Source organism: Lissotriton helveticus, chromosome 4_1 (genome assembly GCF_964261635.1).
Source record: "Lissotriton helveticus chromosome 4_1, aLisHel1.1, whole genome shotgun sequence".
Taxonomy (NCBI): Eukaryota; Metazoa; Chordata; class Amphibia; order Caudata; family Salamandridae; genus Lissotriton; species Lissotriton helveticus.
In genome coordinates this window covers 816,641,610-816,713,698 of record NC_136063.1, presented here as the reverse complement: position 1 = coordinate 816,713,698, position 72,089 = coordinate 816,641,610, and positions in this window count along the sequence as shown.

Here is a 72,089-nt window from a genome sequence, read left to right as displayed (position 1 = left end):
AAGAAATATCTGGAACCACTGGGTACTGGGGTATGATACATTTATTAAGTTCTCGAAGGTCAATCACTAGTCGATAGACTGGAGGTGCATTTGGATCAGTACGTTTAAGAATCGGAATGATCGGGGAATTACATACATTGGAGTCAGTTTCTACAACCACTCCTTGAGCAATGAGCTCGTCAATAATTTTCGATAAGGCTGCTACAGCCTCAGGTGGCAACTTGTATTGTCGGATTCGTGGTAATACAACTCCTTGTTTCAGAGTGACACGATATGGTGTAATGTGCATACAACCTACATCAGTTGGACCTTGCGCCCATAAATGCTGTGGTACATTCAGTAATCTTGGATCAAAATCTCTTAACACATAATGTCCTTTAAAATCGCGTAAAAACAATCTCACTCCTTCCGGAGAACAACAAATTACTGCACCCAATTCTTTCAATGTTTTAATACCAAGCAAGTTTTCAGGACATGATTTCGTAAGTAACAAGTCTGTAGTTCGGGACAATGGACCAACTTCTAGGGAAACTGGTTTCGATATTTCGTTAACAATAGGCTTTCCTGAAAATCCCAGGGAAACATTTCTTGAGCCTGAGAGAGGAGCCCCTGGAACCTCGTCATGACTGATGGTAGTCCTACTTGCCCCTGTATCAATCAGAAATTTTCTGTCTTTCCCTAATACTTGACTGTGTACATAGGGACCCTCTTGATCTACAGGAACCTCGATGAGAGGCAAGCCAAACTCCCTCTCTAGGCTGTTTCATGAATACTGCTGATATTCTGGATAATCTGACTGTGCGTACTGGTACATCTGCTGTGTAACGTGTTGTGTGGCAGCTATAGGCTGCGGTACTGTTACTGTCGGTTGTGCGTTCTGTGGGGGTTGCGTGTTCTGCGGAACATGTTCCTGTCTAGGAGGACGCGGTCTCTCTTTCGTCTTACCAGTAGCTATGTTGTGTTTCAGAACTGCACATTCGTTTATATAGTGACCTGGCTGTTTACAGTAATTGCATGTCCCTTTAACGGGAGCTGCAGAATGACTGGTCTGATTCGTACCCCTCTTCTGACTATCTACCGGAACAGACTGTGCCACTAGTACTTTCATTTTCGTGTCTTTCATACGTCTCCTTTCGTGTTCTTGCTCTTCTCTGATTCGGTTCTGGTGGTACTGTAACATTTGTAACATTTGTGACGGGGTATTAGCTTGCCAGGTACTCTCGACTTTCAGTACTCGATTTTTGACTTGTGGTAAAGAATTCTCTACTAATTTGGTAACAAAAAGATGTGGATACCACTCACTACTTGTTTTCAAGCCGCTATTAATAATGAAACATTTCTCAAATCTGGAATAAAAATCACTAGTGTCTTCGTCTTGTTTCTGTTTACAGGCTGAGATGGCATCCCAGTCTTCCTTTTTCGTGCTTAGTAATCTTGGCAAGACTTGTATTAACAACTCGGGCAATGCTTTGGCTTTTTCCCCGAGACCGGTACCAGGAACTCGTGTATTATCTTCGTTCTCTAATTCTGCCCAGTCAATCTTTTTCTCTCCCACCTCCCATTCTTTTTCTTTAAGTTTTTCATATATGCCCGCAGGCAGCAGGACCTTTAACATTTTAATGATATCAGGATATGTGTATTCTCCCATGCGGAGCATGTCTTTTAATTCACGGTGGAACCCTGCTGGATCTTTATCGTGACAGGGCACTAACTTTTTCATTTCCAGTAGTTCTATTTTCGTTAAAGGAGTGTAAACGAATACTCGTTCGAGCGTACCTCCCGTTCCCTTAACAGGATGCACTTCTCGCAAGGGATTCTGTCTATCTATGTAAAATGTCTTCCTTACTGGGGGTGGAACAGGAACAAAATGTGGAGTCAAGAACGTTCTGTATTTGTGGCGTTGTTCTAAAATGACATTAATCAAATCGGTACCTAGGCCTTTCCATCTGTTTAGGAGTAACTCATCCAATACATTATATAAGGGACCTGGATCAGAATGCTGACTTTCGTACAGTGTAATGAGGTGCTGGATCATGTACATGCCCACCAGTCGCTGTTCGTCTGGGGATAGTTTCAGAAACATTTGGGCCACTACTTCGTCTGAAAATGTGCTAGAATCACTAGTCCATCGAACTGCTGATCGGGCTAGTTCCTGTTCATGCATGGTACTAAGCTCACTATAACCTATTCGTAGTTTCAAGACCCTATCGGTAGCTTGGAATAAATGTTCAAGAGAACACTGTTCTGGTACGGGAGGAAGAAAAGTTTTCTTACATTCTAGGCGTGTGGATCTGTCAAAAGGTCTTGTCCTACCTACGTACGCTATTCTGTCTGGACTGTCGGTGTCTACATCTTCGTCTGAAGTGTCATTCTCTTTCTCGGGTTGTCTCGTTGCTTTCTCCCTTTCGTGTATGCTTAGAATTTCTTTACGAATCTTTCTATACATGGTTTCTATACAACTTTGTTTACTGTGTTTTCCGTCTGCTATGTTGTCACTCCATCTTGTCAGGACTTTCATCTCATCTTTGTCTTTACCAGGCTGATCTTGTTCTCTTATTAAACAATTTATCAAAAACTGCAAGATCATACTTTGAGTCTCGACTTTCCTGTGTGCCATAGCCTCATGAATGCTTTCTGGTCTCTCTCCTGTTCGGATGAAATGATATATTCTGTCTAAATGTTCCTTCATTTCTGGCATGGTAGTCAAAAAGTTTGTAACTCGTCGTAAACGTACAGAATATAATATCATCCTATCTTCGCCTGGCACTGGGTCATATCTACAATCAGTAAGGTATTGTTTGAGGGCTGCGTATGTAGCCACTTTTGGCGTACGCTGTAATGCTGCGTCTCTTAGCGTCATTCGTTTTGCTTGAGGCGGGGTGATAGGGATACCTCCCCCTGCTCCTCCTGAACTAGAATCGTCAATTAATACGGGGTGTGCCGTTGCTGGTAAAGTGACTGGTAAAGTAGGCAAGCGTAATGTGGGTTGGTCCTGGGGTACTGGCGGATTAAACGGATTCCCGGGACCAACGGCTGGAGGAACAGTAATTACGTTATTAACAGGAATATGAGGTTGAGCAGGCGTGGTAGGATTCGGATTTGCATATTCTGGGACAGTGTCGTCTAAATAGGAAGAAAGGAAAATTTCAGCTGCGGTCGGTTTATGACGTAGCTTAGTCGGAACCAATGGTGGCGGTAAATTACAGGGTGCTTCCGGGGTCGCTTTAGGCAGGCCCTCGGCGAGAAGGGGATACATGCCTTTAATAAGGGCATTTCTTTGCCTGTCTGACTGTTCTGCTCTAACTCGTTCACCTTCTTCTAGTAATTCCCTTTCTTGGGCTTTTTCTGATGATTCCCTACTTAGCTCTGCTTTCCTGAATTCTTTTTCTGTTCTTTTATGCGATTCTTTACGCCACAATTCTATGGCATCTTTCTGGGATTGTCTGGCTTTATTTTTCCATAATGCTTCCTCTACTCTCATGATGCACTCGGCATCCCAAGTTCCTGAAACAGGCCATCTATATTTCTCTTCCAGATGTTTGGTATAGTCTACCCATAAGTCTAAGTACAGTATGGCATCTAAGCCATGTTTATGATACATGAAATGTCCAGGACTGTCCCTAGGTGGGACAGGAACTGATTCTTCGAGTATCCCTTTTCTGGTTTTTATCTGACGTAACTTTGAAAACAGAGGCATATTTGAACGTACTTGAACTTGAACACAATGAACACAGTAATGAAATAGCAAACAAATCATTCATACCACGACATCAAAACACATTAAAAACAGTTCGAACAGGTACTACCTAGTACATCGAAAACATAATACATCGAAAACATAATACTGGAAATCTCGAGAGACTATACTAGAAAACAGAATTACTGGATGCACTGCTAACACAGTACAAAACATACCGGTCTCATAAAGAGACACGTCATACCGTATCCACCTAGGTGAACACGTCGGACCGGATCTGTGTACCCAAACCCGTCTGGACCGGGCATAATTAATGAACCCGTCTAGATGCGTTCCCAGCAATGGTACTCACCGGGAAGCAAAACTGAAGGCCTCGGACTGGACTGGACTGCTACGACGTCTGGTTACTGCGACGCACTACGCATGCGCTTCGGGCTTCGGAAACAGGTGGGCCTCAGGATACCTCGGACCTCGCTCTCTCGGCTTGGGCTCTGGTCGGGACTCGCCGCATTCCTCACCGCCTCGTCTGGATGCCGGACCGCAGTCTCCGTCTCCTCCGTGGGCCTGAGGGAGATTGAGCAGGAAAACCTGCAGGTGCGCAGAAGGGGTCCGTCACGGCTGTAGAAGGGTCAGGGGGCCTGCGTTACATCGCCGGCGCGTGGGGAAGGGGCTAGTCCCTATTCGGGCGCCATTCTGTGGTAAATAAATAAATTACCGGTACTATTTTTCTATGCATTAAATGAAAAGGATAGCTCAATAAATAAGAGGCAGAGTCCGTGGTATCTGAGTCATACGGGCTTTAATTAAGTGGCTCGAGCCAATGGATATCGGGTTCCATCACCTACTAAGGTTCAGGAAGGGACATTTAACATTTCATTAACATCATACAATATATATAGTAAAACCATACAGTTGCATTGAATACAGTAGGCGTAACAAGTGACAAACGAAAGATAAGAACATATGGGCGTGAAAAGAAGGCGTGCACAGGGCGTGCACGGAGGTGTGTGATGTAGACGTCACATAAGTGTCACAAGTGGGTGGACACATGGAGGAGGCTTCATGGGCAGCTGGAACCTTTAACCTACTGGTACGCGCAAAACGAGTCATGACGTGTAACTGGGGAGAGCTGGGGGCGCTGACTTCTAGCACTAGAAGAGGAGACTGAAGTCTGGGATGTCAGAACGACCTGTACCTATAGCGTATCTGATATCTTGTGTTTGGAGTACATGTTGCTTGATTCTAAAAGTCATCAGGGCAAAGGCTACTTGTCACTAAAAGCTGGTGCATGCATATATTTCTTCATGTATTGCGTGAGCTATGGATCTTCTATGGATACTAATTCAGTAATTTACTTGCATGGAGACAGGAAGACTAGACTGTAGATGGATATGTTTATGCTGTTCGTTAGCTAGGAATGTGAAGCCGGGGAGCTGAACAGATAACTGTAGGCATAACATATTCTTGGCAGGCAGGCCAGGCCGAGCCAGGCACCGCGCTGCTTGGTAGGAAGTAAGTGAAGGGTCAGGGATGCGGGCGGGGCTGCATCTCTCGGAGTGGTTCAGGAGGCTTGAGGCCTGAATCTGGTGTCCGGGCCCTGTGGGGCCTAAAAACGGGTGCATCTCGATGATTTAACGTGCACCATGTAAAGACGTTGGCAACATAGACCTGAAAGCCTAATTCACGTTGCTTTCACGAAGGACTGGATAACTGACATAATAACGTTGGACGCAACTGTAAATGCGTCTTTATATTCGGCCATGAAGGGAAATATGCATAATACTCATGCACATATATCACATGCTGGGGAACACGTAGGGACACATAACAGGGCACAATTCAATTTTCCTCAAACTGACTATTTGTATGGGAATGTGAGTGTGTCTGTGAATTCGTGGGGAATCTGTGACTGCCCAAAGATATGTGAATAGTTAATTCAGTAGGTATATGACGTTAAGACTATAGTGCATGAGTGACTATATAGATAACTGTATACTTGTTATAGTGATTTTATAACACACTAAGTATTCGTTACTATCTATATGAATAAATGAAGTGGTGTTTGTATAAGTGTGAAGCTGACTAAATGTAATATTGATCCATTGTTTGTATAAGTGAGTAGGATGACTGCATAAGTGAATAGGATGTGTGCTGGTGTATAATGTCGATATAGGTGTAAAAGTATATTTGATAGTGTTCTATTGATCATTGACATCATATATTGTTGTGTATGAATTTAGGACCCTTGTGTAATTTTCCCTTTTCATGCCCATATATAGGTATAAATCACCCTAGCCTTATATAGGCATAGAAATCATAACCATATTTAGACTTAGCCTATGCAGTCCAAATACGGCATGGCTACTTCCACTAGTTCCGAAAATCCACAACGATTTCTTGGAAAAACCCGCCTTCAGCAGTCAGGGACTTCCCCTTGCTTGAATATTGATTTATCCAAGAACTTATGAACTTATTTTCAAAGAACTGAGTCTTTGATGACGTTATTATGTCCAACCTTACGTCAAACAAGGCACCTTCAAGGTATAAATATGCCCACACTTGCCCAAGCAAACACACGGTGGTTTGGAGCAGTTCGACTATCTACTTGCCCGACGCCCTGCTACAGCAAGTGCTGAAGGAAGCCAACCCTCCAGCAGACGCACTGAGAGAGACGCTGTCTTTTCTCCTGCTGAGAAATCCAGCTCCAGTGTTTCCAACCTACTCTTGCGGGTTGTTGGGAAATCGAGTCCTGAGAGAGAGATACCAGACCTCCTTCATTCTAAAACCAAGGTACGGAGCTGATTAGACCCTTAGAGAATTCTTGGATTAGATTCTTGGCAAAAGAATACTGAAACTAAACTACACCTCACTTACTTCTTCCCTTGTACTAGACCTGGGTTAGGTACACCGGGGTAGGCATATTTTAGAAGCACCAGTTGAGTACTTTTAGTCTTTATTTATTAATGTATGTATTCTATGTATTTTATGGCTTAGAAACCATATCATGCTTTTACAGTATTATTTTATAATACTCTTCGTACTGTACGCATTGTACTTTGCAACCAGTATTACGATTGTAGCAGTTCATTTCCTCTGCATGAGAAAGAAGACTGTTCAATAAATACTTTTTATTGAAAACGCCCGTCTCTATTTCTCTGCACCTCTGGTGAAACGAAGCATGCACGATCGACTGAGTGAAATAACTATCTATTGTTTCCGCGACTCTAGAGATACATTTCTTATTCTTGGGAAACAAAGTTGTTATATTTATGCGGTTATCAGAAACGAATCCCTTTTTGTGTATTCGAGAAAGTTTCTAGTGATCTCTGAGCTAGCTGGCACACACAATTAAGTCTAGTATATTCAATAGAGACCTAGTAGACCTCAGTCCTACGTCAAATCTATAGGACATATTATTCCAATGCGTTTAGCCTATTGGGAATATAGGAACTACACTACAGTATGAGTGAATCTATAGGTAAGTGATTAGATGTGTGTGTAGATCTAGGAATCAATAAGTGGGTTTTTAGATACTTGTATTGCTGTGTCAATGGATTCAAATATGGTACTCTGTATTTTACAGTGAGTGATGAAAGGTTATACTAGTGTCTGATGAGGTGTATCTTATTGTCATGTGGATGATGTCATCAGTGATGTCAGTTGAGATGTCATCAGGGATGTCACTGACCATGTCATGAATGATGTAATACGTGACATCATCACCAGTGGATTGCGGGCACGAGAGTTACAGTTAGTACAACTAACTATAACGGAGGAATTTCAATGGTTTTGAATGAGTGAAATGTCCAGCTAACAATAACACACCTGAAATATATGTTTTTTTCAGTGAATTTCTAAGAGTTTTTAAATGAAAATTCCTAACTATAACCTGCTGAAATGTATGTTTTTTTCAGTGAATTTCAAAGGTTTTTTAAATGACAATTCCTAATTATAATGTTGACCACTTCGCCATATCTTCAACAAGAAACCAAATCTGCAATGCTACCTAAAAAATAGGCAATAGTTCCATTTACCACTAACAAATTAACATCAACATTTAACTAGTGTAAGGACGTCGACCATAACCTGTGTGAATTACATCCAACTCACACCCATATTTAAAGAGCAATATGTGATAGGGGTACTAATTATACACTTCCAATACCCAACAAAATCACAATACCCAGTGCCACCACCACTACAACTACCCCTCCTGACCCCTCCCACTCTACTACCTCAGAGATAGCACAAAACAGGACAACATACCTTCCCAAAAGAATATATCCCCTCAACAGCACACTAGCTGAATGTTCAGAGATGTGGCAACCAACTATGTATAAGGAAATGCTATACACAACTCACTATAGAAACCAAAAACCTTTCAGTGTACATATACCATTAATACATGTGTACTGCACAGTGGATGCAACCATATTATCTCAGACTCTAGGGAATATCTTGGTCATGGTGCTATGTTGTCTCCCCCCCCTTGAAGCAGACGTGGAGTGGGCTGATCCAACGTACGCAACTCCAGCGTAAATAAGACTATAAATAATTAGCTTACGCCTTGGGCGTGGTTCACTTCTGCAAAGAGAAAAGACTCTGCCACAGAGAAGGTCCTCACCATGCCACGTGGCTGCCGCCATGACCATGTGCCTCCTTGATAAATGCCGAATGCGAACTCAGCACCGCAGACTTATGTCTGTATCGACTACTGCTTTCGCTCTACATTTCGGACAGCAGGGTTCACAACTTGAATTCAGCTTTGGATCTACACTACGCACAGCATTGAAGTTATCCTTCATTTATGTAGGGCAGAGACAATTTTACTCTATGTCCTCAGACTTTGTTAAAATAAGTGATAACAATTATTTGTCAGTATCTGTGCTGACTACTGCCTTCGATCTACAGTGCAGTCAGTAGAGTTTACAACTTGATACCAGTGGCGCATCAGCACTACAGAGAACATTGAATTCAGTCTTGATTTATTTAAAGCAGAGACAATTGTACTATGTTCTCAGATTTTGTTAAAGTATGAACAGTAGGAAATTCAGCCTTCATTTATTTAATGCAGAGACAATTCTAGTATATGTCTTCAAGTTTTGTTTAAATAAGTGACGAAAACCATTCCTCCATGTCTGTGTCAACTACTGCCTTCGATCTACACTGAGGACAGCAGTGTTCACAACTTCAATTCTGCTTTCCATCTACACTACGGACATCATTCAAGTTATCTTTCATTTATGTAAGGCAGGGACAATTTTGTTAATTGATACGACAAAAAACATTCCTCAATGTCTGTACTGAGTACTGCCTTCAAACGTACACTGCGATCAACAGAGTTCACCACTTGATACCAGAAGCGCATCAGCACTACATACAACATTGAAATTCTTTATTATGTTTTTTTTTTTTTGTTTTTTTTTTCACTTATGGTCTTGTCAACACAAGGTTTTTCTTTTTATTTGCTTTTTCCTCTCTGTGTCTTGTGGTCTGCATCTGTCTAGACTTTTATTGGATTGTTAACACACTGTTGAGCTTAATTGCATATATAGAAATTGTATCTACGGTGCGACAGTTGCTGTGGAAACCTCTGTGAATCCTATATTGTGTCCTAGTTTGGAGGTCACTACTAGGTTGATCAGCGGGTCGGAAGCGCTGAGGGCGATGTGCCAGGTCGCTCCGACCCCCTCCCGAGACCCATGGTGCGAGTAGCGCCCCTTTTGAAAGTGCAGTTACACTCCAAAATTACGGAGTATTTTTGGAATTGAGTATTTTTACTCTTCCACAATTTTTATGCACTTTTTTCACTCTTTACTTTTCACTTTCACGTCCCCAGGTTAGGGTGGGTGATTAGAGAGCCCATACCGCCGGGGTATAGTCCTGATGAATGCCACGGTAATATACCACCTTTATGGCTGAAACATGTTGACTGGAATGAACTGAGTATATTCTGTATTTCACCAACCTTGAACCTTGGCATATAAATACAGACACGTAATACTCCTTATTTTTGTGCCTCAGGGATCATTTATTAAATATATTTTTTCCGATACCCTTGCTTTAGGCACTTTTAATATTTCACTGTAAACAAGAGCACGCCCTCCACACACAAAAAACCTGCTCCGCAGTCTTTCTGGCGTCGTAGCACACCACAGAGGCATTCGGCCTCTGTCGGTGGGGCCCGATGATGAAGCATGACACTGACTAGGTCAGTGTGTGAGGGCTTTCTTTATCACCCAAATCGGATGTGAGAATCTAATCTTATGTTGACTCCTTGAATTGTGGTCTGTGTAGTTTACGCTTAGACTGATCAAGTGTTTGATCTGACCTCTCTTTTCTTGTTTTTGTATGACTAACCGGGGACTAAGAGAGTGCCTCATTCTCCCTACCTCTCCTATTGTTATTGAACTCTTTCTTTTGGTGTCATTGTTATCATTTGCAAAATACAAATAAAAAAAAAATACAACATTGAATTAATTCTCAATTTATTTAAGGCAGAGACAATTTTACTGTGTCCTCAGATTTTTTTTAAGGAATGTGACAAAAAGCATTACTCGATGTCTGTGTCTACTGCCTTCGATCTACACTGCGGACGGCAGGGTTCACAATTTGAATTCAGCTTTCCATCTACACTACGGACAGCATTCAAGTTAGCCTTGAATTATGTAAGGCAGGGAAAATTGTACTGTATGTGTTCAGATTTTGTTAAAATAAGTGACAAAAATCATTCGTCGATATCTCTGCTGACTACTGCCTTCCATCTACAGTGCGGACAGCAGGGTTCACAACTTTAATTCAGCTTTGAAGCTATACTGCGAACAGCATGAAATGTAGCCTTGATTTTTTTAAAGTAGAGATTTTTTAAAGAGAGACTAGCACTCCGACATCACTCACCCAAGATGGCGCCCACAATGAAGTCTCGCGACCAGGAGCCCTGAATCGGCAGCCTGGAGGAGCTTTCCCACACAGAAATAGGGTAGTAAGTACACTTTAAAATAAAGATCGTTTTTTTAAATATTACGTTTTTAAAACAAATAGTGCTGCTGCATAACTGTAATTCTTTATGTCAGCCCTAAAATTCAGTCAGGAAAGAAATGATTCGCCTAAGTCCCCGGCTTCCGCCTCAGAGACTACTACCTAGTGGTAACACTTAAAACATTTAATTTGCAAAGGAACAAAATGAGGGGGTTCATTTTGCCATAGAAATCATGATTAATGATGCAGAAAGAAAAATTAGGGCACAGTTTGATTTCTCAAATCCGCTTCTATTTCATTAAAATATTCTGACATGGAGAGTGAAACATGCACTTTGAATACCAGAAGCAGACTTCCCTGGTGAGCAGTAGCTGTACTACAGTGATCTAATGAGCAACTAGAGTGCTAACATTCACAATTTATGGCAAATGTGTGACACATCTAAATGCCTTCTTGATGGAACCAAAGTAAAAAACTGAAAGTATTTCCTACTGAGGAGACTGCAGTAAACAAGGAAATTAGGAAACTTCATAACAAATAAGTTTTCCAAGATGGCCTCCAGAGACAAAAGAGCCCAAATGTAGCACAAATATCATTCAGATGTAGCCCACGTGTAGCTCAATGACAGAATGTGCCAGAGTGTTCTTAAGAACAACTAGAGCGCTTACTCTCCTACTTATGACAAAAGTATGGCACACCTGAAGCCATCTTGATTGGAATAAACTGGTAACACTTAAAACATTCAACTTGAAAAGGAACACAATGAGGGGGTTCATTTTGCCATAGATATTATGATTAATGCTGAAGAAAGAAAAATTAGGGCACATTTTGAGTGACTTCTCAAATCTTCTTCTATTTCATAAAAAAATTGTGACATGCAGATTGAAATATGCACTTTTAATACCAGCAGCGGACGTCCGTGGTGAGCAGTAGCTTCACTACAGTGATCTAATGAGCAACTAGAGTGCTAACATTCAGAATTTATGGCAAATGTGTGACATATCTGAATACCTTCTTGTTGGAATCAAAGTAAAAAACTGAAAGCATTTTCTACTGAGGAGATTGCAGTAAATAAGGAAATTAAGAAACTTCATAACAAATAAATCTCCCAAGACGGCCACCAGAGACAAAAGAGCCCGAATGTAGCACAAATATCACCCAGATGTAGTCCACATGTAGCCCAATGACAGAAGTGTACAAAACACTTTTTAGTTTTTGTGTTTTTGCAGTTGTATATAGTGCAGACTTGTCAGGTATTGGAGTGCTTTACATGAGCATTGGTTACATCACACAAGAACAAATTAATTTTTGTTTTAGACATGGGGAGATTAAGGGCCATATTATCAAGAAAGGGCGATACATTATCGCCACATTTATCGGCAAGAAACTGCCGCTAAAGCGGCGATAATGAGCTTGATAATATGCCCTTGTGAATTCCCATAGAAGCCCAGGTTCTGGTGTTAACCTGGGTTTCTATGGGAATTCACAAGGGCATATTATCAAGCCCATTATCGCCGCTTTAGCTGCAGTTTCCTGCCGATAAAAGCGGCAATAATGTATCGCCCTTTCTTGATAATATGGCCCTAAGTGATTTGACCAGATTCACAGAATGTCGAGCTGAAGCAGAAACTCCAACCTGGTTCCCCAGTTGCAAAGTCTGCAGCTCTGGAAGTAACACCACTTCCTCTCCCCTAAGTGCAACATTTAATCAAGTGGTCAACTGGATAAAAAAACATAAAGATAACAAATAATTTAAAAGTGCTTTGTCGCTATTTGAAAACTCAGAAAATATGTCCTCGTTTTAGTTTTGTAGACCACTAACCATAATTTTGATGCAAATAAGACCCTCTCATATATGTAATTTCTAAAGGAAATGCTCTAGGTATTACAGTTTTGATTACATCAAGAAGATGTCAGGCGTTCCACACTGTAGTAATAAATAAAGAATGTTACCAATCTAGTTGTTCATTAGGATACTGTTGAGAGGCAGAGGCCAGGGGCACGGACTTTAAAGGCAGGTAGGATGGTGCAGAGGCAACAATTTGACCACACTGGGCAGGCAGGAAGGGCAGTGGCAGCACAACAGACTATGGAGGGCAGTGGAAAGGGGGGCAGGGGAAACAAACCAACAATACAGTACTGACAAGAGAGGCTGTGGCAATATAATAGACCATTGTGGGAAAAAGGAAGAGGCAGTGGTAGTACAACCATACATGCCAACAGACCCGATTCAGCCAGGAAATGTCCAATGTTTTTAAGCCCAAATGGGCTTTATTTGATCTGTCTCCTGTCTACAATCTCCTCTTTTTCAATGTAAGTCAACGGGGAAAATCAATACCCCAGTTTTTTTTTAAAACCTCCCTCTTACCAAGTTTAAAATGTTAGCAAGTATGGTACATTGGATCATGGGAGGCAGGAGGAATTGGGGTTGGGACATGGACAGGGATAACAGAGGACAGGAGGGACATGGAGAGGTGCACCAAACTGACCCTACAGGGCAGACATCAGGGTTTGCAGCAGCACAATACACCACACAGGACATGTGGGACGGGAGTGCAACACAACAATCCATAGAAAACAATAGGGAGGGGATAGGACCATGCACATGGAAAACGGAGAACAGAGGGGAAAGAGGCAACGGTAGCTAGCTGACTATAATGGACAGGCAGGAGAGAAAGCTGCAGTATAACGGACTATAAAGGGCAGGAGGAACGGATCAGGGGCATTACAATGGAACAGACAAGCTAGGAGGTAGGGAATAGGGGTCTGCACATGGAAACAGAGGGCTGGGGCAAGGGGGCAGGGCAGGAGCAGCAAGATGACCATGGAGGTCAGGCAGGATGGGCACTAGAATCAAAACACACCATGGAGAGCAACAGTGAGACTATAACGGCATACACACAGACAATGGAGGGAAGGTGGGAGGGGGTCACGGACAGCTAGCTGACCACCCAGGGAAGGTGGGAGTGGCCATGGCAGCACAGAAAACCATGCATGGCAAGCGGGAAGGTCAGTGGCAGTACAATGGCTATGATGAGCAAGAAGGAGGGTGCAGGAGCATGCACAAAGGACCATAGAGGATAGAAGGGAGGGTCAGGACCTGGGCACAGACAAGAGAGTTCAGGGGAAGGGGCCTCACACCAGACCATGTGGGGCAGGCAGGAGGAGCAGTTGCAGCACAACAGACCAGGGAGGGCAGAAGGGTGAGGCAGTAAAATGGACCATGAGAGACAAGAGGAAGGGGATAGGGGCATGAAATGTGGACAGGCAGGGTGGAGGTGGCAGGGACAGGTTACAGTCATCTGACAATGTTAGGCAGTTCGGAGGGGAGTGGCAGCTCAGCAGATCACTCAGAGTAGAAAGGAGTGGCAGAACAACGGCCACACAGGATTGTAATAAGGGAGCAGGGACATGGACTTAAACAATGGATGCCTAGGAGGAGGGAAGGCAGGAGCAGCAAGCTTGGGTGGGGGCAGCACAATGTCAGACCCTATTTCCAACACCCCACCATCCATTGTGATATGCATCTTACTTATCGTTAAAAAAAACTAGAAATTTGCTGAAAAAAACAAAGATTACAGGGTTGGTATAGTTAGACTCAGATTTCACTCATATACAACCAGTGAAATTCCGCAGTTATAGTTACCTGAGCTAACTATAACTTACGCCCCTGCACTGTACTGCTAATGACCTCGGACATTACATCATTCATGACATGGTCAGTTACACCACTCATGACATCACTCATGACATCTCAAATGAGCTGTGAATGGAATCGAACTATAATTGCTAGAACTTTATTTCGGGATAATGTTTGTATATTAACACCCCTTTTTTTCTTTTCTTTTATGTAAGAACCATTATAATACGCAACGTGCCCAGATTCATATGGCCGATAGCCTTTCACTTTAAAGTAATGTGTAGTCCATTGTTTATGTTGATGTTTGCAATCCTAAGTATGTTTATTATGAATAAGTCACATTGACGAACATACAGATATGGCGGTCATGGGGCAAGATATGCTGAAATGACATTGTGTGCATATTTAGACTTGTTTTCTTTTCTTTATTGTATCAATTCCTGAATTTTCACATCCTGACCAGGCCAATATGGCTGGCAGCTTTTTGGATTAAAGTAATATGTAGTCCTTTATTAATGTTGGCAACTTTAGGCATTTGTACATTTAAATAAGGATGCTACAATGACGTCTTGTATCGTTCTCAAGGTTCGGACAAGCCAAAATGCGTGGATTACGTCCTAAACAGATGAAATACTTCTAAACTACAACCTGAGTGCTGATTACTTCCTTGTAAGAGTGAGAGGAGATTAAATACATATATATATAACATTCACTGAAAAAACCACAAGTTTCAGGGACATTATGGTTAGAAATTAGCATTTAAAAAACCTCAGAAACTCACTGAAAAAGCCTCAGGTTTCATGGACGTCATAGTTAGTTGGATATTTCACTCATACAAAACAAGAGAAATTCGGCCGTTATAGTTAGTTGTGCTAACTATAACTCGTGCCCCCGCAATGCACTGCTGATGACGTCACACATTACATCACTCATGACATGGTCAGTAACATCACTGATGACATCACTGATGACATCTCAAATGACATCACTGATGACATCATCCACGTGATAATCTGATGCACCTCCTCACACCCTAAAATACAGACTACCATTCTCGAAACCATAGACACACCAATACTAGTACAGCTACAATATTCCGTGCACTATGCATGCAGACCTCTAACCAGCTACATACTATTGATACGCTCTTCTAAATACCCAGGTAGTACCTACGCAGTCTAGGAATCCTTCTGTCTGTCCCATGAACTTCTCCATTCACCCATCCAGCACTATCTATGTATCCTATCACTCCACCAATACCTCAGCACACACTTTCTTTGCAACACTGAAATTACTCCAGTTATTTGTCGTATACTTAAGGAATAGCGTAGTCACTAACACAAGTGCAGGTACAGTATTTTGTAGACTATGCATGCACACCTCTAACCAGCTACAAACTATTAATACACTCTTCGAAATACCCAGTTAGTACCTATGCAGTGTAGGAATCGTCCTGTCTGTCCCATGCATTTCTCCAATCACCCATCCAGCACTACCTACTTATCCTATTATTCCACCAATACCTAAGCACTTATAAATTCACTATAAACTCTTTTTGTAATACTGTAATTATTCTAGTTACTAGTTATGAAGTTCTTGAATGGCCTAGCTACTAACACAAGTACAGCTATAATATTTTGTGCACTATCCAAGCAGACCTCTAACTAGCTACATACTATTGATACACTCTTCTAAATACCAAGTTAGTACTCATGCAATGTAGGAATCGTCCACTCTGTCTCATGCACTTCTTTAATCACTTATCTACCACTATCTACTTTCCTATCACTACACCAATATGTAAGCACTTATAAATTAAGTGTTCACTCTGTTTGCAGCACTGTCATCATTCCAGTTACTAGTGGTATTCTAATAAAAATGACCTAGGCACCAACACAAGTACACATACAATATTCTGTGCATAATCCTTACAAATCTCTAAGCAGATACATACTATTGGTCCACTCCATTAAATACTGAAGTAGTACCCATGCAGCGTAGGATACCTCCTGTCAGTCTCATGCAATTCTTCAATCACCCATCCAGCACTATGTTCTTATTGTATCAGTCTGCCAATACCGAAGCACTTATAGGGCAGATTTACAAGCACCCTGCGCCACCAGTACGTCACTTTTTGTAACGTAGTGATGGCGCCAGGCACTCCTTCATATTTACAAGGAGAGGAACAGCCACCCTTCATGGTTTTTCCTCTCTTTGTAAATACGACCCCTTCATACACAGAACTTTGCGTTGAAGGGGCGTTCCATAGGTGTTGCTGTGGGTGTTCCCACGCAACACCCATAGAACAAGACACATCTCCAGATTTATGAGAAATCGTAAACTGGAGATCTGTGTGAATGCTGCGCCATCCTAGAGTTGGTGTAGCAAGGCGCAACGTGGAGAATTGTTTTAATTTCTCCTCATTTTTTCCTCTTTCAATGCATACTGCATTCCACAGCATACATTGAAAGAGGAAAATGCCTTTACTGATTGTTTTTGTGCACAAAAACAATCTCCGCACAACACAGACATCCTTGAACCATGGTGCAAGCGTGCCTGTGTCACCGCATGGCTGCAGTTTGTGCAGCAGTGCAGAGGGAAGCACAGAGTTGCAACATATTCATGTACATATGTCACATCCCTGTGCTTCGGAAGTGCCACAGTGCAGTGCAGCTAAAGAGCTTGCAGTGTCACGCTGCAGTACTGCCTTATAAATCTTCACCTATAAATTCACAATTCACTACTAATGCATTATTTCAGTTAATCATGCTGCATACACATATTCAACCAAACTTTCACACATTACCTTGCAATTATAGTTCTTTCTTTAACCAGATAAGGTAGTTCTGATAAGAGTTTTTTTTTCTTCTTTTGTCTTTTGTCTTTTTTATTTTTTATTGTTGTGAACAATTTTGTACTTTTTTGGGTGTTTTTTTCAAAAAATTAACAAAAAAAAGAACGAATAAAAGAGGAAACGTTTGGAATTACTTATCATTCCAAAAATAAACAAAAAAAGATTAACAACAATGGTTGCGTTGCGCAGCACAAACTATATCCACCGACTGCTCACCGAAGCATATACGTTTTATAAGCTTCATGCAATGTTGCTCGAGAAAGTCGAATTCTGGCCTAATGTCCATTGCAGGTGTTCCTGAGGACGCTCCAGACGTACTTGCCACAGCAGGTGAGGGGTTCAAAGCAGCTTGCCTCATTTCCTCCTGAGCAAGATTGAGAGGATGTGTGGTCCGGAGATGCTTGTACATAGAAACAGTGCCACAAGAGTTTTTTTTTTCACTGCCACTTGACAGGACTCGGTCACACATTTTGCACATCACCTTTCTCGCATTTACTTTCTTCTCTCCAGGTCGAAAAGTGAAGAATTTCCACACAACAGATTACGGCTTCTGTGGACGTGGTGCCTCCTGCAAGAATTCTTCTTCAGAAGATACTTTCTTCTGCTGCTGCTGCTGTCCAGATGCCATTTTGTTTGATATTTTTTGAAAAACACCCAAATAAAAACAGGCAAAAAGGGTTCTTGTAGGAAAAAAGATGCCTCCCTAAAGATGCTCCAACAAGAATGATTAAAATAGGTGGGGTCCTTCAATAGTTACAGTGGGAAATGTTATGAACCAAATAAATCTTTTTTTTGAGGTCACATGGGATCCGCGCAGTCTGCGCTCCCGAAGCATGCACCCGACGCAACTTTGCGAAAATATATTTAAAAATAAAATAAGTTTATTATAAGTAAAAATATATTATTTTTATGAATATCTTAGATAATCTCTTGTTCTAATATGTATGCTAAAGACACATACATATAATTTTAGAACATAAAAAATTGTTGCGGGAGTCGCTCACCCAGCGCACCCCTGCACGTATATAATGCCATTCGGGAACTGCCACCGTGCAAGCGGCTCGTACCGTGATCCGCATGTGTTGCGAATACGCCAAAGCAGGAGTCCCGGACTGGCGCATACAAATCACGTACATCACATAATATTAAATGTATATGATGTAACTGAAAAACACGCAGCCGTCGCACACCGTACGCGGATCCTTCACGACTTTTCTAAAATGGTGGATAGAAACCGCGCACACACCGTGATGTGTACGCTTTGGGTGTACGATTGGAAAAAAAAAGAAAATAATATAAATATATTAAAATAAAAAAATCAAACAAAAAAATCAAAAAAAAATCAGTTTGAATAAAAAAAAAATTGTTTTGCAATTTTAAGAAAAATATATTGTTATTTTATTTCTAAATAGTTTAAAAAAACTGTAGAAAATCAGTACAAAAAAATAGATATAACTACTATTACACTTAAAAATTAGCATTTAAAAAACCTTTGGCATTCACTGAAAATTCACTGAAAAAAACATAGGTTTCAGAGACGTTATAGTTAGAAATTAGCATTTAAAAAACCTTAGAAATTCACAGAAAAAACAATAGGTTTCAGGAGTTTTTTAGTTAGCTGGACATTTCACACGTACAAAATCATTGAAATTCCTCCGTTACAGTTAGTTCTGCTAACTATAACTCGCGCACCCGCAATGTACTGCTGATGATGTCACATATTACATCATTCATGACATGGCCTTTGACATCACTGATGACATTTCAAATGACATCACTGATGACATCATCTAGTGAATGTGGTTTAGATTGAAATTGAAATATGTATTATATATATACCAATCTGTATTGAAGATTGAGTGGATATATAACTGTCTGGATGGAGGATTTAGTAGCTGTCTGACTGCCTGTTTAAGTGAGTAATTAAAAGTGTCTCACTTAATACATGGATTAGTAACTAAACTATGTGGAAGTGTGCATCACTGTCTCTGTTGTAGTATAACATGCTGCATCAGTTGGTCACTAACTACATGAGTGGGGGAGTGCGAAGCGAAGAAGTCACTCCTACCGGTCTGAAAGTGCGGTGTTGCTCAGAGTGACATGGTGCTGAGATGATATGCTGCTACACTCGGGTATGAAACTGAGAGCCTAAACCGTGAGCTCATTGCTGTAAAGTGATGTGGTCTGGTCTGTGTAGCAGACGTGTGGAAATAGTGTTAGTAGGCGTTTATACCATACAGGGAGTGGGAAGCGAACTACTGACTGCTATCGTGTGTTTATACTGTACCGGAAGCGGGAAGCAGAGTACTCACGCCTAGAGGTGTGAAGACCTGGGGATCAAATCCAGGTGATTGCTGTAAAGGAATGGGCTGTGGGCACTGTAGTATATGTGTGCAAGTAGTGTTAGTAGGTGTTTATACCATACAGGGAGTGGGAAGCGAAATACTGACCGCTACTGTGTCTTTATACTATACCGGAAGCGGGAAGCGAAGTACTCATGCCTACCGGTGTGAAGACTCAGGGATGAAACCGAGCTGTTTTCATTGATTCCGTTGTCACGTGGACTCAACCTTACATGCTTTTGCATTTTCAGCTGCAGTGGGGCTTGGCTGTAGCACATTGTTACCCATTACGAGGGGCCTTTGTTATTTGAGCTCACATACAAATATGTCTGCACCGAATTGAACCTACAGAAATCTGCCCTACCGATATTTGGAAATTCTTACCAGACATTGTGTATGATTCTCATATTTAAATTGAGGTCATTTGGTCACGATACCCGAGTGGGGGAGCCCTTCGTCTGGTGTATTAAGAATTCCCCAGGTGCATTGACCATAACACCAATACCAGAACGATCTGACTTCACATTCTTGATTTCTTGGACTGTTGCTTCTTGATGCCATATGACCATCCAGATTTGTCTTGATTATGGTTCCTGACTTCATACGCTTTATGTCTGGACAAGCCCCTATTTGATATATGACGCTATTATCTCGTTTTGCTTAGCCTTACAAAGTCTTAGTACTTACCCACAGTACTGGCGAAACACGTGTCGGCTGTTTTTTGTCAAGTCTTCTCCCATGGATTTTCTGAATAAAGAACATGATATTTTGAACTTTTTCGCTTGTTTGTGATGTTTAACTGCTGCTGTTATTGGAGAATCTTCACATATTGTGAAATAACTAGGAGACCTATTAGTCTGCTCGTGTATATATGCGTGTTAGGAATGTGCTCGATTTGAGCCTCTTGTTTCAAATGAAACCGAGCTGATTGCTGTAAAATGATGGGCTCTCTGAGCTGTAGGATACTAGCCGCTGTAGTATAACTGTAAGTAGTGTTAGTATGCGTTTATAGTATATAGAGAGTGGGTAGCGAACTACTTTCTCCTACTGGTCTGAAGACCCAGGGATTAAACCGTGAGCCTAAATCGTGAGCTCATTGCTGTAAAGTGATGTGCTCTGGGCACTGCAGTATACCTGTGGAAGTAGTGTTAGTTTGCGTTTATGTAATACAGGGAGTGGGAAGCAAACTACTCACCCCTACCGGTCTCAGGACTCCTGAATGAAACCATGAGCTCATTGCTGTAAAGTCATGTGCTCTGTGTAGTATTCCAATGCAAGTCATAGTAGAATGTTGGTTTGTAATTCTACTAGAATGTAAGTATGTAATGTTAGAATGTAGAGCTGTCATGAGGGGAACCTTGTGGAGTTTGTACACGGTGCTGGAGAAGACGGTTGCCTTGCTGTCTGCTCCTGTTGGTGGGTGTTTAAGGTGTCTTCTTTTCCTGCAATAAATCTACTTATCGGATGCACTGCTGTCTGCCTCTTCACTACATAAATTTGGCGACTAGCGGGAGAAGGTAAAAAGAAGGCAGCACTCACCAATATTTCAAAGTTGCTTGCGTTGTGCTGAAGACCTGTTTTCTTCATGTAGCTGTTTCTACTCATCCCAGGGGCGTCAGCACATTGAACTATGTTATCCAACCTCTAGTAGGATGTATATTTTTAGATTTTGCTCTACCTCCGCCTCTTCACTACACTCTGGTCACTGTTTTACACGTGTGTAAGTAGTGTTAGTATGCGTTTATACTAACCAATGCATCATGGTCCTAGGAAGCGCGGCCTCCCAGGCGCAGCTCATACAATGTCCTGGGGTGTGCATCCACTGGACATTTATGTTTGCTATTAGAGGGCGGGTGCATGACTTTCACCCTGTGATAGCAAATCCTTGTTTGACTAGTTGAAGCGAGAGGAGGAAAACCTTGTATCGCTTTAATAGTGCAAATCCGGGTGGTAAAAATTGAGAAAACAAAAGAAGAAAAAAAAAAGAAGAGGGGTCTCACACGTTCATTTAAATGAGGCCCTTGGTGGGTAATGTTCCGTGGCCAATCCTAATATTATATTGCGGGGTCTCTGTAGGACTGGAGATCTTAATGTCACATATAAATTAGGCGCTGGAGGGCACAAAAAACATTTTGCAGCCTAGGGGATCGCCACCTTCCCAGGTATTGTTTACTAATTGTTCGGGGAGCTTCGAGGCCAACTGAAGTCAGGGGATCGCCACCCTCCGGGGCTTTACTTAAATATGCAGGGTGGGCCTCGGCAGTCCCTGAAGCCTCGGTGGTCCTAGGCAGTGCCTTATTGGTTCTGTAATAACACGGGCAGTACTCATGGTGTTATAAAGTGATACACTCATAGAACACTTGCAGTTGTAGCATTACCCAGGCTTCATTTGGGCAATAGTCTGTTGGTTTATATTTGGTAGGTGCACCGCAAAATTACAAATGTTTTCGCTCATAACCTCCTATAAACAGACGATTTGCACAATAAACTACAGACAAGTGTTGTCAGAAAAAGAAGACCTATAGACTCTCTTTTTTATTGGAAAAAAATAACCTTTATTAAAACAGCACAAATAAATGGAAAAGCAAGTTTATTAGAACAAACAACAGTATAACATGAAATACATGGGTGGGACTCCTCTGGAAGCAGCGTACAAAACCTGCAAGACAAAAATGAAACATAAGTATGTGTGCCATGTGGAAGAGGAAAAGAAAGGTATTCCGAATGAAAGGAAGATAGTGAGAATGGGAGGGAGAGGGAGTGGGTGGAAGGGAGAAGGGGAGGGAGAGTCAAAAGAACAGAGGGAGGAGGAGACAGTGTGTCGGCCTACTGCACCCAGCCCTCAGTGTTTACTTCCCGTCACCCGTTTGTCTAGGACGCTGGGGTCCGCGAGAAAGAGTGTGGTCCAGCAAGTCCTTAAAATAAAACATATGAATGAGGCGAGAGTTTACATTATTAGCTACGGGAACATCGCTTGCCTGCACCTGTGCACCCAGGGTGCTGCACCCCAGCACCTTCCCCCGCACTGTGCTCAATTGTAGGTCCTGCTCACCGAGGCTTCACTGCTCCCCTGCCACCATTGCTGTGTCCAACGACGTGTTGGTGCAAGCTCCGAGTCCGGGGTAGCTTTATAGGGTGGGAGAGCAGGTCTCCGGTCGGGGACGGTGTCTTGATACCACGATGGAAGTTGTCAGAATGCCGAGGGCATGATCACAGGGTGAGCACCCGCTCCGCCCATTTTGGCTCAATCAATTCAGTGCCCGAAAAGGGAGAAATAATTTAATGGTGGAAACGTCTGGAGGTAAATGAAGGTTTATTTCAAGCTTAATAGAAAATACCAGTTGAGTGTATCCTTTGATTTTGAAGTACGATCTACCAAATGTTAGTGGTTCAAAGGAGTTGGAGTGCACGAGAATACACAAGGTTAAATAATAATATGTTATACCAATTTTCATATACAAAGGAACAGAGCGCATGCTAGAAGCATAATGTGCACGTGTAATGCAGTGGCGGAAGCCTGTGTGCATGTACGCTTAGTAATGAGCTCACAACAGTGCCCTAAAAGCCAATGCCACGTGTCTGTAGGGCTGCTCTGCCCGATCGTTGAGGCCTACAGTAATCCAGCAGGTCCTTAAAATGAGACAGACATGTGACTGAATGAGGTCAGAGATGACATCATTACAAAAGGCAACATCGCTTGCTTGCACCTGCGCACTCAGGCTGATGCACCTCACCCCTCCCGCAGCACCGTGCTCAACACGTGTCTGTAGTGCAGCGCTGCCTGCTGGCTCAGGCCTACAGTACGGTCCAGCAGGTCTTTAAAATGAGACAGAGAAGTGACTGAATGAGGTCTGAGATCACATCATTACGCAGGGCAACTTCGCTTGTTTGCACCTGCGCACTCAAGCTGATGCAGCCTACCCCTCCCGCAGCACCGCGCTCAATTGGAGCCGCTGTGCACCCAGGCCCCACTGCTCACCTGCTGTCATTGTTGTGTGTGCAAACACTACTGGCAGCAGTGTTCACAATTCAGTTGCAGTGTTGATTTCAGTATGGAGTACACCGCACGGATCCCTTTCGAAACAAAACGGGAAGTAGGGTTCACAATTTAGAGCCAGTGTTGCTTGCCAGGATGGTGTACACCTCATGGATCCCTTTCTTTTTGCGCATTGTGATATGCGAGGTGGTTGCGGCCATATCACCTGAGGCAGTGTGGAAGAACTGGAACATGTGGCATTGTCGTTATCCTATTTATACGGGTTTGACTTCTGTAAGCCAGGCCAGCGTAGGGGTGTGAATAATTGTTCCGGTGATCTGGGCGATGTTCAGTTCCTGCCTGGCCAGGAAGTATACTTATGTGTGTTTCTTTTGCAGTTTTCTTTTGACGTTGCAGAATGCGCAATTTACATTATTGTAGCATGTATCGGGAGGGCGGCAACTATCGCTAATGAGATGCTGTTCGAAAAGATTGAATGGCGAAGAACACATGTCGCTGTCAAGGTTGTGGATATGCGCAAACACGCATGTCAATGGTGTGCGGTATTATTGAAAGTGTTGCTATCGCGAAGCGTACACATGTGAATGTGCTCGGATGGAGGGAGGATCTGCAGTGAGACTACGTCATACACAGTGATAACGCTCATTACAGTCAAGCAATGTATGTCAAACGTGAATCTGAAAGTCCCACATATAACACACTACTATATTGGTAAAGCCCACAACTGAGCGTTTAGCAATACAAATCTACACATTACTGTTTACTGTTTGTCACATGTGATATAGGATGTGCACACTGCCTGTGGCTGATGATACTTCTTAGAGCCACCAATACCCAGGCCGAAAGGCAGCACAATAATGTGCACACACACACACACATCAGGGGCATCGTGTACCACACATTTGTTTTTTTAGATGCATGGCCATCACACGTGGAAGGCTAATGTACAGACCATGACTATTGATCAAGATGATCGTTGCATGTTGTGTGTAGTATAAGATATGTGTATACAACTAAAAACTTTTCAAAAAAGCTCTCGAAGCAGAAAAGGTGTCTCTCATCAAAAGCTGTAGAGAGAATGACTAAAATGGTTGGGGTCGTCCAACTGTTACAACGGGAAATATTATGAAGCAATCAAATGCTTTTTTTAAGGTCACATAACAATTGCGCACCGAGGGTGCAAGGAGGCCGCACCCGATGGAATTTTGAGAAACTATATTTATCATATTATGCATTTATTACAGTTAGAAATATATAAATGTTAAAAATGTTTTAGATTATTGCTTGCTCTTATATACTGTATAAAGTTATTTAGATATACTTTTGAGACAAAAAGAAAAGAGGGAATGGCATACCTGGTGCGACACCATACACCTGTGACGTAACACAGGGCCTGGTAGCATGCACTCGTCTCACACAACGTGCTGCGGGCGCGACCCCATACGTAAATGACGTACCGCGTGGCTTGGTACTGCGTACCTGTTGGATACCAAAGTAGCAGGTGGGGCGACTTCATGCATATATGATGTTATGTGGGACGCGGTGCGTGCCACAAACCTGTCAGATACGAAATGCACATCATTTACGAGTTTAGCAATATGGTGGATCATATTTGCGTGGTGATGCAGCATGGTACGCTACCGGTATGGGAATGCAGTTTTCCCAACAAAAAAAAAAGAGATACATATTTTTGGGGGAAGATATAAAACATTACATAATTTTTAAAGTTAAAAAAATAAGTATAATAGAGTTCCAAAATATTTTAAAAAATAATTTAAAAAATATAAGTTTTACATTAAAATATGAATTTAACATTTAAAAAACCTTTGAAATTCATTGAAAAAACCATAGGTTTTACAGACGTTAGAGTTAGGAATTAGCATTTAAAAAACCTTAGAAATTCACTAAAAAAGCCATAGGTTTCAGGGACGTTATAGTTAGTTGAACATTTGACCCATGTAAAACCAGAGAAATTCACCTGTTATAGTTAATTGAGCTAACTAGCGCACCCGCCATGCACTGGTGATGACATCACATATTACATCACTCATGACATGGTCAGTGACATCTCAAATGACATCACGGATGACATCACTGATGACATCATCCACATGAAAATCTGATGCATATACGAGGGTGACCGCCTCGACCTCGTTGAGAACGGTCGCTCCCTCCTACCCTCGCTGAATCCTACCCAGAGCTGCCTGGTATCGTAGACATTGCGCTGCTGAGCCTTCCTGACGCTGCTCCTCACTTTCACTTTTGCCTACATAGCGCTGCTGCCCTCGCTTAGCGCTCGAACGTGCCTGCCTGATTGTGCGCAACTGTACCTGCACATATTTATGTTTTTTAACCCTTGTGCCTAAAGCTGCATTTGCTCACTGTTCGGGATCGTTTTTGTTAAATACGCTCCAAGTTTCCTCAAACCCGGTCTGCTTTCGTGCTATTGCCGCCATTTGCTGTGTTGTTGTTGTTTTGCCCTGAGACCGCCCCCTCCACCACGCACCCGCCTCCCATCGGATCCTCCCTCGCCCCTCCCCTTCCCACTACCCATATATGACAGAAGCACTTGCGCGCAGCGTTAACGCGCAGCGTTCGCGCCCCAGTCGCGCCGAAGGTGCGCCAAAGGTAAGCCCGTCTACGCCCGTCCGCGCCTGGACCGCGCCCAGCACCCGTCCCCCTGCTCTATGCCGCTCCCAACCCCCCAGAGTAACTTATGATGCCGCTACACTCCTCGCCCTCAACGCCGGACGCACTCCACTTTGCTGTGAAGCCACCCCAGGACGTACCCACGGCCCATTCTCCTGCCTCTCCTGTAAGTTCAACTGCGTCAGGACCCTCACCAAACACACTTCCTCCACACACAGCTCCGAACCCAACGACTTGAAATGCATCCTACTGAACACCCGCTCGGTCCACAGACATGCAACCGAACTCTGGGACCTAATCGACACTGCGTCACCTGACATCGCCTTCCTTACTGAAACATGGATGAATGCATCTTCTGCCCCAGACATCGCCATAGCCATACCGGACACTGACAAGATCATTCGAAAAGACCGCACCAATAAAAAAACTGGAGGAGGCATCGCCATCGTCCATAGAAACACCATCAAAATTACAACCAGCTCTGACGTCAATCTTGCAACCGCCGAACACCTCCACTTTCAGATCCACACCGACCCCAGGACCACACTTAGAGGAACTCTCATTTACAGGCCCCCAGGCACCCGATCTCAATTCAGCGATGACATCACTGACTTCGTCAGCCCGCACGCCCTCGCCTCCGAGAACTACATTCTTCTAGGAGACCTCAACTACCACCTTGACAACATTCTCGACAACAACACCACCACCCTTCTGGACAACCTGTCCAATCTCGGACTCAAACAACTTGTTGACACCCCCACTCACATAGCCGGACACACGCTCGACCCTATCTTCACCTCCAACAAGCACATCTCCTTCGATCATACTACAGCCCTCCACTGGACGGATCATAGCTGTGTTCACTTCAGCTACAAAACAACCCTGACCCACAACCGTCTATAACCCATCCCCCAAAGAAAATGGAACAAAATCACCACCAAACAACTCCTCACATCACTCAGCCAAAACACTCCCACCCTGGCAACGGACCCAGACCTAGCGGCCACCAACCTCAGGCAATGGATTACCCACAGTGCGGACGAACTAGCACCCCTGAAAAAACACCAGTCGAAATCATCCAGCAAAAAAGCTCCCTGGTTCAATGATGACCTTAAAAAATCCAAGAAGACATGCCGTACCCTGGAGAAGAATTGGAGAAAAGAACCAACTTCAGACAACATGGCCTCCCTCAAGACAGCCACCCGCAAACACCACCAACTGATCCGATCCGCCAAGAAATCAGCACTTAAGGACCGTCTCGACAACAATTCTCATAACAGCAAGGAACTCTTCAATATCGTCAAAGAATTCACCAACCCCCCCGCAGCATCCAACGACATCACTAACTCCCAAGACCTCTGCGATGCGCTATCCTCCTTCTTCTACAACAAAATTGCCGACATCCACAACAGCTTCAAGAATACTCCCAATGACCAACTCACCCCACCCACTTCAGATCCCACCCCTCCAACTAACTACCTCAACTCCTGGAACCCAATCACCAGTGAAGACACCATTCGCCTCATGAACTCAATCCACTCTGGCTCACCTTCTGACCCCTGCCCCCACTTCATCTTCAACAAAGCTGACTCCATCATCGCTCCCCAACTCCGCGATGTCATCAACTGCTCCTTCGACTCCGCCACCTTTCCAGAAATATGGAAACACGCCGAACTCAGCGCCCTTCTGAAAAAACCAACAGCAGACCCCTCAGTTCTGAAAAACTACCGACCCATTTCCCTCCTCCCTTTCCCGGCCAAAGTCATCGAGAAAGCCGTCAATAGCCAACTAGCAGCCTTCCTTGAATCCAACAACTCCCTGGATCCCTCACAGAACGGCTTTCGAGCCAAACACAGCACTGAAACCGCCCTCATTGCGGCGACCGACGACATCCGAGCACTCCTGGACAACGGTGAAACAGTGGCCCTCATTCTACTCGACCTCTCCGCCGCCTTCGACACTGTCTGTCACAACACCCTCATACAACGCCTCAACAACATCGGCATACAAGGAAAAGCCTTGGACTGGATCATCTCATTCCTAGCCGGGAGAACACAGAGAGTCCGACTCCCCCCATTCTACTCAGAGCCCACCGAAGTCATCTGCGGCGTACCTCAAGGCTCCTCACTCAGTCCCACCCTCTTCAACGTCTACATGAGTCCCCTCGCCTCCATCGCACGTCAACACAACCTCAACATCATCTCCTACGCCGACGACACCCAGCTAATCCTTTCCCTCACCAAAGACCCCAACACCGCCAAAAACAACCTTCACGAAGGTATGAAAGAAGTAGCCGAATGGATGAAACAGAGCCGCTTAAAACTCAACTCAGACAAGACGGAGGTGCTCATCCTAGGATCCTCCCCCTCAGCTTGGGACGACTCCTGGTGGCCTTCCGCTTTGGGATCTGCGCCCACACCCACAGACCATGCACGTAACCTTGGCTTCATTCTAGACTCCTCCCTCTCAATGTCCAGACAAGTCAACGCCGTATCGTCCTCCTGCTTCAACGTCCTTCGCATTCTCAAAAAGATCTTCCGCTGGATCCCCCTCGAAACAAGAAAGACTGTCACCCATGCACTGGTCACGAGTCGACTGGACTATGGCAACACACTCTACGCCGGAATTACAACAAAATTGCAGAAAAAACTCCAGCGCATCCAAAACGCATCAGCGAGACTCATATTAGACATCCCGCGCCAAGAGCACATCACCGGTCACTTAAAAAACCTCCACTGGCTTCCCGTCAACAAAAGAATTACTTTCCGCCTTCTTACCCACGCACACAAGGCCCTTTATAATCTAGGACCCGAATGCCTCAACACCCGACTGTCCGTCTACTATCCTACCCGCCAACTAAGATCATCCAATCAAGCCCTCGCCGCAGTCCCGCGCATCCGAAAAACCACCATGGGTGGCAGATCCTTCTCCTTCCTGGCTGCCAAGACCTGGAACTCACTCCCCACCCACCTCCGCCTTACTCAGAATCACATCTCCTTCAGAAAAGAACTGAAAACATGGCTATTCGATAAAAAGTAAACCCCTCCCTCCAGCGCCTTGAGACCCTCTGGGTGAGTAGTGCGCTTTATAAATACATGAACTTGAACTTACTGATGCCTTAATATAAACTTTGATACACGCACTCGAAAATACAGACTACTAGTTTTGAAACCATACACACAACAAGGCCAGATAGTACATACCACCCACTATTTCCTAGGTCTATACACACATCCAATCACTTATACATGCAGTTACTCATCAATACAGTACTATAATATGCACTCATACACCTATACATACAGTAACACCACTCAACTCATCCATAGAGTTACTCACACACCTAGTCAATCGTGCAAAGAATCAATCAAATACCAATTTACTCATGTATACAGATATACACACAAACTCTGTTATTTATACACACACCACATCACTTATTTATGCAGATATTAACACATACTTACTGTCTTATACAATCACTGATACAAGCAGACGCTCAATTACACACCCACTCTTCAAATAACTTACTCTCACGTATAGTCATTTATATATTCCAACACTCACATATACTGCCTTAAAACATATGTAGTTACTCACACATATACCACTGAGACATTCATTCACTCACCAACACACCCATACACACTAACTCACCCATACAGTCCTTCCCAGATGCACTTTTGAATCCATAGAACCAGTGAATCACCCACTCAGACATCTATTCACAGAGTCACATACCCTCCCACCCACCCACACAGACACTCAGGCACCCATAAAGATACTCAGACAACAAATCAATAACCCATATAGACACTCATGTAGCTACTCACCAACCCATGTAGCCACTTACACATCAACTGAGAGACTAATACAGACTTTCACATAGTTTAGTCAGTAACCCATGCATTCAGTAAAACACGTTCAATCACTCACTTATACAGTCAGTCACGCACCTACTAAATAATCCATTCAGGCACATGTAAATCCACTAATTCTTTGGCATAGATAAATATGAAAAATATTTAAACTTTCCAGAAACACCCATTCACTGATGTCATTTGAGATGTCATCAGTGATGTCATCAGTGATGTCACTGACCATGTCATGAGTGATGTAATATGTGATGTCATCACCAGTGCATTGCGGGAGCGCGAGTTATAGTTAGCTCAACTAACTATAACAGGCGAATTTCTCTGGTTTTATATATGTCAAATGTTCAAATAACTATAACGTCCCTGAAACCTATGTGTTTTTTGTGTGAATATATATATACATATATATGTATATATATATATATATATATATATATATATATATATATATACATATATATTACCTACTGGCGATAGCCAGTAGGTATATAAAGTTAGGATTGATTTCCATAGGGAAATCGCAACATTCTATTGTGAATAACTTTGGGGCTGGTTGAGGAATCTGCCTGTATTTTTCAGCAACTTTGCCTCGCGGCGCCCCGGTTCTTCCCTGAAAGTTTGGGGGGGATCCGTCAAGCGGGGGCCGAGATAAAAGGGGGTCCCAAAACGTGTTTTCCCCTTGTTAATTTCCATAGGGCGGTCGGTCGCACTTTTAGCTCGAACGGCTGAATGGATTTTCACCAAACTTGGCAAAATTGTAGGGACTGGAACCCCGATGTGCCTTCGCTATGTCTCAAGATATGTGCTCCAGTGGATTTTGAGTAATTTAGGTTAAAAAAAATGTATATATCTATAGCAGCTTACGTGTAAGCTTACTGTAAGCTTACCTTTTGAGCTCGAGATGCATTCTGATTGGCTGCCAATGTCTGTCAACACTCCAAAACAGAAACTGTTGGCAGCTATCTTGTGCCTCGGTAGACTGAGGCGCAGGAAAGCAGAAAAACAAACGTGTAGAACACAAAAAGGGGGCAGGGTAGAAACACCCTGACCCCTTAGGGTGCTCAGGTGGTCCCACTAGGATATTAATATATTTAAACGTTATCCGCTAATAGAATTAGCATTTAAAAAACCTTTGAAATTCACTGATAAAACCATAGGTTTCAGGCCATATATAGTTAGGAATTAGCATTTAAAAAACCTTTGAAATTCAATGAAAAAACCATAGGTTTCAGGCCTTATATAGTTAGGAATTAGCATTTAAAAAACCTTACAAATTCACTGAAAAAACCATAGGTGTCAGGCCTTATATAGTTAGGATTTAGCATTTGAAAAACCTTTGAAATTCACTGAAAAAACCATAGGTTTCAGGCCTTATATAGTTAGGAATTAGCATTAAAAAAACGTCTGAATATATAAAAACGTTATCCGCTAATAGAATTAGCATTTAAAAAACCTTGCAAATTCACTGAAAAAAACAGAGGTTTCAGGCCATATATAGTTAGGAATTAGGCACAAGAAAGCAGAAAAACAAACGTGTAGAACACAAAAAGGGGGCAGGGTAGAAACACCCTGACCCCTTAGGGCTGCTCAGGTGGTCCCACTAGGATATTAATATATTTAAACGTTATCCACTAATAGAATTAGCATTTAAAAAACCTTTGAAATTCACTGAAACAACCATAGGTTTCAGGCCATATATAGTTAGGAATTAGCATTTAAAAAACCTTGCAAATTCACTGAAAAAACCATAGGTTTCAGGTCATATATAGTTAGGTATTAGCATTTAAAAAACCTTGGAAATTCACTGAAAAAACCATAGGTTTCAGGTCATATATAGTTAGGTATTAGCATTTAAAAAACCATTGAAATTCACTGAAAAAACTATAAGTTTTAGTGGTGTTATAGTTAGCTGGACATTTTACTCATACAAAACCATTGAAATTGCTCCTATATAGTTAGTTGGACTAACTATATTTCGCGCACCCGCAATCCACTGCTGATGATGTCACATATTACATCATTCATGACATGGTCAGTGAAATCACTGATGACATCACTGATGACATCTCAAATGACATCACTGATGGCATCACTGATGACATCTCATTTGACATCACTGATCATATCACTGATGATATCATTCATGTGATAATACGATGCACCTCCTCACACTCTAATATAACCTTAATATAACCTAGGTCTACACACACATCCACTCATTCACCCATACAATCACTCATACATACAGTCACTCATCAATACAATACTATCATATGCACTTATACACCTATAGAGACACTCACACACTTTCACTCATCCATGGAGTTTCTCACACACCTAGTCAGTCATGCAAAGAATCAATCACACTCCCATTTCCTCATCTATACAGTTATACACACAACACCTTACTTATTCAAACATATACTAACACATACTTACTCTCTTAAACAATCACTGATACAAGTACACATTGATCCATACAGCCACTTGCATAATCACTGGCTCTCATGTATAGGCATTTATATATACCAACTCTCACATGCACTGTGTTTTACATATGTACTTACTTGGACATGTAGCACTGAGATATACATTCACTCACCAACACACCAATGCACACAGTAAACTGCCCATACAGCTGTTTCCACACCTCCCAGTCACCCACACACAGACACAGTCTCATATACAAATACTTGGGCAACCAATCAATGACCCATATAGCCACTCATATAGCTACTGATCAACACATACAGCATCTTACACAACAGCAGACATACTGATGCACACATTCAGACAGTTTAGTCACTAACCCATGCATTCAGTAAGACACATTTAATCACTCACTCACTCATACAGTCAGTCACGCACCTACTAAATCCTTCATCCAGACACTTATACATCTACTCATTCTTCAATATGTAAAACATATTTAAACTTTACAGAAACACACAGTCACTGGATGATGTCTTCCCTTAGGAAGGCGAGCCATGGGGTTCCTCACGGCTCTAGTTTGAGCCCTACTTTATTTAATATCTACATGGAACCCCTGGCTCGCATAGTGGAGACTTACGGGGTGGGCACCCAGCTGATGTTCAAGCTCACACCTGACCACAGAGAGGATGCTACTAATTTTTCCAACTGTCTCTCTTCTGTGGCAGCTTGGATGAATAAGAACTGCCTTCGCCTTAATGGCGATAAAACCGAGCTATTGGTGGTAGGAAAATCTTCTTCCGCATGGTCCCACATGTGGTGGCCTGCTGACTTAGGCAGACTGCCTTGTCCTGCGGTCTCGGTACGCAACTTGGGCATAACACTCGACTCTAATCTCTCATACATGCCTCATGTCAGTAAAATCACGGCCAGATGCTTCAGTGTATTGAAGGTTCTCCGAAAGATATTAGACCTCCTCCCTATGGACTCCAGGAAGACCATTGTTCATGCCCTAGTAAACCCCAATCTGGACTATGGGAACGCCCTGCTACTAGGATTGAGCAAAAAGGGACTTCACCAACTCCAGTGTGTCCAGAATGCCGTGGCACGTCTTGTGCTCAAGCTTCCTCGCAGAGCCTCAGGTAAATCTGCCCTGTTCAAACTCCACTGGCTCCCCATTGAGGAGCGAATTAAATTTAAAGCACTATGCTTTGCCCATCGCATCGCTCAAGGCACGGGGCCAGATTATCTAAAATGCCTTCTTACAACACACCGCCCCACCAGAAATCTAAGATCTTCTGGATCAATGCTGTTCAAAATCCCTAAAGTCACCAGAGCCAGGATGGGCGGCCGTTAGTTTAGATATCTGGCTTCTAAGTGCTGGAACGAGCTCCCACTTGAGATCCGTATGGAGCCCTCTGAAACCAGGTTTCGGGGAAAAATTAAAACTTTCCTATTCCCACGCACTTAACCCCTTCCCTTCCTTTCCCCTTGAGTTGGCTCTCCCGCGCTCCTTCCTCTAGTGTCAATGCAGTTTTCAGCGCCGGGACACTCTGTTCTTGAGTAACCAGGCGCTTTACAAATGGCTTTAAATTAAATAAATAAATGTCATCAGTGATGTCATCAGTGATGTCATTTGAGATGTCATCAGTGATGTCATCAGTGATGTCACTGACCAAGTCATGAATGATGTAATATGTGACATCATCAGCAGTGGATTGCGGGTGTGCGAAATATAGTTAGTCCAACTAACTATATAGGAGCAATTTCAATGGTTTTGTATGAGTAAAATGTCCAGCTTACTATAACACCACTAAAACTTATAGTTTTTTCAGTGAATTTCAATGGTTTTTTAAATGCTAATACCTAACTATATATGACCTGAAACCTATGGTTTTTTCAGTGAATTTCCAAGGTTTTTTAAATGCTAATACCTAACTATATATGACCTGAAACCTATGGTTTTTTCAGTGAATATATATATATATATATTTATATATATATATATATATATATATATATATGTATGTATACATATATATGTACATATAATTTCACTGAAAAAACCATAGCTTTCAGGGGTGTTATAGTTAGCTGGACATTTCACTCGTACAAAACCATAGAAATTCCACCGTTATAGTTAGTTCAGCTAACTATAACTCGCACCCCCGCAATGCACTGCTTATAACGTCACATATTACATCATTCATGCATGATCAGTGACATCACTGATGACATCTCAAATGTTGATGAATTAAAGGCTGCCAAGAAATTCCCCGCTGTGTCCCCTGGTCTTTCTACATGGAGGGACTTGTTTGCATATTATCACGCGTTGGCCAGTTACGCGTGTACAGAGGACCCGCCTTACAAGAGACCTGTGACAAATATTGGCAACGAGTGTGAAAGTGTCCAAGGTATTGGAAGTTGCAGGCCCACCCTGGGGACAAACCAGACATGTGGCCGCTGCTGCTAGCATTCTGTGACTACAGGGGGACGTGGTATTACTATATCTGCACGCCACTGCCTGGTTTTGGATCCTGAACCTGGAGTTGAGGCGTTGGGGACTGGAGGCTGCCCCTAACACAGTAATTGCGGGATTCACTCGGCTGACATTAGCCCTCTCCCCCCCTTGCTGGGCACTGAAGCACTCACAGTAGTATAACACGGCTCCGTTACCAAAACCTACAGGGACAATGCCTGCTCGGAATTGAAGTCCATCATAGAACGGATGGCAGCTGGAGGCAATACATAACAGACCCAGCCACACTCCAGTTAATGGGAGTGCCGCAGAACCTCAAGGGAGGAAGCAAGTGAAACCCGAAGCAACTGGGCGTCCGATGAAGGCATTAGCCGAAATGCATTATGCCTGTTGTTGTTGGTGAATTAAAGGCTGCCGAGAAATTCCCCGCTGTGTCCTCTGGTCTTTCTACATGGAGGGACTTGTTTGCATACGTATCTATATATTACTGAAAGAACCATAGCTTTCAGGGGTGTTATGGTTAGCTGGACATTTCACTCGTACAAAACCATAGAAATTCCACCGTTATAGTTAGTTCAGCTAACTATAACTCGTGCCCCTGCAATGCACTGCTCATGACGTCACATATTACATCATTCATGGCATGGTCAGTGACATCACTGATGACACCACTGATGACATCTCAAATGACATCACTGATGACATCATCCAGTGACTGTGTGTTTCTGTAAAGTTTAAATATGTTTTATATATATGCCAAGGTGTATTGAAGAATCAGTGGGTGTATAAATGTCTGGATGAAGGATTTACGAGGTGTGTGACTGATTGTATAAGTCACTGATTAAATGTGTCTTACTGAATGCATGCATTAGTGACTAAGCAATGTCTGTATCAGTGTGTCTGTTGTTGTGTAAGCTAGTAGATGGGTTAGTCAGTAGCTACATGTTAGTTTATATGGGTTACTCATTGTTTGCCTGAGTATTTGTAGCGGTGCCTGAGTGTGTGTGTGGGTGGGTTGGAGTTGTGTGACTGTGTATAGATGTGTGACTAGTTGATTCACTGGCTCTTTGGGATCAAGAGTGCATGTTTGTATGGGTGTGTTTTTGAGTGCACGGAGATCTCAGTAGTACAAGTAAGTAGCTACATATGTAAAAGGCAGTTTATGTGAGTGATGAATATAAATAACTGTCTGTGACAGTGAGTGATTACGAGAGTGTCTGTATAAATGAGTGTGTACTTTTATCATTGGTTATATAAGAGAGTAAGTATGTAGTACCATCTGAATGAATTAGTGAGGTGGTGTATGTATAACTGTATAGGTGAGTAAATGGGAGTGTCATTGATTCTTTACATGACTATCTAGGTCTGTGAGTAACTCCATGGATGAGTGGCGGTATGTGACTGTCTGAATAGGTGTATGAGTGCATATGATAGCGTTGTATTGAGGAGTGACTGCATTTATAAGTGATTGTATGGGTGAATGAGTGAATGTGTGTGTGTAGACCTAGGAATCAGTGACTGGGTATGTACTAACTGGTATTGATGTGTCTATGGTTTCAGAAATGGTAGTCTGTATTTTAGAATGGGTGATACAAAGGTTATATTAGAGTGTGAGGAGGTGCATCAGATTATCACGTGGATGATGTCATCAGGGATGTCATTTGAGATGTCATCAGTAATGTCATAAGTGATGTCACTGACCATGGCATGAATGATGTAATATGTGATATCATGACCAGTGCATTGCGGGGTTGCGAGTTATAGATAGCTGAACTAACTATTATGGTGGAATTTCTATGGTTTTGTAAGAGTGAAATGTCCAGCTAACTATAACACCCCTGAAACCTATGGTTTTTTCAGTGAATTGCTAAGGTTTTTTAAATGCTAATTTCTAACTATAACAGGCCTGAAACGTATGCTTTTTTCAGTAAACTTCAAAGCTTTTTTAGATGCTAATTTCTAACTACAATGTCCCTTTAACCTATAATGTTTTTTTAAGTAAATTTAAAAAACACGTGTATACTTTTTATAGTGACTACTAACTTTACAGTAGTCTTTTATAACTTATAATTATGGCTCCTGGTTTTATGGTATTTTGGGGCATTTCCGTCTGTATTTATCCATATTTTTTTATAATTGTATCTGTATTTACCCATATATGTTTTGGGTTTTGTGAAAAAATTAATTTGAAATGAGTATTTTTCCACATTTATTTGTCTGATAAATATGCACTCATTCCTGAAGGGCTGGCCGTTGTTAGTCACATAAACACTCTTAGATGATAAACTATACACAACCTTGATGTTAAAATGTGCGTGTTTTCTTATACGAGCATATATATTGCTCTTTAAGACTCTTTAATAAAATTCTTTTATTGTTTTAAGCCTTTTACTTTTAGAATGACACACTTATTGGCCTGGTACTCATCATTGACAGCATTTAGAATCGCTAAAAAAATAACCTAATTTCCGTTTTTATCCACGTTTTAAAATAAATACAGAAAGGAAAATAAATACTTTTCTGTCTGTATTTATCTTTAAAAATCAGTAAAAATGGAAAACAAGGAGCCCTACCTATAATTTAACAATGTTTACAACTTAATTAGCAGTAATTAAAATATAAGTGTAGTAAAAGTATGATGCAGCACCTATAATACCTGACTTCGAACAACAGCGTTCACAGTTCGATTCCGACTCCCGCAGCATCTTAGCCAACCACAATCTCACTGTGGGTAACACCTTGCTTAATCTTCCCAACGCCGCCGAGCGTCGGCACATCTTTCCGGGGGTAGCTTTACGCTTTACAAATGCTGGCATTTTTTTAATTTAACAGCATAGTGATGACAAATATTAGCAAATTTTTTTTCTTCTATTTTGTACGATATTTTGTTTGATGTCCTTTATTTCGATGCTTTTAATCATGAGATTGCAAATGACACAGTTTACCAGGTAACACTTTTTAAACTCTCCAACGTATGTAGATATTAAGGACCTTATATGTGTTAGGATGAAAATTGAAACCTTTACAGCTTCACAGTTTGTAACTTTTCCCAACAAGTGCACATGGTAAACAGTTAAAACGTGAGCACGTGTAAACTGTAAAATGTGACATCTAAATGGGCGGAGCCGCATCTTCCTTCCATAGACTACGCAATAATCAAAAACTACATAAACCACACCCGTTCTGCGATTAGTTTCGTTTTCGCAAGTTATTTCTCCATGTCCATTCTGTGATGCAGGCTTCATTTTCTAGCGTCATATTCTTGTTTTGCGTCAACAAACCATATGCAGAAGTGTACATTTTTGATTATGGCATAGTAGATATTTATAATACGTACCTATTTGTCAATATTTAAACATTTAATATGTAGAAAAAAGTGTTATTGCATGTTTTTCCCTTTTTTTCTGTAACGTCAGCAGCTTGTTTTAAGAAACAGACAGATTACAGCAAACATTGCTCCTTTTCTGGCTCCTTTGAGCTCATATACTGTGACTTTGTATATTATAATATTGACCTCAGAGGTGTTGGTGACCTGTTGGCGCAAACCCTAAACATTTACAATTAATTTCATCACCTTCCAGTTGCTAGTCTTTTTCCCCTAGGGATCATATACTGTTAATATGTATATTATAATATGAACAGTCATGGTGATCTCAGAGGAGTTCATGACCCGTCTGCACAAAGAGTAAAGATATATAAGCAACATCACCAGCTTCTGGCTTTTAGTCTGTTACCCCCTTTTGATCATATACTGTGAATATGTATATTATAATTTTCACAGTATAAGGATCTCAGAGGAGTTTATGACCTGTCGCCACAAACATCAAACTTTTTGACTTCCCGGAGAAAAGAAGCTCAGAAAATAATTACTGCTCGAAAGTATTTCGTTATGGATCTTCTGTTCTATTCATAACTTTATTTTCCTTTTCTTTTTTGGTATCATTCATTATATTGTAATAGACTGTCCTATTGTTACAGAGGAGGAATTGGAGATTTGTTGGCGCCACCACTAATACATCTTACGAAACATTATAACATACTTGATCAAATATTTTTTCAGTTACCATATTTTACGAAATTGCAGTGTAAAAAATATAGCTTTCATACATACTTTGTTAGTTTAAATATTTGATAAACCCTACATTTCTGAATGTTATTTTCTAATTTCTATTCTTCTCAGTTGCGGTTCCTATTCATGTTCTCCCTATAGAATATATAGGACCAGTACTGTATATTATAATAGTACTATCCTATATATTCTCAATTGAGTATGTGACTTGTTAGCGGAACAGTGTGCGACCTCTAAGCACTACGACAGAACGTTCCCAAATTCTACAAAATACAAATTTGAAAAATGATAATGCATACATTTCTATCTAATATGAAGTGTCTAACTGTTTTTTACTTGTTCTTCTGACCTCAGATAATGTAGTGCGGAAGTGTTTGTTGTAGCACTTCTTTTCTACTTTATCTAAAAGTAACTGATGCCCTCTTATATTATCATGAATATGGGGCAACACTTTTACAAACTATAGCAGAAAAAAGGTGGGTGTCGCCACGCTTAACTGATATTTTATGAAATTCCCTTTTTATTTGGCACCCCTTTGATATATACAGTGTCAGTTTCCAAAGAAAGTATATTTGTAATTGCTGAATAAAAACTGTTTCAAACCTAGACTGAAATTTTTGCTGCGAAACCACACCTCCCTGTCAGAAAATTAAACCCCACATTATAAGTAAATAGTGCTCTGGGAAGTATCTCACCCGCAAACTTGATAAAAAGAAGACAGCAAGACACTGTTATTTATAGACCCCACGACATTTATATAAATGGCCCTTAAAATATATAAAAAATGAATTTTACCTTCACAATCCCTGTCCACCACCTTGTGACCACTGTACAGAGTTAATAGTGTTCCTACCCTCCCCTCTACTACTTTGTGTTTCCGTACGCCTTTGGAAGTGCGTCACAAAATGACTGACAACAGTGAACCGTTCCCACCCAATAAGGAGCAAACTTGTGCTCGGAACACTTTAGCCAATAAAATGTCCATGTTGTGCCGCAGAGGAGGAAGGAATGGCTGCCAACACTTCTACTTTTAATGCTTCACAGCCAATGAACATTAAGCTTCGGAAGGTCCCGCATGGAACACGTTACCCAATGAAATATCCCTAATACTCCGCGGAGAGGGAAGGAATTGCTGACAACACTTCTACTTTCAATGGTTTACGGCCAAGCAACATTAAGCTTGGGAAAGTCCTCTTTGGAACACGTCAGCCAATCAGGTGTCCCTCCTACTCCACGGAGCGGAAGTGAATGGCGGCCAACACTTCTACTTTCAATATTTCGCAACCAATCAACATTAAGCTCTGGAAGCTCCTCCTTAGAACACGTCAGCCAATCAGATGTCCCTCCTACTCCCCGGAGAGCAAGTGAATGACTGGCAACACTTCTACTTTAAATAGTTCGCAACCAACCAACATGAAGCTCTGGAAGCTCCTCCTTAGAACACGTCAGCCAATCAGATGTCCCTCCTACTCCGTGGAGGAAAAGAGAATACCTAGCAACACTTCTACTTTCAATAGTTCACAACCAATCAACATTAAGCTCAGGAAGGTCCTCCTTACAACATGTGATCCAATTAGATGTCCTTGCTACTCTGCGGAGGAGAAATGAATAGCAGCAAACATTTGTACTTTCCATGGTTCGCACCCAATGGACATTTAGCTTTTTGTTGGAACACCTCAGCCAATTAAACGTTAATTTTCTTCTGTGCATACATACAGAACACGCCCTCAAACATAATAATACATTTCCTGTAACAAAGTGACTCTATCCGTAACAAAAGTGAACACTGCATAATAAATAAACATTATTCCACATTATATTAAAGAAAGGCCGCAATACGACGCATTGTTGTTTTCCCGATATAATTTTCACAGCCTACTGCACCCCCCCCCAACATGAGTGCAGCCCCGGGACTTCGGGGGCCCCAGCGAGTCCCCGCTATTATTTTTTAACAAATACCCCAAGACCTAGCCCACCCAGAGGCCTCATTAAAATGAAACGCTGGAACCCGCGACCCCTGCGCCGATTGCGCAATTTATTTATTTATTTTTATACATTTATTTGGCCCTGGGTGTCCTTCTGGGACCCCCTGAGCAGGCCTAGGGGGTCAGGGTGTTTCTACCCTGCCCCCTTCCCTTGTTTTATACATATTTGCTCAGTTTTCAGGTGACTCGCTTCTACCGAGCCACAAGATGGCTGCCAACATTTCCTGGTTTCGAGTGCTAGCAACCAATCACAGTGAAGCTCGAGCCCGCGACTTAGGCTCCGACCAGATATCAAAGCTTTTATTTTCAAATTTCTCAGCAACTACTGAATGGATTTACACCATTTTTTAAAATGACCCAAGCACTACCTTTCTGCCATATTTGTGGTAATTCCGTTTAGTAGTTTTGACTGTAGCCTTGCACAAAGTTTCCTATGGGGAAATTATTTTTTCATTTTTATTTTTTTAATTTCTCAAAAACGACTGAACGGATTTACACCATTTAGAACAAAGGTCGCTTTCTGAACCAAGCTCTACCTTTCTGCTAAATTTGGGGTAAGTTCAATCAGCAGTTCGGGCTGTAGCTCGTAGCAAAATTTCCTACGTAAATTAACGTGGAGAAAACGTTGGTAAACCCTTTTTTCTCAGCCCCCACTTCATGAATCACCAAACTTTTGGGATAGGAGCTGTCCTGGATAGACTTTTTTGGGGGAGAATTTCAGAAGGATTCGTCAAACGACGCCACCGTTATTAGCAAATCAAAAAATGCTTTTCCTACGGAACCTAGGTTCTAACTAGAACTACCTACTGGCGACCGCTAGTAGGTAATATATGTATGTATATATATATATATATATATATGACCAAACAATCCAGCTTCCACAGACACCTCCATGGGCGAAGGCACGGACACGAGGTAGTAAAGATGAGGCAAATATTTATTCCTCAGGTCCACCCTCAACCCCTGAGGTAAGAGAGACGCGTTTCGGATTACAATAACCCTTTGTCAATCTAATTTGGCACCATTATTTCCACAGTATAAATAGCCCTTCCCATTTGAGGCATCAATAAACATAAACAACATACTACTAATCACCACACTTTTGTTGTGTACATTCTAAATACATGCTCTATTTTCAGTAAAACGGAGTAATAGTATTGTTAAAAACGTATTATACTATACCAATTGCATAGTGCAAAATTGTATTTACAAAGTTAGGCTTTAACGTTTACAGCATAAGTGCATGTTTAAATACAATGCCACTCATCAAGAATGGGAGTAATGTGAGCATTTCGTAATCGGCTGCCAAAGTCTCTTCACTAATCGCCATATTAAAAAACCACGATAATATAAAACCACAAATGTTACATATTTACAGCTGCTGCCCCTTCACATTATTATCCAATAAAGAACAGACAGACGGCCAAATTAGTTGTTCACTCGAGCTGATGGTGAAATCACCTTTCTTCTGTCTCCATGTGACCTCTGCTACAAGGTACTGCAAACTCTTGCCGAGTTGCCAGAGCCACCTTAGCTAGTAAGACAATCCAGAGTCAATAAATCTAAATAAAGTCATTGGCAAATCCGGGGCTAAATAATAAACATAGTGTCAGTATTCTGACTTAAATGTCAGCCTGCGGGCATGCACAGAAATTCCACCAGGACTACATATCCCACAAAACCCCTGGATTGTCACATAAAGAGCAACGTGCACATATTGTTGAAATATTGATGCGGAGGTCAAAAGTGAAAAAGAGAGTGAGCAAGGCCGAAGGCAATATTGTCAATGTCTGATATGGCAGGAAGCAAGGAATATAGTTTTATCAGGCACTAGAACCAGGGTTGAAGGGGACCGATGCATAAAGATAAGTACGCCTGAACTGACCTCACCGCTCAGGCATAGGCTTTCGCAGTGCCCAGACACCAACAGGCAACAGTCTCCTGGGTAAGGCATTTCTTGCTTAGGAAAACATGGACTCCGCGCTGGCAGTCACTTGCATCGCCCCACTACGGGACCCGGGCCCTCCACCACTGTCATCCTCAATCCTCGTCCTGGCACCCAAGTTGGGGGCTTTCCCAATAGTACTCCAGTACTACTCCAAACAACTTGCGGTATGAAGGGAAAGCCACAAAACGTCTGGTGTTCCGTGAGCATGTGATCAAGATTGTGCCAAAATGTGTCAAGGCGGACTAGCTTGGTGACAATAAAGAACTTTGAAGCACAAATTGGGTCCAGTCTTGTTTTTTTCTGTGAAAGAACGTATAACGAGGAATTCGCAAAATATATATGTGTATGTATATATACATATATACATACATATTAAAAAAGTATATATATATATATATATATATATATATATATATATATATATATATGTATATATATATATATATATATATTCACTGAAAAAACCATAGGTTATAGACCATATATAGTTAGGAATTAGCATTTACAAAACCTTGAAAATTCACTGAAAAAACCATAGGTTATACACCATATATAGTTAGGAATTAGCATTTAAAAAACCTTATTTTACTCACACAAAACCATTGAAATTCCATATATAGTTAGTTGCACTAACTATATATCGCGCACCCGCAATCCACTGCTGATCATGTCACATATTACATCATTCATGACATGGTCAGTGACATCACTGATGACATCATCCAGTGACTGTGTGTTTCTGTAAAGTTTAAATATGTTTTACATATTGAAGAATGAGTAGATGTATAAGTGTCTGGACGAAGGATTTAGTAGGTGCATGACTGAATGTATGAGTGAGTGATTAAATGTGTCTCACTGAGTGCATGGGTTAGTGACTAAACTGTCTTAATTTGTGCATCATTATGTCTGTTGTTCTGTAAACTGCTGCATGTGTTGATCAGTAGCTATATGATTAACTATATGGGTTATTGATTGATTCTCCAAGTATTTGTATAGGAGACTGAGTGTGTGTGTGGCTGGCTGGGAGGTGTGTGACTCTGTGCAGATCAATGTGTACTTGTATCAATGATTGTATAAGAAAGTAAGTATGTGTTAGTATATGTTTGAAAATGTAAGGTGCTCCATGTTTAACTGTATAGACAAGAAAATGGAAGTGTGATTGATTCTTTACAGGACTGACTAGGTGTGTGAGTAACTCCATGGATGAGTGGCAGAGTGTAAGTGTCTGTATAGGTGTATGAGTGCATATGATAGTGTTGTAAAGATGAGTGATTGTATGTATGAATGATTGTATGGGTGAATGAGTGAATGTGTGTGTAGACGTAGGAATCAGTGAGTACGTATGTAGTAACTAGTATTGGTGTGTCAATGGTTTCAAAAATTATACTCTGTATTTAACACTGGGTGAAACAGAGGTTATATTAAAACGTGAGGAGATGCATTGTATTGTCACATGAATGATATCATCAGTGATGTGGTCATTGATGTCAAATGAGATGTCATCAGTGATCTCATCAGTGATGTCATTTGAGATGTCATCAGTGATGTCACTGACCATGTCATGAATGATGTAATATGTGACATGATCAGCAGTGGATTGCGGGTGCGCGATATATAGTTAGTGCAACTAACTATATATGGAATTTCAATGGTTTTGTGTGAGTAAAATAAGGTTTTTTAAATGCTAATTCCTAACTATATATGGTGTATAACCTATGGTTTTTTCAGTGAATTTTCAAGGTTTTGTAAATGCTAATTCCTAACTATATATGGTCTATAACCTATGGTTTTTTCAGTGAATTTCAATGGTTTTTTAATAGCAAATATCATAAGCTGTCGAATGTCAAGTACGTGGTAAGTAAAAACATGTTCGTGTTTATGCACACTGATCTGCTTTGAATGCTGCCCCCCACCCCTCATTTCTATTAGGAGTACTCTCTCTTTGCAGATAGTGAAGGGTAGTTAACGCAGCCCTTTGCCCCCTTTGTAATCCGTCGTGCCTGCTTCTCTCTCCATTTGATTGATTGTTCTCTTTGGTTCATTCTCTATTTACAAACAAGCACAGAGTCGCAATACTCTGTTTAGTCTTTGCAGATAGCGAAAAATCGTGTAAAAAAACAAAAGGAATCGAGCAAAATCAGTAGGCCACTAATGGGATCTCTTTTTGACCTCGCCAAAATAGAAACATTAGGAACAACCTGTTGAAAATAGCAATGCGTATGTACATAAGCGGCGTTCATTTCTGTTCACAGTACCCCTTGTTGATTGTTTGAATCGAGCATTGAATTGTTCGAAGTTAATTATCTTAAGGATCTTCTCTGCCTGCAAACGAGGAAGAATAGGAATATTCTCTCTCCCTTTGCAGATAGTGAAGGGTAGGTAACGCAAGCCTTTAACACGTCGTACCTATTTCATTCCTCATTGATTGATTGATTGTCCTAACATTGACTGTTTGGGAATTAGTTCTTTTTGGAGGTATTCCCTGTTTGCAAATAAACGTAGGAAAATCTTTGCAAGTAGTGAAAGGGTACGTAATGCGGACCTTTCTCCCCCGTTGTAATCTGTCATGCCTATCTACTCCCCACTGATTGATGCACCTGTTTCACCCGGACCATTTACTAGAGATACGTCATCTGGCCCGACCAGAGAGCACCCCTAGTGAAAAGGACATATGCAATAATAACGAAGTGATCACTGTATCCTGTTAACAGAAACTTTAGCATGAAACAACCTGGAAAGAAAAGAATAGGAAAACGAAAATCAGTAGGCCACTGATGAACATGAACTTTTATTAAACAACGAACAAAGAAACGATAACATAACGTAATGATAAAACCTATTAATGTCCTAGAAACAAGAAAACGTTAAAATATGCCAGTGGTGAGAGACCAGAAAAACAGTAAGAGAAACCAAATCACCCCTCGCTGTCCCACCGCCTGCCACGCCAAAAAAATCGATAGACTACGGAAAATGCAAGTCAGTAGAACATCCGCCCCCACTCTGGAAACTTCCAAGGTGGGGCAGGGTTCCGACTACGCCCAGCCGGGAGCAGCCCATATAAGGCAGGTCCTGCTGCCACGCCTCGGCCAGGAGATCCTAACGTAGGGTGTAGCCGGAGGAGAGGCCGAGGCCAGCGGGACCCGGCCAGGGGATTGCCTTTACAACGCTGAACAGTTGCAGGGGGGGGGAATGTCTCCTCGACCCTCCCCTCTCTCTCCCAGTCTGGCCGCGGTGGCCCTTGAGAGTTGCAGGTAGTCCCGCCACATGCTCTTCCGGTCCGGCCACCATCGGTCGGGGGGCCGAGGCCGACGGGATCCGGCTGCAGCCGATAAACCAAGAAACCCGTTCATGGGGCCAGAGCCAGGGGCGTCCGGCCGACATCTACCGGAAGCCCGGCCCGAAGACGGACGGGACACTTCTTCTTTCTTGAATAATGGCTGCGACAACACTGGGGGGGGATGTCTTGCACATGCCTCCGACCCCCCCCCCCTCGTCCTCATCGCCTGGTCCGGCCATAACAAATCTCAAGCGAGACGCCGTGGGGTGCACTGGGAGGGAGAGACGGTGCGAACAGGCCTCTCCCGCCTCCCCAGGTGGAGGCTTCCCAGCTGCACCCTCAGCGCTCCAGGCGCCCGGAAAAGGGTTCTTCCACTGTGGCCATGCTGCAACGTCTCGCCCGGCAGGGTGGAGCCCGTCCGCTCATGTGACCCCGCGATCGCCGGTAGCTGCCGAACTCTCAAAATGGCGGTCGACCTGGCAAGAGCGGGCCCAGCATAAAGAAATGGCCCGGTCACTGGTTGACTCCACCACCGTAGTCCTCCACGACCTTGAAGATTCTAGAGGAGCCGCGGGAGTCTCCGACCCCCGATGGGGAATGACTGCCATGATCGCCCGTGGAGTGACGAAACTGTATCCGCGGGACGTCGGCGCTCCCATGCTGGCGCCAGCCTCACTTTGAATTACTAGAATCCTGCAGACCTCACTTCCGGTGAAAGCACAGTGTGACCCGATAGGAAAAATTATTGCACCCCCTCCCCTTTTTGACTGATAGTTCAAACCACCGATCCTTTCCTTTGCCCTTTTAACGGAACTTTGGACTGCCTCCCCCTCTTTTACATTTTCTAGAGAAAACAAAACATTAACCACTACATTAGCATAGCAGTTGACACCAGAACTGTTTTCAAATTGAAAACCAACAACATCTTCAACAGAATCCTTTTTGTTTCTGCTGTGACCCTGCTACAGCACAGGCATTGTCCCCAGCAGTAATTCTGCAATGCCGGTAAGAATAGCTGTGGTGCCTACTGGACTCACTCACCCCGCGGCGCCCCACGCCGTTATTTGCTGGGCGGCAACTTACTAGACATCACCTTCGTGCCATCTAGATTTCAGCGCGTTCTGCTGCCTTGGAACTATTCGCACAACAGACCGCTACTGACAAGAATATTTCATTATTGGTGCTGTCAATTTCAATAAATCTATTGGATAATTCAAAAGAAATTGCCACGGTCTCTTCGTTGTTTAAATGTTTTTACTGTTTTTGTTTTGTTGTATATATTTATATGTTATTAAAGTTTTATATTCCTACTACTTTGTTGGAGTGCTATATATTTTTAATGTGACACATAATTGTAAAAACTTTGATGTACGAAGAGTCATTCCTGGAATCTTCCGCTTCAGGCTCGGTCCCCTCCCCAATCACAATACAGGATGGTTTTCAGATAGTAGGAACACGTGTGGTGTGACAGATCTCATCGGGTGTGGGCCTTGATCTACTATAACTCCTTTGAAGAGGGGTGATTCTTTACAGCTGGGGCCATAAACTACATCTGCAGGGCTAGCTGATAGCCTGGACAATCGGACACAGAGGAAGAGGAGTGTCAGAGGGTGCGGTAGTGAATAGAGCGAAAGGGAGGTGTCGGGCGGGCACAGAGTGTGATTCTCAGGGAAGAGCAGCGCAGATGGGGGGAGGTTTATTGCCCATGCATAAGACAGAGAGCGGTGGTGACCAGTGCCTGGGGAAGATGCTTGCGTGGGTGAGGAGCCATGCTACGAATCGACAGCGTGCAGAGAGTGGGTCTGGTCAAGACATCTAAAATGGCTGCCGTGCACGACAAAAGTGTGGCATTTCAAAAAAGGCAAGATGGCGCAGACAATGTTTTTCAACACTTCCTCATTTCCTTCGAATCGAACGTTAACAGACGTTGGGGCATATTACCAAAGTTAAGCGATATTTATCGCTAACGATGCTTACCAACGAATTTTTTACCACTAAGCATCGTCAGAAATTATCGAAGATAAACCTTGCTATTATCAAGGTTTATCGCAAATGCGATAATAAACGGCCGCAATGCATGAATATCGCTAAAAACTCAGCGATATTCATGCATTACCGAGCTAATGCTCTTAGCCATGTTATCCACCTCCCATTGGATAACATGGCTAAGAACTGCTCAGGGCAGGTGTTACTTTTTGGAGATATTCGCGCTTAGCGCGAATATCTCCAAAAGTTGGTAATAGGAGATAGATATCTTGCATGTTGTAATGCAAGTTATTGTGGTATATGGAACTCATACCATAATCTCTCAGGAAAGCAGAAACTGATCCTTTTGGGACCGCCTAAAAAGGCCTAGGGGGTGAGGAGTACTCTACTTTGCCCCCTTTTCACGTTCCGAACTATTTTATTTTACTCTCTTCTGTAATTACACAAAATAGCAGCGATAAGATGCATCGGAGACACACAGTGAGAGAAAGGAGGCCGGAGATGAAGAAGAGATGTCAAATACACATTGGAGATAATATAGTGGCAGAAGGGAAGTAAATATGAGTAAACTTACCATGTAACATAAAAATGTTGCACTCTATACTATAAGTCTCATTTTATACTACAATCACTTCGCTACAACCTCATAAATTAAAAATAAAAATGAATAATGTCTCAAACAATTTTTGATTTCTAAATATAAATTTATTCTTCAGAATTTTCTAAATTTGAAAGAACTAGTAACATGTCCTCATCAGCAATGTCCTCATGAAAAGTCTCCAATGATGATTCTTGTAACTCTATGGTCTCCAAACACTCGATAAATTCGCCATCAAGAGATTGATCAAAAAAATCATTCAAGTCATCTCCTCCTTGTGACAATATTTCATTATTGGTGCTGTCAATTTCAATCAATGTAGTGGAATCATTCAAGTCATCTCCTCGTGACAATATTTCATTATTGGTGCTCTCAATTTCAATCAATGTAGTGGAATCATTCAAGTCATCTCCTCCTTGTGACAATATTTCATTATTGGTGCTGTCCATTTCAATCAATCTAATGGAATCATACAAGTCATCTCCTCCTTGTGACAATATTTCATTATTGGTGCTCTCAATTTCAATCAATGTAGTGGAATCATTCAAGTCATCTCCTTGTGACAATATTTCATTCTTGGTGCTGTCCATTTCAATCAATCTAATGGAATCATACAAGTCATGTCCTCCTTGTGACAATATTTCATTATTGGTGCTCTCAATTTCAATCAATGTAGTGGACAATTCAAAAGAAATTGCCACGGTCTCTTCATTGTGAGCCATTTTATTTTGAAATTGCTTGCTGTAAATTGCAGAAAAAAATAATCACTTTCATTTATCGTTTTTAGTAATACATAATATAAAACTAACTTTATCAAGTATTTAGTATAACAGAAGGACTGCAAATAAATAACAGATAACATTTTTCAAATTATCTTCAAGTGTACAACATAGTTCCCCTTACAAATTAACAACTCACCTTTTTAAAAGTAGGAGAAGTGTTAGTACTGTGTAAATCAAACACCAGAAATTCACCACCAAAAATTCCTCACAAATGTACCTCAGACAGTAGTATCACAAAATGGCTGTGGTTTCCTCTCATTTGAAATATATACATAACCAATTAACTTTCATCACACACAAATACAAAACCAAAGTAACATTTTAATTGGTTCTAAATTTCAACACTTTCAAATGTGTTTTCCCCATGCAATTTTCCATAGGACATTTACATACGTCTACAGCCTGAATGGCTGAACGGAATTACACCAAACTTGGCAAAATGGTACATCAAACCTAAGAGGTCAGGAAGGATCTACTATGCCCCCTTATGGTCATTTCCCCCTTCGCTTTGGCCTCCTCTTGTCTCTCAATCCTACCGAGAGACAAGATGGCGGCCGCTACGGACTGTTTGGAATGTTGACAGACGCCGGAGAACCAATCAGCTTCGCAAAGCTCCGTAACGCGGAAAGTACGCGAAGCGGAGCGCTGTTACAGATATATATCTTTTTTTGAACGTTAATTTCTCAAAATCCACTGGAGCACATATATTGAGACCTAGCAAAGGCACATCGGGCTACCAGTCCCTAATATTTTGCCAAGTTTCGTGCAAATCCATTCAGCCGTTCGATTATTATTATTATTATTTTTTTTGCCCCGCGGGGCCCTTTTAAAACCTCCACATCAAACGTAGGGGGTCAGCGAGGATCTACTATTCCCCCTTATGGTCATTTGCCCCTTCGCTTTGGCCTCCTCTTGTCTCTCGATCCTACCGAGAGACAAGATGGCGGCCGCTACGGACTGTTTGGAATGTTGACAGACGCCGGAGAACCAATCAGCTTCGCTTCACAAAGCTCCGTTGCGCGAAAAGTACGCGTCCTGGACCGCTGCCCGGTCCGCTGTTACAGATATATATCTTTTTTTAAACGTTAATTTCTCAAAATCCACTGGAGCACATATATTGAGACCTACAAAAGGCACATCGGGCTACCAGTCCCTACAATTTTGCCAAGTTTCGTGCAAATCCATTCAGCCGTTCGGGCTAAAAGTGAGGCCAACCGCCCTATGGAAAACTCAATGTTAAAAACACGTTTTGGGACCACCCTTTTTTCTCAGCCCCCCCTTGACGAACCCCCCCCCAAATTTTCAAGGGCTGCTCAGAAACAAAATGTGCCATTTTCCTGAAAATTTCAGCCAATTCCGTCCACAAACGCCAAAGTTATTAGACATAGAATTTTCAAAAAACCCATAGAGAAAAAATCCTAACTATATATACCTACTGGCGACCGCCAGTAGGTAATATTTATATATATATATATATATATATATATATATATATATATATTTATCCTACTGGTGGTCGCCAGTAGGTAGTTATAGTTAGGACCTACTTTCTATAGGAAAAGTGTTTTTTGATTTGCCAATATCTTTAAGACACTGTTTGATGAATCTTTGCAAAATTTTCAAAGCAAATGCCTCGCTCCGGTAAGCTTCTGTCTTGAAAGTTTGGGGGTGATTTGCCAAGCAGGGGCCGAGAATAAAGGGGGGTCCAAAAACGTGTTTTCTTCATGTTAATTTCCATGGGAAACTTTACACAAAGCTACAGCCCGAACTGCTGAACAGAATTACACCAAATTTGGCAAAAGGGTAGCTCTTCGTTCAGAAAGCGTTTTTCTTAAAATTTAATTATTTCATAGTCTTGTAAAGCGCCCGAATCACCCCCTGAAAGGTATCTCTGCGTTGCAGGAATACTATGGAAGGACAAGAGGAGGAGATCAGAAAAGTTCAGTTTTCAGGAGCTTGCGGAATCGAAGATAGTTACTACATTTCCGGAGGAGTCAAGGAAGTAAATTGCAAAGGGAGGGGGCCAGATGGTAAAAAGCTGTCCCGCTGATGCGGGATTTCTTTACACCGGGCACCATTAGGAGTGATTAAGAATCTGATTGGAGAATTCTGGGGGCTTGATATTGGATGGGTCTCTTTGCTAGATAACTAGGGCCATTACCATGTATTGCCTTATGCACTATGCTGCAGATCTTAAATTGAATATGCTTGCAGATAGTCAACCAATATAGGCCATGGAGAAGCGGCAACGAGGCGGACCTGGCAGGAGAGTTGGAGACTAAGCGCTCCACAGTGTTTTGGATCACCTGAAATCTGTTAAGAGAAGATTCATTGGCTGAAATCATGAGGGCATTACGATAGTCTACACGACTTATTACTAATGGCTGAAGGACAGTTTTGCGGACTGTCATCGGGAGAAGAGGGAAAACCCTTCTCAGGACGCTCAGCGCATGGAACAGGAGCCCACAATGGTCATAGCTTGCTCCTTCATTTTTAGTTTCTGGTCTAGATGTATTCCTAAGTTTTTTACCACTGCCTTCGGGGCAGGGACAGTCCCCAGGTCAGTGGGCTCCCAATCTGGGGACCAGAGTAGGGGTGCATCTCCAAACTGCATAATCTCTGTTTTGCTAGCATTTAGCTGAAGAAAAGTGTTCTTCATCCAAGCCGAAATAGCTATCATGCCTTCACAGAGGGTTGACTGGGTTTTAGGAGAGTTTTGATCAAATGCCAATAGGAGCTGGGTGTTGTTGGAATACGAAATTGGGATGAAACCCAGATCCCTTATTAGATTCGCTAAGGGAGCCACATAAATGTTAAATAAAGTGGGACTGAGGCAGAATCCCTGAGGCACACCTCTAGTCAGCTCCTGTGTTGGGGAGGGGAAGGTACCGAGATTGATGTTTTGGGTACGGTGAGGTAAGAAGGTTGACAACAACTGGAAAGCCATGGATTCCAATGCTTCTTAGACTATTTAGTAGGATGGAGTGGGATATTGTTTCAAATGCCGCTGACAGATCCAGTGATTCAAAAGGGGATGATGGATGGAGCGCTTGAGCAAATCAAAAACTCATCCCCAGTCAACTGATCTGGGTTTAATCCATCACCATTCTTTAGCTCACTCCGCCACCCCAGTTCAGACATGGCCATATGCAAATCAGTCTGACCCTGTGCCTCATGGGAACAGTCCAGCCCGAACTGCCAAAGCCATGTCTTCCCTGGACCGGAAACAAGCATCCTGGGACCGGTTTCTGGCATTTTAGCCGTCATCAGCCAGGCTAGCTTGAATACAGTGGCAAAGTGAGCAAGGGACTCACGTCTGAGCATACCCTGCCAACTTAGGGTGAACAAAGGGATACAAAAGGGGATGATGGACGGAGCGCTTGAGCAAATCAAACACTCACCCCCAGTCAACTGATCTGGGTTTAATCCATCACCATTCTTTAGCTCACTCCGCCACCCCAGTTCAGACATGGCCATATGCAAATCAGTCTGACCCTATGCCTCATGGGAACAGTCCTGCCCGAACTGCCAAAGCCATGTCTTCCCTGGCACTAGTAATGTGGCTTGTCCATTGTCCAGGGAGTGCCTAAGGCTGTCCGTGACTGCAATCAATGCTGACTCCGTACTAAACCTGGGTCGGAACACAGACTGAGAGGGATCGAGGCATCCTGTTACTTCAATGTACTCTGAAAGATGCTTGTTGATATGTTTTTCTAGTAAAAAGATCACATAACGCCCGAAAGAGCAAACAAACCGGGATTACCTGGTATAACCAGGAATGCCGGAAAGCTAAAGCAGATCTAATCACAGCAGTCAGGGGGGATTCAGTGGATATTGTGATAACTAAGAGAGTTCAGTACAAAAGAACCTTGCTAATGGCCAAAAAAGAGTGGGACGAAAGGGTTTGGTTAAATCTGCTGGACGCATGTAAGTGCAAAGACCAGACCTCCTTCTGGAGCCTCATTGCTAGAGGCACCAGGGGGGCGACTGAATGCAAAGATACATTTCTAGAGGAGAAAACATGGGTCGAGCATTTTACCTCGTTATATTCTTGCGAAAGCCCAAGTGAGATTGAAAGCTGGGATAGTTTGCAGGCTCCTTTCGTAGTCCATGATACACCTCTTGTCTTCTCTTTGACAGAAACAATTCTAGCAATCAAGGCAGTTAAGACTGGGAAAGCGCCAGGCCCTGATAAAATACCAGGTGATCTTTGGAAACACGAAAATTATATTTGGGCTCCTTATATCAATTTATTATCCAATGAAATCGCTTGTGGAGCTCCTGTTCCAGAAACCTGGAAGGGGGCGGAGATTGTAACACTGTTCAAAAAGGGTGACAGGTCTAATCCTTCGCACTATCGGCCTATCAGCCTAATTGACGTGTTGCAAAAAATGTTTGCCCGACAAGTTCTTGGTCGGCTCTCCTCTTGGATTGAAGAACATTCTATTTATACAAAATACCAGGCAGGCTTTAGATCAAAGATAAGCACTGTAGACCAGGTTTTTAGATTTTTATGTTTAGTCTGGAAATATACGATTATAAGAAGTTCCCACATATACGTGGCTTTTGTTGATTTGAAGGCAGCTTTTGACATGGTTCCAAGGGCAGCCCTATGGAAGTCACTAAGTAAGATGGGCGTCCCTGTGAATATCCTTCAAATTTTAATTAGACTCCATGAGAATAATTATGCACGAGTTAGTTGGGGACCAAATGGAGAAGTCAGTGAGAAAATAAAAATAGCAAAAGGGGTAAGGCAGGGGTGTGTAATGGCACCTACCTTATTCTCCTTGTACGTCAATGACATTCCCGATACTCTTTTGGGCTGCGAGCATGACTCTCCCAAATTGAGCGGGCAAGCTGTTCCGGCATTGTTGTTTGCAGACGACACGATTTTAATTTCTCAGACACCTAGGGGGCTCCAAAACCTTTTAAACACTTTTAGTTTGTATTGTCACGACAAGGTATTCGAAATTAATTCCTCAAAAACAAAAGTTATGACAATCAACCCTCATAAAGGTTTTAATAAGGTTTTTAAGATAAATAATGAACCCATTGAAGAAGTCCCCAATTTTAAATACCTGGGCATTATTTTAGACAGCCACGTTACATGGAAGACACAATTGGAGAACTCAAAACTAAGGCTGACCCAAAATCAGTGTCCGATTTTAAAGAGGCATAAGAATAGCCATTTTAAAGCAGTCTCACCAGCCATTGAATTATTCAAATACAAAGTACTTCTTCACTTTATGGCGCGGACCTTTGGGCCTATGCCTCAAAGGATACTTTTCGAGTGAGGGAAAATTCCTTCATTAGGCAACTTTTAGGGATACCTGGGTCAACACCACTGACACCCGTATTATGGGATCTTAACTTTCGACGTACAGATGACTATGCTTCTCTTCGTCCGCTCTTTTATTGGATCCGTCTATGGTCCGTTGAGGAGCTGACTGATTATAGAGAAGCATTGAAAGAGATATTGGCCATAAGGAATATAACGCATTTGCCATGGTTAGAGTACGTCAAAAAATGGTTTGAAAAACTAGGGTTAAGTGACTTTTGGTTTGATCCTGATTCCCTCACAAATAGTTCAAAAAAGATCTTGAAGCAAAGGTACTGGGATTACATTAGAGACTCAGTGCTATCAAACCCCAGAACAGGGACTCTAACTTCGAAATTTTTCGAAATTAAAATGACTATGCAATTAGAGCCCCTTATGGATGAAATTTACCCTCCACTGGCCAAAAGCCTATACTTAAAGTTCCGGTATGGTATTTTACAATTAAAAGAAAGGACAACCAGCTGGAACTGTAATAAGGGGTTGGCCGGGGCCGCCGGCTCTAATATATGTGAGCTATGCGAGATGAGGCTGATAGAGGATGAGTCCCATGTTTTATTCATATGCCCAGCATACCTTAGAGCCAGGAAAAAATGGCTCAAACCAATCTGTAAAAGGCTAGGCTTCAGACAAATTAAGGTTGGATTTAGAATTTTTAAGGGAGACACTGCACAACCGATTGTGTTCAGCCTAAGTCGTTTTCTCTTATGTGTAGCCTTGATTAGGAGGATGAAAAACATAAAAACCTAATGAAATAGGCTACTTCACCATGTTTCTGAGTCATTGTCAGCTGCTAAATGCTGTTTGCTTCACTGTCCTGATGTGTATTCTTCTTTTTAACAAAAAAACAGATGTTTAATTTATTTTTTTATCAAATTTGTATACTCAGTGTTCTGTATACTGGAGGGGCCAATCATGATCTAGTCAATTTTAAGTGGATGACTTGAAAAATGAATTGAATTTTAGATATTCTATGCAAAGGAAATGTGTTGATATTTTTACCCACTGCTACTGTATCATTATGTATTATATTATATTATGATGTATTATGATTGAATGTTTGTATCTTACAAGGTTTTTTAAACCGAATAAAGATTGAAATGAAATGAAATGAAAGATGCTTGTTGATATGTTTTTCTAGAGGTTTGCACAAATAAGGTGGCAGGGAGATAGGATGGTAGTTGGACAAGTCGTCCTTAGGGGCATTAGGCTTTTTTCCGGATGAGAATTACCTTGGCAGCCTTCCATCCGGATGGAAGATGTCCCTTGTACAGGAAAGAATTAAGAAGTGAGTGAATAGTGGGTGCCAACTCTTTATGGAGTTGGTAGGATACTTTAGCAGGTAAGATATCCCGAGGGGAGCCTGATTTGACTGTTTTCATTAAAGACTCTGCAGTATCTATAGAGAGTGAGGGGAAGCAATCCAAAGAATGCGTAGTAGGAGAAAATACTGGATTGCGGATAAGGAAAAAAATAAGCTATGTGCTAGTATAGGTGTGTTTCTGACTGTGGCTAAATCCTGGGTTAGGAGGAGGAAGGGTCCTGGCTGCGGACGACGGCTGGGCACTGATAGGCACACATACCTTCCTGTACGTGCCCACTGTGCGTCGGGAATACCATGGGTTTAAATGGGGCCTGGGAGCAGCTAGACTGCTAACCCTGGCCTCCCTCCCTGTCCGGAATTGAGGAAGCGAGAATAACACCACCACTAGCTCCATCCACACAAACAGGAAAACCTGTGGTGGACCGGGGAGAGTAGTGGTGAGCCACAGGTGGCGGGTGATTAGGAGTGTGAAGAACCAGTCGTTGAGGAGGGGAAGTTTCTATTAAAAATGTCAGAGGCTACAATATACAACCGGGTTCTGGGTAACACCCTTCATCAACCAGGCAAGATGGTGTAAATCCGTTCAGTAGTTTCTGAGAAATAAAAACATAAAAAAATATTGATATCTGGTGACCGCGGTAGATCCACAAACCCTGCCTAGCACGAGCTTGATTCTGATTGGCTGCCAAGACTTCAAACCAGGAAGTGTTGGCCACCATTTTGTGACTCAGGTGAACAGAGTCACATGAAAACAGTAATAAAAAAGAAAAGGAGTATGGTAGAAACACCCTGAACCCCTAGGCCTGGTCAGGGGCTCCCACAGGGACCCCGAAGGCCAAAATGAATAATTTTCAAAAGAAAGATTTGATGGGATTCGTGTAGGGTCCGCAAATTGGCTGATTTTTTTTTAAAACCAAAACACGGGACCACGCTTCACTTGTTTTAAGCCCTCTTGTGGCCAGGTACCGGAGGCAATACATAACTATGTTGTGGGGGCCTACAGAGGCCCCTGCAGCCACAGGGACCACCACCTCCCCGGGGTTTTGTTAATAATGTGTGGAGAGGATGCAGCACTCCCGCAGCCCCGGGACTGCCCTCTCACTGGGGTTTTTTCTGCCCTGCAGACCACCAACTCCCCGGGTATTAAATATTTTTGGGTGGGGGCCTTGTGTGCCCACCAAGCCCCGGTGACCACCATCTTCCCGGGGTTTAATTAATTTTTGGTTGGGGGCCTCGCAGGCCCCCCAAGACCTGTGGGCCTCCACCTCCCGGGGCTTCCTTTAAAATATAAGTGTGGAGGCTCAAGTGACCCCCACACTTCTTCGTGGACCACCATCTCCCTGGGGCACTAAATATTCTAAAATGGGGGTCCGTTGCAGAACCCCGGCCCCGGTGACCACCACCTCCCCGGGGCTCTAAACTTGTTGGAGAGGGCTGGCCTCATGGAGCCCTAGATGGCCTTGAAGACCGCCACCCCCCAGGGCCAGCTCCAGCAATGTCCTAGGGTGCCCAGCCCGGGGACATTGCAGTTTGCAATGGCAGGGCAGGAGCAAACATTGCTTCGCTTCATGGAAGCGAGAGCAGGAAACCTGGACTCACTTCCATGATGCAAAGCAGAATTGCTTTTGGGCAAAGGGAACTACATGTTGGCTGCTCCCCTTGTCCAAAAGCAATGCCGGCTCCTGCAGAAGGTAGGGAGCTGGCAGGGACCGTGGTGGCCTTGGGGCTCCCCCGTGGTCCCCAACGTGAGGCCAGGCTCCGAGCGATGATATCCCCAGGGTAAAAAGTGGCCCAGGGAAGGGGGCTATGCGTCACCCTCCCATAAAATAAAAATGATTTTTTTTTTTTAAAGGCAAAGCCCCAGGGGATGGTGTCGCGGCTGCTGAAAATGGCATCAGGAGGGGGGCAGCGCGGCCACCGCCCTTTAAATACAGGTTTAAAGAAAAAATGGAAGTGTCCATGCCCCGTGGGATGGAGCCCCGGGAGGGGGGCCACACGGCCCCTTCCTGTCTTTTATTAAAAAGAAATATAAAGGCTCAGGCCCTAGGGGATGGGATCCTTAGGGCCTAAAAAGTATTAAGGGAAGGGGGTATTCAGCCCCCCTTCCAAAAACAAGACAGAAAATTGAAGCTGACATCTCGCCAGAGGCCCACGCCCTCCATGCACCACTATACAAACGCACCTCCTGGTGCATTCTGGGTTGGGGGATTAAGTCCCCTTGAATCCTAAGGGTCCTTAGGGGCCAACTAGGCCACCAGGTACCTCCAGTATGCCACAGTGTGATTGCTGTGAGGTGGTCCCAGGCCATGCTCCTTTCTACAACACTCTGCAAACGTGCCTCTTGGTGCACTGCTGGTGGGGCGATGATGTCCTCTTGTGTCCTGAGGACCTCAGGACTAAAGTGGACTTGATACCCAAGCAGCAGTGTGACATGAGGTGCGTTTGCAGAGTGGTGTTAAAAGGGGGGTGGCCACCTTTCATCAATCTCACTGTGTGGGGCCTAATGAAGGTACCTGGTGTCCTAGTTGGCCCACAGGGACCCTAGGAGGCAAGGGGATTTCCTCCCCAACCAAGAGTGCACCAGGAGGCATGTTTGCAGAGTGGTGGACAAAGGGAATGTGGCCTGTGTCCACCTCTCACTAATCCCACTGTGTCAGGCTTACTGGAGGTAACAGGTAGGCTAGTTGACCCCTAAGGACCCCCCGCAGCGAAGGGGACTTCAATCCCCATCCAAGAGCACGTCATGGAGCACGTGGTGGGAAAAAAGGGGTGGCCTGCTATGAGAATTTAGCAATCCTCCTGTGTGGCACTTACTGGAGGTAAAAGAAGGGGTAGTTGGCCCCGAAGGTAGTCCTTGGGGCCAACTACCCGACTTGTTACCTCCAGTAAGTCCAACACAGTGGGATTGCTAAGAGGTCTTCGAAGGCCACGCCCCCTTTTATCACCACTCTACAAATGTGCCTCCTGGCATACTACTGGTTGGGGGATGAAGTCCACTTAACTGCTGAGGGAATTTGGGGACCAAAAAGCCCTCCTGGTGCCTCCTGTAAGTGCTATGCAGCAGAATTCCTGAGCGCTGGTCTGAGGCCCAGCCTCCTTTCTCCACCACTCTGTAAACATGAGTACTAGTTAAAGAAGCATTTGCAATGTAATAGGTCTTGCATTTACGAAAGGTAGGGCTATTGGTTTTTTGGAGTGGAGTGGATGTACGTTGTAGTTGTGTGGAATTATATGGTATGTTGTGTAGTGAAATTGTGTGAATAGAAAGTATGTGGTATTTAGTGTATAGGAATTATTTAGAGTGGGATTATGTGTTATGGTGAGTAATTATGTGGTATACTAGTCTGTGTTGTGGAGTGGTAACCTCAGGTATAGTCTTCCCCATTTCCATAGAAGCTAAACTATGAGACAAAAAACAGAAGTAACCACTGAGGAGCACTTCTGGACCTGGTCGGAGGTATGAGCAGGGCCACTGGAATTATGCGACTGTTCAGCTGCAATGATTTCCGCATAATTAGACATTTTCCGCATTTGCCACATAATCCATCATCCGCTGCATAAGCTGCAAATTTTAACAAAAAAAAACCTTGTTTCTAGCTCAAACGGCTCAAACATTACCAAAAATGCAACGACAAGTGTTACAGTGTGGTGGACGGCCCTTTGCAAACCTGGAATGGCATCCTGTTACTTATTGCTAAATATGGGTGTTAAAAAGTTCCAATGATGCGCAAACCATTTTTGCGTCTTTCTGCATTTCTATTGCTTCTTTGTGCACCTTTCTTCTTTTTTCTGCACTTCTCTTGCCTCTTTCTGCACATCTCTTCTGCTTCCTGCACCTCGCTTATTTATGCACCTCTCTTGCCACTTTCTGCATCTCTGTTACTTCTTTCTGCACCCTCTTCCCTCTTTCTGCACCTCTTGCCTCCCTCTGCACCTCTGTTGCCTCTTCTTGCACTTCTCTTGCCTTGTCTGCACCTAGCTTGCTTCTTTCTGCACTTCTTCTGCTTCTTTCTGCACCTCTCTTGCTTCTTTCTGCACCCCTGTTCACTCTTTCAGCACCTCTTTTGCCTATTTGTACAACTCTCTTGCTTCTTTCTGCACTTCTCTTGCCTCTTTCTGTACCTCTTTTGCTTCTTTCTGCACTTCTCTTGCCTCTTTCTGCGCCCCTCTTGCCTCTTTCTGTACCTCTGTTGCTTGTTTGTGCACTTCTCTTGTTTCTTTCTGCACCTCTCTTGCCTCTTTCTGCACCCCTCTTGCCTCTTTCGCCACCTCTTTTGCCTGTTTGTGCAACTCTTTTCCCTCTTTCTGCACTTCACTTACACCTTTCTGCACCTCTCTTGCCTCTTTCTACACCCCTGTTCCCTCTTTCTGCACCTATTTTGCCTGTTTTTGCAACTCTCTTGCCTCTTTCTGTACTTCTCTTGCCTCTTTCTGCACGTCTGTTACTTCTGTCTGTACTTCTTTTGCTTCTTTCTGCATCTCTCTTGGTACTTTCTGCACTGTGTTCTCTCTTTCTGCACCTCTTTTGCCTGTTTCTGCAACTCTCTCGCCTCTTTCTGTACTTCTATTGCCTCTTTCTGCACCTCTCACCTCTTTCGGCACCCCTGTTCCCTCCTTCTGCACCTCGTTTGCCTTTTTCTGCACCCCTCTTGCTTCTTTATGCACTTCTGTTGCTTCTTTCTGCACCTCTCTTGCCTCTTACTACACCATTCTTCCCTCTTTGTGCACCTTTCTTGCCTCTTTCTGTACCTCTTTTGCTTCTTTCTGCACTTCTCTTGCCTCTTTCTGGCTGAACCCCTCTTGCCTCCTTCTGCATCTCTGTTATTTTTTTCTGCACTGCTCTTGCTTGTTTCTGCACATCTCTTGCAAATTTCTACACCCCTCTTGTCTACTTCTGCTCCTCTATTGCTTCTTTCTGCACTGCTCCTGCTTCTTTATGCCTCTTTCTACACTTCTCTTGCCTCCTTCTTCACCTCTGTTGCTTCTTTCTACACTTCCCTTGCCTCTTTCTGCACCCCTATTGCCTCTTTCTGCACCTCTGTTGCATCTCTTGGTACCTATTTTGCTTCTTTCTGCACCTCTCTTGCTTCTTTTTGCACCCCTCTTGCCTCTTTCCGCACCCTTCTTCCCTCTTTCTACATTTCTTTTGCCTCTTTATCCACGCCTGTTCCATTTTTCTGCACCTCTGTTGCTTCTTTCTGCACTTCTTTTGCCACTTTCTGCACCCCTCTTGCCTGTTTCTGCACCTCTGCTGGTTCTTTCTGCACTGCTCTTACTTCTTTCTGCACATCTTTTGCAAATGTCTGTACCCCTCTTGCCTCTTTCTGCACCCCTATTGCCTCTTTCTGCACCTCTGTTGCATCTTTTGGTACCTCTTTTGCTTCTTTCTGCACCTCTCTTGCTTCTTTTTGCACCCCTCTTGCCTCTTTCCGCACCCTTCTTCCCTCTTTCTGCATCTCTCTTGCCTCTTTATCCAGGCCTGTTCCATTTTTCTGCACCTCTGTTGCTTCTTTCTGCACTTCTTTTGCCACTTTCTGCACCCCTCTTGCCTGTTTCTGCACCTCTGCTGGTTCTTTCTGCACTGCTCTTACTTCTTTCTGCACCTCTTTTGCAAATGTCTGTACCCCTCTTGCCTCCTTCTGTGCCCCTGTTGGTTCTTTCTACACTGCTCTTGCTTCTTTCTGCAACTCTTTTGCCTTTTTTTGCAACTATCTTGCCTCTTTTGGTACTTCTCTTGCCTTTTTCTGCACCCCTCTAGCTTCTTTCTTCACCTCTGTTGCTTATTTCTGTACCTCTGTTGCGTCTTTATGCACCTCTCTTGCTTCTTTCTGCAACCCTCACACCTCTTTCTGCACCCTTCTCTCCTCTTACTGCACCCCTCTGCCTACTTCTGCAACTCTCTTGCCTCTTTCTTCTTATCTTCCCTCTTTCTGCACCTCTCTTGCCGCCTTCTGTGCCTCTGCTGGTTTTCTCTGCACTGCTCTTGCTTCTTTCTGCACCTCTTTTGCCTGTTTCTGCACCTCTGTTGCTTCTTTCTGTTCTTCTCTTGCTTTGTTCTGTATCCGTCTTGCCTCTTTCTGCACCCCTCTTGCCTACTTCTGCACCTCTGTTGGTTCTTTCTGCACTGCTTTTGTTTTTTTAGGCACCTCTTATGTCTGGGTCTGCAACTCTCTTGTCTCTTTCTGTACTTCTTTTGCTTCTTTTTGCACTTTTCTTTCTTATTTCTTTACCCCTCTTGCGTCTTTCTGCATTTTTCTTGCCTCTTTCTGCACCCCTCTTCCCTCTTTCTGCATCCCTCTTGTCTGTTTCTACACCACTGTTGATTCTATCTGCACTGCTCTTTCTTCGTTCTGCACTTCTTTTTCCTGTTTCTGCAACTCTCTTGCATCTTTCTGTCCCACTGTTGCTTCTTTCTGTACTCCCTTTGCCTGTTTCTGTAACTTTCTTGCCTCTTTCTGTACTTTTCTTGCTTCTTTCTGCACTTCTCTTGCTGCTTTCTGCACTTCTCTTGCTTTGTCCGGAACCCTTTTCGCCTCTTTCTGCACCCCTGGTCCCTCTTTTTGCACCCCTCTTTCTGTACCTTTGACCTCTTTCTGCAACCGTTCCCTTTTTCTGCACCTCTTTTGCCTCTTTCTGCAGTTATATTGCCTGCTTCTGCATCTCTGTTGCTTATTTTTGCACTTCTTTTGCCTCTTTCTGCACATCTGTTGCTTCTTTCTGTACTTTTTTTGCTTCTTTCTGTACCTCTCTTACTACTTTCTGCACTGTGTTCCCTCTTTCTGCACCTCTTTTGTCTGTTTCTGCACCTCTCTTGCCTCTTTCCGCACCCCTGCTCCCTCTTTCTGTACCTCTTTTGCCTGTTTCTGTACCCCTCTTGCTTTTTTATGCATGTCTGTTGCTTCTTTCTGCACCTCTCTTGCCTCTTACTGCACCCTTCTTCCTTCTTTGTGCACTTCTCTTGCCTCTTTCTGTACCTCTCTTGCCTCTTTCTGTACCCCTCTTGCCTCTTTCTGTGCCTCTTTTGCTTCTTTCTGCACTTCTCCTGCCTCTTTCTGGCTGGACCCCTCTTGCCAACTTCTGCTCCTCTGTTGCTTCTTTCTGCACTGTTCTTGCTTCTTTATGGCTCTTTCTACACTTCTCTTGCCTCCTGCTTCACCTCTGTTGCTTCTTTCTACATTTCTCTTGCTCTTTCTGTACTCCTCTTGCCTCTTTCTACACCTCTGTTGCATCTTTTTGTACCTCTTTTGCTTCTTTCTGCACCTCTCTTGCTTCTTTTTGCATCCCTCTTGCCTCTTTCCGCACCCTTCTTCCCTCTTTCTGCACCTCTTTTGCCTCTTTCTGCGGTTATATCGCCTGCTTCTCTTGCCTATTTCTGCAACCCCCTTGTCTGTTTCTGCACCTCTGTTGGTTCTTTCTGCACTGCTCTTGCTTCTTTCTGGACCTCTCTTGTAAATTTCTGCACACCTCTTGCCTCTTTCTGCACCCCTCTTGCCTCTTTCTGCACCTCTGTTGGTTCTTTCTGCACTGTTCCTACTACTTTCTGTACCCCCTATTGCCTGTTTATGCACTTCTCTTGCCTCTTTCGGCACTTATCTTGCCTCCTTCTGTACCTCTGTTGTTTCTTTCTGCATTTCCCTTACCTTTTTCTGCACCCTTCTTGCCTCTTTCTGCATCTCTGTTGCTTTTTCCGTACCTCTCTTGCTTCATTTAGCACATCTCATGCTTCTTTCTACACCCCTTGTGCCTCTTTTTTTCCCTGTTTCCGTTTTCTGCACTTCTCTTGCCTGTGTCTTCCACTCTCTTTCCTCTTTCTGCACTTCTCTTGCCTCCTTCTGCATCTCTGTTGCTTCTTTCGGCATTTCCCTTGTCTTTTTCTGCACCCCTCTTGCCTCTTTCTGCACCTTTGTTGTTTTTTACTTCACCTCTCTTAATCCTTTTTGCACCCTTCATGCTTCTTTCTGTACCCCTCTTGCTTCCTTCTGTACCCCTCTTGCTTTTTCCTGCATCTCTCTTGCTTCTATCTGCACTCCTCTAGCCTCTTTCTGCATCCCTCTTCCCTCTTTCTGCACCTCTATTGCCTCTCTCTGCTCTTTTCTTGTTTCTTTCTATACTTCTCTTGCCTCTTTCTGCACATGTGTTACTCTTTCTGCACCTCTCTTGCTTTTTTCTGCAATTCTCTTGCTTCTTCCTGTGCTTCTCTCGCCTCTTTCTGTATTCAAATCGGAAGTGCAGGGTGTCAAGTTTAATGGTCTGCATGCTCTTGTGACTGAGGTACGTGTCTACTTGTACACATATTCTCACTTGTGTTATGCACCTGAAGATGGTACCTTAAAAAGCGGGTAGCTTCTCCTATAGGTGGTCACATCTTCTTATTTCTTCTCTGTCATTCGGTTGCAGTGGCAGACATGTGTTATGTAGATAGGTCTTATAGAGCCCCTCAAATATACTATTGAATGCCCATGTGCCCTGTATTATGAGCAGAAGGAAATACATACTCCTTTTTGTACACACATTTTCAGAGTATGCTGTTTGAAACACAGGTATTCAAGTATTTGTATGTTTATTTTTATGTAACATGTCACTACGTATAAGCAGAGACACACATGCATACCTTGGTCAGACTTACAACATTGATATGCTTAGGACTGCTGTTTTATATTTGGTAGGCCTAACATTCTGAGCAGTCAATTATAGTGAACCTTCAAGAGAAAGAAAGGTTTAAGACATCTTGGGAGAAGGATTAGTGATTAGGCTACTCTGTATGAGTCTGTTGTAAGGTATAGTCGAAGTAGGCATCTTTCTGTACCTCTGTTGGTTCTTTCTGCACATCTCTTGCTTCTTTCTGCACCTTTTTTCCTCTTTCTGGACTTCTGTTGCCTTTTTCTGTATTTCTCTTGCTTCTTTCTGTACCTTTTTTCTGCTTTCCGCACCTCTCCTTCCTATTTCTGCACCTTTCTTCCTCTTTCTGCAAATGTCCAACCTATGTAGCCATAGTTAGAAATTGGCATTTAAAACACCTTAGAAATTCACTTGTTTCGGGGACGTTATAGATAGTATTATAATTAAAAAAAAAATAGCAATTCAGTGAAAAAAACACAGGTTTCAGGGGCGTTATAGTTAGGCTGACATTTCACTCGTACAAAACCAGAGAGGTTTGACTGTTATAGTTAGGTGAGCTAACTATAACTCTCACCCCAGCAATGCACTGCTGATGACTTCACATATTACATTACTTATGACATGGTCAGTGACATCACTGATGACATCTCAAATGACATCACTTATGAGATCACTGATGAGATCATCCACTGAATATCTGATGCACCTCCTCATACCCTAATATTACATTTCATACACCCACTCTAAAATACAGACTACCTTTGTTGAAACAATAGACAAGCCAGTACCAGTTAGTACATACCTACTCAAAAGTTCATGTGTCTACACACATATGCGCAGTCACTCATTAATACAGCTACTGATATATACACTCATACACCTATACAGACACTCACATACCGCCACTCACCCATAGACTTTTTTATACACCTAGTCAGTCACCCAAAGAATAAATCACACTGCCATTTACTCACCTATAGTTATACACTCACCAGTGCAACTATTCATACAGATGTTAACACATACTTACTCTCTTCTTCACTCAGCCATATAGCAACTCTCACACTCACTAACTCACATATACAGTGCCCGATTTACAGAACTAACTTGCTACAAAATCCTAAACTTACTACCATTTTGATATTCACTTTCTGCACCCCTGCTCTCTCTTTATGCACCTCTTTTGCCTGTTTCTGCACCCCTCTTGCTTTTTTATGCATGTCTGTTGCTTCTTTCTGCACCCCTCTTGCCTCTTATTGCACCCTTCTTCCCTCTTTTTGTACCTCTCATGGCTCTTTCTGTACCTCTCTGGCCTCTTTCTGTATCCCTCTTGCCTCTTTCTGCGCCTCTTTTGCTTATTTCTGCACTTCTCCTGCCTCTTTCTGGCTGGACCCCTCTTGCCGACTTCTGCTCCTCTGTTGCTTCTTTCTGCACTGCTCTTGCTTCTTTATGCCTCTTTCTACACTTCTCTTGCCTCCTTCTTCACCTCTGTTGCTTCTTCCTACACTTCTCTTGCCTCTTTCTGCATCCCTCTTGCCTCTTTCTGTACCCCTGTTGCATCTTTTTGTACCTCTTTTGCGTCTTTCTGCACCTCTCTTGCTTCTTTTTGCATCCCTCTTGCCTCTTTCTGCACCCTTCTTCCCTCTTTCTGCACCTCTCTTGCCTCTTTATGCACGCCTGTTCTATTTTTCTGTACCTCTGTTGTTTCTTTCTGCACTTCTTTTGCCACTTTCTGCACCCCTCTTGCCTGTTTCTGCACCTCTGTTGGTTCTTTCTGCACTGCTCTTACTTCTTTCTGCACCTCTTTTGCAAATGTCTGTACCCCTCTTGCCTCTTTCTGCACCCCTCGTGCCTCCTTCTGTGCCCATGTTGGTTCTTTCTGCACTGCTCTTGCTTCTTTCTGCAACACTTTTGCCTCTCTTTGCAACTATCTTGCCACTTTATGTACTTCTCTTGCCTTTTTCTGCACCCCACTAGCTTCTTTCTTTACCTCTGTTGCTTCTTCATGTACCTCTGTTGCTTTTTTATGCACCTCCCTTGCTTCTTTCGGCATCCCTCACACCTCTTTCTGCACCCTTCTTTCCTCTTTCTGCACCTCTCTTTCCTCTTTCCATAACCCTGTTCCACTTTTCTGCACCTCTCTTGCCTGTTTCTGCAAATCTAGTGTCTCTTTCTACAGTTCTATTGCTTCCTTCTGTACCTCTGTTGCTTCTTTCTGTACTTCTCTTGCCTCTTTCGGCACCCTTCTTGTCTTTTTTTGCACCTCTGTTGGTTCTTTCTGCACTGCTTTTGGTTTTTTAGGCACCTCTTTTGTCTGGTTCTGCAACTCTCTTGTCTCTTTCTGTACTTCTTTTGCTTCTTTCTGTGCTTCTCTTGCTTCTTTCTTCACCCCTCTTGCTTCTTTCTACACTTTTCTTGCTTCTTTATGCGCCCTCTTGCCTCTTTCTGTACTTCTCTTGCCTCCTTCTGTACCTCTGTTGCTTCTTTCTGTACTCCCTTTGCCTGTTTCTGCAACTTTCCTGCCTCTTTCTACACTTCTCTTGCTTCTTCCTGTACTTCTCTTGCTTCTTTCTGCACTTTTCTCTGTACCTCTCTTACCTCTTTCTGCACCGCTGTTCCCTTTTTCTGCACCTCTTTTAACTCTTTCTGCAGTTATATCGCCTGCTTCTGCGCCTCTGATGCTTATTTTTGCACTTCTCGTGCCTATTTTTGCAACCCCCTTGTCTGTTTCTGTACCTCTGCTAAATTCTTTCTGCACTGCTCTGGCTTCTTTCTGGACCTCTCTTGTAAATTTCTGCACCCCTCTTGCCTCCCTCTGCACCTCTGTTAGTTCTTTCTGCACTGCTCTTAATACTAGCTGTACCGCTATTGCCTGTTTATGCACTTCTCTTGCCTCTTTTGGCTGCACCTCTGTTGTTTCTTTCTGTATTTCCCTTGCCTTTTTCTGCACCCTTCTTGCCTCTTTCTGCATCTCTGTTGCTTTTTCCGTACCTCTCTTCCTTCTTTTTGCACCTCTCATGCTTCTTTCTGCACCCCTCTTGCCTCTTTCTTTCCCCTGCTTCCCTTTTCTGCACTTCTCTTGCCTGTTTCTGCAACCCTCTTTCCTCTTTCTGCACTTCTCTTGCCTCCTTCTGCACCTCTGTTGCTTCTTTCTGCATTTCCCTTGTCTTTTTGTGCACCCCTCTTGCCTCTTTCTGCACCTCTGTTGCTTTTTACTTCACCTCTCTTAATTCTTTTTGCACCCCTCATGCTTCTTTCTGCACCCCTCGTTCCTTTTTCTGCACTTGTTTCCTTTTTCTGCACCCCTCTTGCCTGTTTCTACAACTCTCTTGCCTGTTTCTGCCGTTCTTTTTCCTCCTTCTGTATGTCTGTTGGTTCTTTCTGCACTGCTCTTGCTTCTTTCCACACCTCAATGGCAAGTTTCTGTACCCCTCTTGCCTCTTTCTGCACCCTCTTGCCTTCTTCTGCAACTCTCTTGCATGTTTCTGCACTTCTGTTGCTTCGTTCTGCATGTCTCCTGCTTCTTTCTGTATCCCTATTGCCTCTTTCTGCACTTCTCTTGCCTCCTTCTGCACCTCTATTTCTTCTTTCTGCACTTCTCTTGCCTTTTTCTGCACCCCTCTTGCCTCTTTCTGCATCTATATTGCTTTTTTCTGTACCTCTGTGGCTTCTTTCTGCATCCCTCTTGCCTCTTTCTGCACCCCTCTACCTCCTTCTGCAACTCTCTTGCCTCTTTCTGCATTTATCTTCCCTCTTTCTGCACCTCTCTTGTCGCCTTATGTGCCTCTGCTGGTTTTCTCTGCAATGTTCTTGCTTCTTTCTGCACCTCTTTTTCCTGTTTATGCACCTCTGTTGCTTCTTTCTGTTCTTCTCTTGCTTTGTTCTGCATCCCTCTTGCCTCTTTCTGCACCCCTCTTGCCTACTTATGCACCTCTGTTGGTTCTTTCTACACTGTTCTTGCCTTCTTCTGCATCTCTGTAGATTTTTTCTGCACTTATCTTCCCTCTTTCTGCACCTCTCTTGCCGCCTTCTGTGCCTCTGCTGGTTTTCGCCGCACTGCTCTTGCTTCTTTCTGCACCTCTTTTGTCTGTTTCTGCATCTATGTTGCTTCGTTCTGTACTTCTCTTGCTTCTTGCTGTACACCTCTTGCCTCTTTCTGCACCCCTCTTGCCTAATTCTGCACCTCTGATTGTTCTTTCTGCACTGCTCCTGCCTTCTTCTGCATCTCTGTAGATTTTTCTGCACTTCTCTTGCCTCTTTCTGCACCCCTCTTGTTTCTTTCTGCACCTCTCTTGCTTCTTTCTGCACCTCTGTTGCCTGTTTCTGCACCTCTGTTGCTTCTTTCTGTACTTCTCTTGCTTCTTTCAGTACCCCTCTTGCCTCTTTCTGCATCTTTCTTGCCTCGTTATGTACTTCCCTTGCCTTGTTCTGCAACTGTGTTGATTTTTTCTGCACTTCTCTTGCCTCTTTCTGCACCCCTTTTGTCTCTTTCGGCACCTCTGTTGCTTCTTTCTGCACTTTTCTTGCTTCTTTCTGCATATCATTTGCCTGTTTCTTCAACTCTCCTGCCTCTTTCTGCACTTCTCCTGCCTGCTTCTGTACCTCTGTTGCTTCTTTCTGCACTTCTCTTTCTTCTTTCTGCACATTTCTTGCAAATGTCTGCACCCTTCTTGCCTACTTCTGCACCTCTTTTGGTTCTCTCTTCACTGCTCCTGCTTCTTTATGCACCTCTTTTGCCTGTTTTTGCAACTTTTGTGCCTCTTTCTGCATCACTCTTGTCTGTTTCTGTACCTCTGTTGGCTCTTTCTTCACCTCTCTTGCAAATTTCTGCACCCATCTTGCTTCCTTCTGCAACACTCTTACCTCTTTCTGTACCTCTCTTTCCCCTTTCTGTGCTTCTATTGCTTTTTACTGCACCTCTCTTGCTTCTTTCTTCACTCCTCTAGCCTCTTTCTGCATCCCTCTTCCCTCTTTCTACACCTCTATTGCCTCTCTTTGCTCTTCTCTTGCTTCTTTCTATACATCTCCTGCCTCTTTCTGCACATTTGTTACTCTTTCTGCACCTCTCTTGCTTTTTTCTCCAATTCTCTTCCTGTGCTTCTCTCGCCTCTTTCTGTATTCAAATCGGAAGTGCAGGGTGTCAAGTTTAAAGGTCTGCATGCTCTTGTGACTGAGGTACGTGTCTACTTGTACACGTATTCTCACTTGTGTTATGCACCTGAAGATGGTACCTTAAAAAGTGGGTAGCTTCTCCTATAGGTGGTCACGTCTTCTTAGTTCTGCTCTGTTATTCGGTTGCACTGGCAGACATGTGTTATGTAGATAGGTCTTATAGAGCCCCTCAAATATACTATTGAATACCCTGTATTATGAGCAGAAAGAAATGCATACTCCTCTTTGTACACAAATTTACAGAGTATGCTGTTTAAAACACAGGTATTCAAGTATCTGTATGTTTATTTTTATGTAACATGTCACTACGTATAAGCAGAGACACACATGCATACCTTGGTCAGATTTACAACAGTGATATGCTTAGGATTGCTGTTTTATATTTGGTAGGCCTAACATTCTGAGCAGTCAATTAATAGTGAACTTTCAAGAGAAAGTAAGGTTTAAGACATCTTGGGAGAAGGATTAGTGATTATGCTACTTTTGTATGAGTCTGTTGGAAGGTACAGTCGAAGTAGGCCTCTTTCTGTACCTCTGTTGGTTCTTTCTGCACATCTCTTGCTTCTTTCTGCACCTTTTTTCCTCTTTCTGTATTTCTCTTGCTTCTTTCTGTACCTTTTTTCCGCATTTTGCACCTCTCTTTCCTATTTCTGCACCTTTCTTCCTCTTTCTGCAAATGTCCAACCTATGTAGGCATAGTTAGAAATTAGCATTTAAAAAACCTTAGAAATTAACTGGTTTCTGGGATGTTATAGTTAGTATTATCATTTTTTTCAAAATAGCAATTCAGTGGAAAAAAACAGAGGTTTCAGGTAAGTTATAGCTAGGAATTAGCATTTAAAAAACCTTCAAAATTCATTGAAAAAAACACAGGTTTCAGGGACGTTATAGTTAGGCTGACATTTCACCCGTAAAAAAACAGAGAAATTTGTCCGTTATAGTTAGGTGAGCTAACTATAACTCTCACCCCAGCAATGCACTGCTGATGACTTCACATATTACATTACTTATGACATGGTCAGTGACATTACTGATGACATCTTAAATAACATCACTTATGAGATCACCGATGAGATCATCCACTGAATATCTGATGCACCTCCTCATACCCTCATATTAAATTTCATACACCCACTCTAAAATACAGACTACCTTTGTTGAAACAATAGACACACCAGTACCAGTTAGTACATACCTACTCACTAATTCATATGTCTACACACACATGCACTCACTTACCCATACATTCACTCATATGCGCAGTCACTCCTTAATACAGCTACTGATATATGCACTCATACACCTATCCAGACACTCACATACCGCCACTCACCCATAGACGTTTTCATACACCTAGTCAGTCACCCAAAGAATAAATCACACTGCCATTTACTCACCTATACAGTTATAAACACACCACCGCAACTATTCATACAGATGTTAACACATACTTACTCTCTTCTTCACTCACCCATATAGCAACTCTCACACTCGCTCACTCACATATACAGGGCCCCATTTACAGAACTAACTTACCACAAAATCCTAAACTTACTACCATTTTGATATTCACAGAAGGCACTTACTCATTTTGGTATTCACAGAGGGTACTTACTCCTTTTGGTATTCTTCACAGAAGGCACTTACTCATTTTGGTATTCACAGAATGCCCTTACTCATTTTGGTATTCACAAAATGTGTTTACTCATACTAACTTTAAGTCCGCACTCGGGCTGGAGATTCCAGCGCGGTGGTGGAGATTCTGGCGCGGTGGTGGAGATTTACCATCAGGCCGGAATCTCCACAATCGGGCCGGAATCTCCACCAGCGGGCCAGAATCTCCACCACTGGGCCGGTATCTCCCCCACCTGGTCGGAATCTCCACCACCGGGCCGGAATCTCCACCACCAGGCCGGAATCTCCGGCCCGAGTGCGGACATAAATTTAGTATGACTAAGTGCATCTACGAGGCTTACACAGCGCTCACTTGGGCATAATTCCACTCACATACTGCCACTCACCCATAGACTTTTTCACACACCTAGTCAGTCAC